The following is a 72,089-nucleotide window of genomic DNA, read 5'->3' as shown; positions in this document are numbered from 1 at the left end:
TCCCTAACTACTCTCTCACTCATCTCTTTCTCCTCTCTCAGTCATCCCTATCTCCTCTCTCACTCATCTCTTTCTCCTCTCTCACTCATCTCTATCTCATCTCTATCTCCTCTCTCACTCATCTCTATCTCCTCTCTCACTCATCTCTTTCTCCTCTCTCACTCATCTCTATCTCCACTCACTCATCTCTATCTCCTCTCTCACTCATATCTTTCTCCTCTCTCACTCATCTCTATCTCCTCTCTCACTCATCTCTTTCTCCTCTCTCACTCATCTCTATCTCCTCTCTCACTCATCTCTTTCTCCCCTCTCACTCATCTCTTTCTCCGCTCTCACTCATCTCTCTCTCATCTCTATCTCCTCTATCACTCATCTCTTTCTCCTCTCTCACTCATCTCTTTTTCCTCTCTCACTCATCTCTTTCTCCTCTCTCACTCATCTCTTTCTCCTCTCTCACTCATCTCTATCTCCTCTCTCACTCATCTCTTTCTCCTCTCTCACTCATCTCTCTCTCATCTCTATCTCCTCTCTCGCTCTTCTCTATCTCCTTTCTCACTCATCTCTCTCTCCTCTCTCATTCATCTCTTTCTCCTCTCTCACTCATCTCTTTCTCCTCTCTCTCACTCGTAATTCGAGCGTTCGAGCGGCCATGTGGAAAGGCGACGACACACGACGTTTCGGTGACGCCGATTTGGCGCCAGGAGTTCTGTCGATGTTTAAGAAAACACAAAAATTCATTTTGTAATAAATACAATTTCTAAACGAAAAAAAAAACAAAACGCCTGAATATTTAGAATGAACGAAAAAAAATGTCACTTAAAAAATCTAAGATACATTTCAAATATTTAAGGAATCAATAGAGCGACATTAACAAAACTTATTCGCACTCGAGAACATGGACATTGAATGAAGCTCCTCCCCCATCCCATACATTTCAGGTGCCTGGGCATTGCCAGCAGAAAGAGAACATTACTATTCTCGTTGTGCTCTTCTAAGCAAGCACGTTGGTATCACATTACTGTGAAGTCCCAGCCTGCCCTGACTATTTCCCCCCCCCCTTTTTTTTTTCTTTCATCTTTTATAGTAACAGTTTAGAAGGGGAGATCAGCCGCCTTCCAAACGGAAAAAAATTACGCTTTAATTTTATTAATTACATGTAATATCTATCTATCTATCTATCTATCTATCTATCTATCTATCTATCTATCTATCTATCTATCTATCTATCTATCTATCTATCTATCTATCTATCTATGTTAATGTCATGTTTCGTTGGCTAACGGTTAACGAGCAGGGTGTCATGTGGCCAGCACAACGACCAACCGTCTTTACTTTCCCCAACTTAGTTAGAGTTGGGTAGACTCAAGGGTGCCTTAATAATCCCGAAGTTTAAAACCCCAGTCTTCACCGAGATTCGAATCCAGGACCCCAGGTTCGGAAGCAAAGCGTCTAACCGCTCCGTCCCCCCCCCCCCCCCAAAGCCCAAGCATAAAATTTACATTTAATTTTAAAATTATGTTCAAAATTAAGGTCGCTATTTAAGAGTGCCTAATTTTCCGGTGCCTAATTTTCTGCCTCGTCAAAAATTGCCCTATTTAACGGTACCTAAATTTTCGAGTGCCCAAGACAGATCCTAGCTAAGCGCTCCCCCCCCCCCCTATCCCCAATTCTACAAGACGTTTGGTCGATATGCAAATAAAACATGACACGTTGATTTGTGCAAAGCTGATCAATCATGGCGGGAATTAAAAAAGAGATGTGCGTTGAGGATGCTGACGACTTTTTGCGGGTGAGGGGGCATTATGTGCCAACACATATTTGTTTTTAAACCGCTGCTTGACATTTCTTTTTGTTTTTTGTTACAGTTCAGAATCACTTATTATGGAAAGTTAAATTGCTGGTCTTTGCACTCGAAACAGTCGGTAAAACATTTTTCATCAACTAGATTTCGAATCCTGGGTCTATGTCTTCACCCCCCCCCCTCCAAAAAAAAAAAATAGAAAGAACTGATTGTATCCGGCAGGGCCGGATTTAAGTAGATGGAAGCCCCTACACTTTTTTAAAGCTTTTAATAAAAATCCTCGCTTAAAAAAATCCCAACTAATATCTAAAAGCATGTCATATTATAAAAGAAAGAGAGTAGGCTCTACTTGTAAATTAAATTTTCCTTCGTAAAAATAAATAACTATTATATTTAAATATGCATTTTTAGTAACAAAAAAAGTAAATGTTTAGGGTTAACGCAACAGTAAATGAGGAGTACCCGGTATAATGTTGTTGGTAAAAATAAAACAACAACAACAACAAAACACAAAATTGCTGACCCATCAAAATATTTTTTCTCTATTGTGGGGGGGGGGCATCTTTATTGTGGAGTCCCACATGTCCTCCCTTAAATCCGGCCCTAGTATTTGTGCCAGTTTACCCTCGTTGTGGTGGAATAAGTCCGCCGATCGGTCCGTTTGCACTTTCCGATGGGGATGATGGCCTGCGACTCCTAGGGGTAAAGTCTTAGAGCCACAACGTGGTAAATATTTTGTTGGTATTATATAGGCAAAACGCAAAGCTTAATGATTTTGTGGCAGAACAAATATTTAATAAAGATTAATTAAGAAATACAATCAGCGAGTAAGGGGGGGGGATGTACAGAATGATTTAGGATTTTATGATAAAGTTTAAGATAATATCATCACTGGGATGTTGCTCATAAAACTCGAGTATGGTTTGCTTATTCGGCTGTCTCTCACTTATCTGTATTCAAGGTTCTCTTTCGGGGTGGGGTGAGCTGAGGCTTCGCTGTGCTGGTAGCCAGTTGCTGGGGCCCTGCGGGTAGGCAGGCACTAGTGTGATGAATATGGGGATGCCACGCGGTGGGCTTACTCCAGTAGTAGGTGCAGACCGGTCCTGGGACTTCAGCCTGGAATGCCTTCAGTCCTGGTCTAGGGTGATGAGTGACTCGCTGCTTGAGGTCTACCTTCAGGCAACAAAACACGTCAGCCCTGATGTTGGAAGCTATGAGATGAGATGTGAGAGGAGCCTGAATTATTAAACCATACATGCTGGTTGGCGAGGGGCGCATCCTTGATAGGAGCGTCTCCCTCAGACTAACTAAGATACATGCTAATCAGCATTTCATTGGGTCTTATAATAATTGCTGTACAAATAATATAATAATAATATTACGAATACACATATAAATGTACAAGGCAGGGCATAAATATAAATGAGGAGGGAAACAGGGGGACCATATTACAGGGTTGTAGCCCCTGTGACCTCATTGGTCATCAGGTAAACAAGTCCACGGTCGCTCGTGACCAGATGACAGTGACAGGGAGAAGGGAGGGGGGGAGGGTAGAAAAGGGCACATAACTACGAAGACGCCGGGTAGACACGCGAGACTGATTCTCGGGCCTAAGGATGCATGGTAACAGCACAGTATATGCATAACAAAAACAAGCATAATTATATGCATATAAATGTGTGCACATATACAGGTACATATGCACAGGTAAGGAAATAATCTAGACGTGAGTGGGTCCAGATGAATATGGATATGAAGGAATAACAAGTACTTAAATAGACAGTAGGATCTAAATTGCAGGGTGGATGTCCACCGTTGGGAGTACAGTTAACATTGACAAGTAAATGGGGAACACATATTCATAGAGATTTACAAATGTAATATTTGGAAGCAAACAAGCGTTAACATGGTGATGATACATGAACATACATGTTCCAGGCGAAGACACCCTAAATAATAATGATAAAGTTTTTCCAACTCACCCGCTTTGCCTCACACAAGTTCCTAAATGAATCGTTGACTCGAGAGTCTTCTGACTTCTCAGTGATTCTGATCTAGAATGGCATTAACCTGAAACTTTCGTCTCCGGCTTTTATAGGTTCCCGAGCGGTATGTTAGAGTAGTGACGACCCATAATGGCCATCGAGTCTTTCGAATTTAGAATTGTTAAATTGGACCAATCCTTTTATTTGGGGCTCTCTCACCTGACTTCTTTAACCCGCGACCCGGGGGGGGGGGGACGAAGGAGGATGAAAGCGGAACCATGCAATAATTATCGCTCGATGGCACAGCGGACGGGAGCGATTTGAATAGTCATGGGCGTTAGGAGTGTCCACTCAAAGCGGTGTACGTGGACACCAAATTTTAATGTCCCTGGACTTTACAGTTGCGTGCTTTTGTTTCGGCGTTTGGGGCGTAACTTTCAATTTTAATGTTCCTGGACTAAATGGCTGCGTACGTTTGTTTCGGCGTTTGGGGCGTAACTTTCAATTTTAATGTTCTTGGACTAAATGGCTGCGTACGTTTGTTTCGGCGTTTGGGGCGTAACTTAGGATGTGTGTTTATGGCCTATAATTGGGTGGTTGGATCTAACCTTGGTGTAATAGGATATTTGTGTTCTACGCTGGTCAGTTTAGTGTTGAGAGTGGGCTATACAATGCTAACTAGTGGTAAAAAAAAAAGGGGGGGGGGTAGTTCCGCACTGGTCAGTTCTGCATTGAGAAGGGACGCGTTTCGTCACAGTATTCGGGTAACTTTGATAAGGTATCGGCATATCAGTGGAGGTGTCCATCTGGACATCGCACGTTACTTCCTTTTTTTCCCCCCAGCTTTAAGTAAAATTTGTCATAAGTTGGTTCGGTCCATAAACAGACGAGATGGTGGAAGATTGAGTAGAGCGGAAAACAAGAATAGCCTATGTCAAAGTCAGAATGAGATACTCTACAAAATTATTGCCTGGGCAATTTGTTACGTAATCTAATGCTGGCGACAATGTTATTCGCTTTATTCCTATCACGATTTTGAATTAGATATAGATTTTGTTAGACAAAGCCTTTTAAATTGAAATTAATACCGGGGTACGAGATCTATGTCAATGCCACAGTGTTACGTAGGTCTTGGGTCATCTGGGGTCAACAAAGAATACAGAAATTGCAGTTTAAAACAAAACCTGCCCATAAAAAACAAAAACAACCTGGCACGATATTATTGAGCAGATCTCGGCTGAGAATAGATGTCACCAGCGCCTATATATGCTATCTCTTATCAGAATAATGAATGAGTAAATACCTTCACGTTTTAATTCATAGTAATGTGTTAATTGATGATGGGCCATTAGGCCCTACATTGAATTGCGATTGCTTAGTACAATTAATTTTGGTTCAACATCTAGATCTCTGTCCTAACTGGCAAGTGAGACTACAGTTCAGAAGTAGGTCATCGGGTTTTCATGCATTGAAATAATAATCTAAATTTGTAACTGACGAATGTCACATTACAAGGAATCTGATCTTTCCGTTTAAAATTACCCTGTTTTTTTTTTAGCTTCAAAAAATGCATGCTATTTATCAGATATCTAGGAAGCTAATATAGATCTTAATTATATAGATATTTCTTTATTATACCGGTACATGAAATAAACAACTAGATCTTAATTATTCTAGATCTGTCAACACTATCCTTATCAGTATAAAACTATCGTCAACTTACAGAAGTAGGACCTATTCAAGCCTATTCTCTATTGCATAAAGAGTGTATATGGGTAATTAATCATTCAGATATAGACTTCCAATTTGTTAATGAAATTGTTGATTAAAATGAGCTTCTACAAATTTTGATTGAATTAATTATAGACTATCGGGGATTGCTTAACCCAACTTAGGCCCAATTAATTAAGTATAATTAATTATATCTGCTAATTAAATCTAAAAACCTACCTTCCTTTCTGCCATTCTGTTATTAAAATATTTTGCCTTTTTATAGTGAAAGCTACAGACGACGCACTGTACAACTTTGACAGTCGTGAATGGAGAGACAATGATATCACGTGACCTATATGTTTGCGGGAAAACGTCTCGTTTCGTAAAACACACTTGCGTCCAAGTTAACTAGGTCACGTTTCATTAGATCTAGAAGTTTGATTGTGGAAGAATTTACTCCAAGTCTCTTCGAATGTATTTCACTTGTTAGAAAACGACGTAACAGACCAAAACTAGATCTAGATCTACGTGTGCAAGCAATGTCCCGGCCGCTTTATAGCAGACTATTTTTTTAAGGAAAAAAAAAGACCTATGATTTATTTTACCAAAAAAAAAAAGTATAATCATAAAAAATTATCTTATTTACAATTGTTTGACCTTGACAATAGAAAAGTGCGATAGCCTATCATAAAAGTGTAACCAACGAGTAGGTGGTTATTAGCCAATAGAAATCTAGACCTAGTTTATAAAAGGCACAAGGAAAATACATGTAAAAATGGCACAGGAAAAGAAGGCACTTACTTCAGGGGTTGTGTGTGTGTGGGGGGGGGGGAATGGTACGGTACATAAAAAAACAACATTACAATATATATTTTAAATATTATGTTATAAAGGATGCTCGAACACAGGGTCCTCAATAAACCAACAATCCTTTAACTCGGCCACACCAAGGCTTATTAATGCTCATTACTGAGTGGAAAAGGCTTTATTATGCCTTATATAGGAGATCTACGTAATTTTGATTTGTTTAATAGTATTAGTAAAGTTTATTCTTTTATTTCTAAGTCCCTTCGGTCCACGTTTCCAGAACTACACTGAATTATAATAATATCGACTTTTATCTTTTAGTAGATTGTGACATTTCGCCAAAAAGTATTAAAATAATCAGTTATGTAAATTGATTTTATCCGCTGCACCTCTGGGTCGCTTAGGGACATTACCAGAGCGCTATATGCATTTGGTGGCGTCCTTCAATATACTTATTGCAACAATCTTGGTCTAAATGTGAATTGATTTTTTAGTCTTTTGGACACTATTAAAAATAAATACATATAAAAATATTTAAAAAACGCGATCCACAGAGAGAGAGAGAGAGAGAGAGAGAGAGAGAGAGAGAGAGAGAGAGCTATTGTAATGCCAAAGGAAGCATGTACAGTGCTTTAAATTGTGTCCTAGTGTTGAGCCCAGTCGTTGGTTTGTAGCTCCAAACAGCTAGTACAACTAAACCCATGTAGGAGTATTCAATTCTTGATGCAAAACTTGAAATAAAGTTGAACAGACTTCTCTTTTAAATCAAAACTGAATAAAACTTTTTTTTTTTTTGCACGTGTACACAGCGTTCAACTTCTATATAGATGTATGTAGAAACATGCATGAAAATAAGGATTCTTGAAACAAACTAGAACTCACTCAAAATACACTTCCTTCTGTCATGCGTCTCTCCCTTGTCCTCCCTTCAGTTTTCTCACTAGTACACGCATGGACTCGTGATTTCATCAGAATCTATTCAGTCTAGAACACAACCAAACTATCCGCCCACTTTTACTCATGGTTGCATCAGAAACACGTCCATGCACTCAATAGCACCAAGACACACAAGACCGATTGTCGCGCAAGCAACACACTTTAGTGCCACGTCCTTGTTCATGAAGAGCCCCCCCCCTTTTTTTTTTTCCCACTTTCTAAAAATAATATATACTTATGTCACTCGTATTGTGCTATATGGGGATAGATGTAATTTGCTGACACGACAGAGTATGTACTGAAACAAGGCTGACTCAATCACGATTGATAGGTCTGAAGGTTGAAGGTTAAACTTCAAGTGGGCTGTGACCTTGATCTCCGACGTGTAACCCTGTTTTTTTACAGACTTAAAGAAGAAAAAAAAAAACGGACTATGAAGATGAAACTAGAGGCTGGATGAATAGAAGAGGAGAGAGATGAAGAGTAGAGGACAGAAACATTGTAGAGGAGATATGAGGAGAGAGATGAATATGAGGAGAGAGAGATGAATATGAGGAGAGAGAGATGAATATGAGGAGAGAGAGATGAATATGAGGAGAGAGAGATGAATATGAGGAGAGAGATTAATAGAAGAAGAGAGAGATGAAGAGTAGAGGAGATACACGAATAGGAGAGAGATGAAGAGTAGAGGAGATACACGAATATAAGAGGAGAGAGATGAATAGAAGAGAGATGAAGAGTAGAGGAGAGAGATTCTTCTTCTTGAAACTGTCAGGAAGAGTTGAGCCTTCGGCTCTTGGAACTCTAGGCCAGCAAAAGTGAACAAAAGCTCCCTCTCACCGGCCTGAATGAGAACAGTGTACTGTCTGGCGGGTGGGTCAGACTCGCGGCAAGAGGCCGCGTACACTAAGACCCCCGCCATTTTCCTTTTCTATACCAGGCTAACCGCGCGGGTCACGCCATTTATGTAACTGCCCCTTGAGGAACAGCGCCTGGATTGTGACAATGTTGTTGGAGCTTTTTTACAACTCCGCACAGTGCAATGAGGATGCTCTCGCACCCCCTTAGGCACCCCCACGGGAGTCTTGTTTTGCTACCCTTTAGCCTAATCGTTTCCCCCTACGATCGTTTCCACCCGGGCGCCACTATGAGGCAGGGTAGCATGCTCGGGAGAGGAGAGAGATGAATAGAAGAGGAGAGAGACTAAGAGTAAAGGACAAATAAATAGTAGAGGAGATATGAGGAGAGAGATGAATATGAGGAGAGAGATGAATAGAAGAGAAGAGAGTTTAAGAGTAGAGCAGAGAAAAATAGAGGAGATTGATGAATATGAGGAGCGAGATGACTAGAAGGAGAGAGATGAATTTAATAGTAGAGGAGAGAGATGAATAGTAGAGGAGAGAGATGAATAGTAGAGGAGAGTGATGAATAGATAGATGAGGAGAGAGACGAATATGATGAGAATGAAGAATAGAAGAGGATAGAAATAAATAGAAGAGGAGAGAGATGAATAGAAGAGGAGTGATAAATGAAATTAAAACTTCCTTACTGGGGTGTCAGTGCGTTATTAGATTGGATGGGTGAAGGTCCTGATTCTGTTAAGGTTTTGTAAAGAATGGCGCTGTTTTTGGATTCCATTTTCCATGCTATATGTTTTCTTACTGAATCTGTCTCTCTCTCTCCTTCTTTCTCTTTCATTCTAACTATCTCATTGTCCGTCCCTCTCTCTATCAGGTCATATTCCTAGTTTGAACTGAGTCACTGCTTGCTTCTTATCTAGACACTCAAGTAGAACTATTGTAGATCATGTTTTAGTCACAACTGTCACGGATTTGTTCCACTGTCTCTAGCGACTCGTCCGCCAGAAAGTACTGTGGCCAGGTTTATGCTATTTTAAAGAGAACCAGTTTAATTCTCTAGGGGAAGTAAATTTTGAATTTTTCCCCGCTCAGGTTTGGTGACGCTGCAGACCCAGTCGATGCTGAAGATCTGACAGGTGTAGACAGTGCAGATCTAGTGGTGATAAAGACTGCACGTCTAGTGTGCGTAATATTGCACCACCAATAACAACCAGGCTGAAAAGAAAGTAGCACTTAGAAACTTCCTCTTGGCAATAGGTAGGAACTCTCGTATGCCATGCAATCAATCAGATTGTGCACGTGAGGCATAGAGCTCATTCCGTTTAATTAATACATTCAACAAAATTCGAAGCAGGGGGAATAATTACTATGTAATACCTAAAGCTAATCAAAGAAAAGCCTTGAAGTTAAGATCATACAAGTAAACCACAGGTTTAAACCTGGGACTTACATCTTATAACAGAATAAAAGGGAAATAACCTGTGACATAAAGTATATATATATCCAAAGTAGACGACGTTAAATAAATCATGTATAATACAGTAGGTAGGCCTAAATGTGTAGAGATAAAGGGGAGGGGGGTGTGCTTATAAATCAAATCTTATTCACAACATAGTGATGTTGAATATAAGTAGATTTACAATGACCGTGAATGCCTTAGGCTGATGTGGTATATCACACGTCGTCACTAAACTAAACGGACAAGTTATACAGTAAAATATATTCATAGATCTATAAAGAGAGCAGATCATTCGGGATCTTTTGTAAACGATCCGATCGCTCCAGTAGATCTAGATTAAATTATCTCAACGCTTGGTTGAGGACAATAATTAAACAATTAAAGTAGGCGTAAACAAAGCCCGTTGATAATAATCAATGTGTTGAAGATAAAATAAAATGTTACATAATTACAAAGTGTTAATGAATACACAAAATAATACACATATACATGATTTGTATAAACAAGAGCAACCTACCACGGTTGTTTAAAAATACAGGCGGCTATAAAATGGAAGCTAAGATTATTGCACCATCGTACAGACATCCTGCAGGGTGACAGGGGAAGACACATAGGGCCTATATGATTTGGTTTGATCTCGGGAAAGACTCATATATAGCAAGGTTTGATCTCGGGAAAGACTCATATATAGCAAGGTTCGATTTCGGGAAAGACTCATATATAGCAAGGTTCGATCTCGGGAAAGACTCATATATAGCAAGGTTTGATCTCGGGAAAGACTCATATATAGCAAGGTTCGATCTCGGGAAAGACTCATATATAGCAAGGTTTGATCTCGGGAAAGACTCATATATAGCAAGGTTTGATCTCGGGAAAGACTCATATATAGCAAGGTTCGATCTCGGGAAAGACACATATATAGCAAGGTTTGATCTCGGAGAAGACATATATATCTAGGTTCGAGCTCAGGAAAAACATATATATCTAGGTTCGAGCTCAGGAAAGACATATATATCTAGGTTCGAGCTCAGGAAAGACATATATATCTAGGTTCGAGCTCTGGAAAGACATATATATCTAGGTTCGATCTCGGGGAAGACACATATATAGCAAGACTGGTGTCTGGAAATTTAGGCATCGGATATTTAAGCAGCGGAAAATTAGGCACGGAAAACTAGGCTCTCTTTCATTAACAACCTTAATTTTGAACATAATTAAAAAGTTTTATCCTTAGGCTAAGGGCTATCGTTGACGTTATAATAAATATAGCAATTATAACAAGTCTACTGCATTTTCTTGATACAAAGGAAAAGCTGAAAAAACTAAAAAACAAATTACTATCTGGAGAAGGTGTGGAAAAGTGACTTCGGATTAAGAGTCATAACATAATTTATATCTAATTTCTTAAAAATATCGTATTTTATGATATACGTATTTTATCTTATGCCTATTCTATTGTATATTTTTTAATGCTGTAATTGTTGTGCTATGTAATCATCCTATTATATATTGAGCAAGTGTTTTATTTTATTATGTAAGCACCACAGTCATATATGATACCTAGACTGGACATGGAAATCTCTTTACACTACACAAAAATATCGTGAAAAACTTTAAAAGAAAAAAAAACATGAAACAAGGTGTTGTTTTGTAAAATAGTTGGTTAGTTAAAATATACTTCAATTTATACAGTTAGATGTAGCTTTCTGGTCTGGTAACAATATGAGGACCTTTGCATGGTATGTCGGCACACTACGTTATTGAATTCAAACTTGTATTTGTATCAGTGAAACCCTGATCTAAAGTAGGTCGTGATAACTTGTAAAATAAAATGTTTGGCATGTTTCGGATGTTCTTTCAGAGTTTACTCCCTTGTCCGAACCTCCCGCAGGACGACAGGGGATGGGAGCGGGCAGGTTTGAACCCAGGACCATCGATAAGTCCGATCGACAGTCCAGCTAGCAAACCGCACGATCGAGCAGCTATGTGCTATAGACGGCCCGTGTCTTTAATAGCTCCCAATCCCTCCCCTTCTTTTCCTCCTCCACTTTGCGGTGACCCACGTCCACCACTAACCACCCCCTCCTCCAGGTTTACGCCTTTCTCAAGCATCCATCGTTCCTGGTCAACAATAAAATCTCCATATAATGAGTTCCGGCGACAGTTATGACGGTGTCAAGGTCGCTATAGATTGCGACCCGTGCCTGCTATAGAGTAAACGTGTAAACGTTTTATTGTGCTCTAATAGTGTAGTATTGTTGGGGTGCCACAATATCAGTGCATTTCTTTTTGTTAATCTGGAATATATTTATAAAATACCTCTGACACACTCATTGATCAAAGAATCTCTTAAACTGTCATGCCAATTCGCATGAAATTTCGTACACATGTTCATTTTACCTCCTAGACGCTGAGAACTTTTTATTTTTAGCATTTCCCCTAAAGGCCGCATATAATGCATGTTTAAAAAATATCACATTCTTCTTCTTCTTCTTCGTTCTCATTGTTATGTTGGAGTGTTCAGATGACTAGACCAATACATGAGATGAACTGCGCAGTGGTTTCCAAATCAGGGAGCTCTCCATATAGTTTTCTTTCTATTGGGGTGTTTTGGGGCCAGTGTCTTATACGGGCCTCTTGGTAAAGAGAGCAGTTTTGGAGGACGTGGTCGGCATTCTCTGGTGATACTCCACATGGGCAGATTTCACTGGTTCCAATTTTGAGCTTCCGGTACATGTGTTGTCGCATTCTGTTGTGTCCGGTCATGAGTCGAAAGATTAGACGTTGGTCTTGTCGAGATAGCTTATAGTAAGCGTCATCTCTTTCTTGTGATTTGGATGAGAGCTCGTCCATTTCTCATTTATTTTATTTACAATTAATTTCTTCAATTCTTCTGGATAGATTGCGGAGTTTATTTGTGAGTTAGTTCTCTCACTCTTGGCGAGTGTGTCAGCCTTCTCATTTCCTTCTAGTTGTATATGAGCTGGTATTCATTGAATAAAAATATCACCAATTTCGTATTTTTAAAGCATTTCTTTTTTCTTTTTCCTTAAGTGAAGTTATGCCTTTGGTTTAATTATGCAATAAAAACTATCGTCGGTTCGTTCTTTTGTTGTTGAACCATAATAAACAAAATTAAACACCAACATTCAAGTGTAAAATGATTGTCAATTCTTTTTTAACATTTTGTTGTCAATGTCATTTTATCAATAGTTATTGTAGCCTATATTAAAATGTGTTATTGTTAGAAACAGGCCTAACATAGACATAAACAGAATGTTTTCAGGGATGTCATATTCTCTATTTTCCATAGTGATTCTCGATGGACACTATCAAACGCTTTCGTAAATGGGAAGCGTGGTCGAGAGGCTAAGTGCGCTTGAACTTGGCTTGTCTTGGCTACCGACTTGGGCAGAGTTGCGTTTACTGAACGAGTGTTCAGGCAGCACGGAAAACCAACTCCTGGATACCCCCTCCCCCCACTGGTCCACAATTGAGATGCATGCTATAAGCATGAAAGTAGCGCTATATAAAAGCTATAATATATATATATATATATGTCCGAAATGGGATACATTACTTTACTTTTTACTATTGCACATAATGTTTGTTTGTTTGTAAAATGTTTTACTTATTTCGGATGTTCCTTCAGAGTTGAAGATAATTACTTCCTAGTCCAAACCTCCCGCAGGACGACGGGGAATGGGAGCGGGCAGAGTTTGAACCCGGGACCATCGATAAGTCTGAACGACAGTCCAGTGCGCAAACCGCACGACCAGGCATGTGTCTTTATGTCTAAGTCACAAGAATAAGTCGTAATGAGAAGCCAGTCTCCCGCCTGTACGTCCCATTTTTGTGAATCTGCGCCATGTCGAGTGAGTGAAGCGTGTGAGATGGTACAAGTTTGCATTCATTGACAAAACACTTCACAGCCACACACCTGGGACACCAATCCGTAGAGGTACCGGGTAACATGACACCACCGTGCAAGGGTGGAGGGCGCCACAATAGTGATGGAAAGCATTCTTGTCCTGAAGAGACGTAGAGACTTGAAATTTATCAGGGGGGGGGGGTGGCGAGCAGCTTGTCAATTCATCGTGTTATAGTTATGTTATAGTTTGCTTTATTTATATACATTAAATTTTGACTTAATTTGATTTGTTATTAAGTGAATTTTTTTTGGATTATCTTTAAACATTCAGAACTTTTTTTTCTCGTAAAATGTTGTATTTAATAAAATATAAAACTGTTAGCGCCGAAACGTCGCATAACGGCACTAGTTTTAGATTTTTGTACTTTAGTTTTGAAGTCAAGCCATAATGAATAGCTTTCCGTCAGTAGATCTGGTGAAGTGTATTGTAGGCTTCTTAACTGCTCGGATGTTGGTCTGTACCACTAGACATTTCGTAACTGCTTAATATAGAATTGGAAATAAACATAAACAAGCTTCTTTAAAAATAAACTGAATAGCCTAAAACTTTTACCTATAAATATACACAGATTTAAATTGATAGTTTTAATTAACTTAAATACGACAGACCCACCTCGTGGGTTAAACTGTTCAGCCTACTTAATGTAAACATCCGTCATACTTTCCTTATGATTGCGTCAGAAACATGCACTTACACCACAGAACAAGGCTAATTCCGAGATAAATTTTTCATTTTCAAGCTTGTGGAAGGTCAATTTAATACATCCTTTGTCTTGTAAAGTTCTATAGGGCAGATGATGTCATTCGTTGCCACAGACAAGTCATCTGTTTCTGTGGCCCACGGTTAACGAGGGTGTTATGAGGCCAGCACAGCCGCCTTTACTTTTCCCCAACAAATGTCTGGTACCTATTAGAGCTGGGGACTCAGGGGCGCCCTATAAATCCCAAAATTAAAAATCCCAGTCTTCACCAGGATTTGAACTCGGGATTACCGGTTCGGAAACCAAGCGCTTTACCACTCAGCCACCGCGCCTTCCAATGACATACAGTACTTGGTTTTATTGTCATTCACCTGAAGTCATGCTAGTCGAGATTCTTCTTCTCTGTGGTCAGTTCATGAGACAATAATCAGACCTAAAACTGCCATTTTGCATGGTGACCGGAGTATTTGAAGTTATCAACACAATTTTTCTACGTACCGATTTTTGCTCCGGTACGTCAGGTTTATGTGACGATAACTGGTCCTAAACTGATAGGCAGATGGTCGTTCTCAAGAGTAGGCTTGTCTTATAGCGTCATTCACTCAAAATGTATATCCATACATTCAGCAGAAATAATCAACATAAAGTGCAAAGTCAAGCTGTCCATATTCTAGATAGTATTTTAGTGGTGCGAAACTCGTGTAACGCTGAGTGTCAACGCTTTAACAGGCTATATACAACTCAGCTGTCCCTTAGTCCTTTGGACCATTGGGGCACCACATACGATGACATGCTGACCATTTCTGCCCAATTCCCTTACTGTCTTTGGCCAGGATTCGAGTCGCAATGACCAGGCCAGTATGCACAACACGACGTCAGCGCACACGTTAAAACATAGGAGACAAGTAGAGCGAATTCAAGTAAAGCGTAGGTTTTAAAAGTCATGAGATCTTCATTGCTAGCTCTTTTCTTCTTTCTGTCTTCTCAGTCTCCTATCTCTACTTATATACCCAGATACCCAGGTTCTCGTTAGGAAAATCAAGGGGTAAAGGTCACTGGAAGGGGGGAGGTGTTGTTCCGCACACAAAAGGGGGAAACTTCCTTTCAGGATCGTGGCCATTAATTAACTCGACCTCCAGGTATTTTGAATAGGAGGAGGAGGAAATGTGGACCACCTGGTGATGCTGGACTAATGTCCGGTCCCGCTATTAAACTTTCGGAGCCTTAAGTCTGTGGGAACGAATGGCCAACTATCGTAGTCTCCAGTGGGAAGACCAGCAATTAGATAATATAACCACGGACTAATACCGGTACTTAAATTGCAACTTGTATAGCTTTATATGTTCCCGCCTGTGTTTACCGAGTTGAGAAAAGTATCCCAAGGAGCCCTAAAATGTGCCAAAATATCAAACCTGACAAGAGGAGATCAAAGCCTTTAAGAGTCGACTAGTTTGACTTGACATTTATTTCTGAACGAACTCCAGAGTGTTCAAGGCACTCCAGTACCGTTCAACATATCGGAGGTTACAAAATTGAACTTTAAATGTACGGTTATGTTTAGAGTTCAATGATGATCCTTAATTATCCGGTCGCCTCTCCCTCACGATACAGCGGTCTTCACAGGAAGTCCAGTCCACCATTTGAGTCCACTAGAGAGAACATGAGAATCCAATGAAATAATATCTAGAAAGTTAGATTTAATGAAAAAAAAAAAATAATAAATAAATCAACATCCTCAGTTCAATAACTTCTCTCTGTCTCCCCTTCTGTCCTTCTAACTATTCTCCCTGTGTCTATAGACGCACTGATTTTAACATCAAATTTTGTTTTTTTAAACAAACCTAAATTGAAACGTACCGGTAATCAAAAGTAGAAGATTATAAACAAAGAAACGAGTAAAGTGTGGATTTCTCTTTAATTCATACTAAACACACATATAAGGTATGGATATTCTCTTTAATTCATACTAAACACAAATAAAGTTGTGGATATCTCTTTAATTCATACTAAACACACATATAAGGTATGGATATCTCTTTAATTCATACTAAACACACATATAAGGTATGGATATCTCTTTAATTCATACTAAACACACATATAAGGTGTGGATTTCTCTTTAATTCATACTAAACACACATATAAGGTGTGGATTTCTCTTTAATTCATACTAAACACACATATAAGGTATGGATATCTCTTTAATTCATACTAAACACACATATAAGGTATGGATATCTCTTTAATTCATACTAAACACACATATAAGGTATGGATATCTCTTTAATTCATACTAAACACACATATAAGGTATGGATATCTCTTTAATTCATACTAAACACACATATAAGGTGTGGATATCTCTTTAATTCATACTAAACACACATATTAGGTGTGGATATCTCTTTAATTCATACTAAACACACATATAAGGTGTGGATATCTCTTTAATTCATACTAAACACACATATAAGGTGTGGATTTCTCTTTAATTCATACTAAACACACATATAAGGTATGGATATCTCTTTAATTCATACTAAACACACATATAAGGTATGGATATCTCTTTAATTCATACTAAACACACATATAAGGTATGGATATCTCTTTAATTCATACTAAACACACATATAAGGTGTGGATTTCTCTTTAATTCATACTAAACACACATATAAGGTGTGGATTTCTCTTTAATTCATACTAAACACACATATAAGGTATGGATTTCTCTTTAATTCATACTAAACACACATATAAGGTATGGATATCTCTTTAATTCATACTAAACACACATATAAGGTGTGGATTTCTCTTTAATTCATACTAAACACACATATAAGGTATGGATATCTCTTTAATTTATACTAAACACACATATAAGGTATGGATATCTCTTTAATTCATACTAAACACACATGTATAAGGTGTGGATTTCTCTTTAATTCATACTAAACACACATATAAGGTATGGATATCTCTTTAATTCATACTAAACACACATATAAGGTATGGATATCTCTTTAATTCATACTAAACACACATATAAGGTGTGGATTTCACTTTAATTCACACTAAACACACATATAAGGTGTGGATTTCTCTTTAATTCATACTAAACACACATATAAGGTATGGATATCTCTTTAATTCATACTAAACACACATATAAGGTATGGATATCTCTTTAATTCATACTAAACACACATATAAGGTGTGGATTTCACTTTAATTCACACTAAACACACATATAAGGTGTGGATATCTCTTTAATTCATACTAAACACACATATAAGGTATGGATATCTCTTTAATTCATACTAAACACACATATAAGGTATGGATATCTCTTTAATTCATACTAAACACACATATAAGGTGTGGATTTCACTTTAGTTCACACTAAACACACATATAAGGTGTGGATATCTCTTTAATTCATACTAAACACACATATAAGGTGTGGATTTCACTTTAATTCATACTAAACACACATATAAGGTGTGGATTTCACTTTAATTCATACTAAACACACACACAACGTTTTTTTAAAAACTTTTAATAATTTCCTTTTTAGTCTTAAACTGTTACGATCATGGACCACCACTGATGCATGTAAGTCATTTGTTTGTAGAATCAAAAATCATTTTGTGCTACCGGTAATGGTAATGAAGACGACGACCGTGTCGGGATTGGAATCTTTTGGTAACTTCGCTTCTGATCTTCTGGTAGCGTTGTGTGTGTATGTAACCTGATCGAGAGCGTCTGTTTTCAGTTATTGGTGACTGGAAGTAATAGGCTACTTGGTTAGTCTGTAGTCAGATCAGTTAAATTGAGGCGACTTGATACCATTAACGTTTGATTTGATATACCGGGGTACTGTTTCTTCAATTTTGAAAAGATAATTGAGTGAAATAAGTGAGTTACCGGTTCTCCTTACACGAAGGGACATAACCCAGTGCTATGCATGTCAAGGCTGACTGTTTCATCAGTGAATGATGCATGCATATTATATATATATATATATAGGCAGCACTAGGGACCAGATAATAAAGTACCGGTATTAGAGAAAATGAATGAAGTACCGGTATAATGAAACAAGGGACTGCATTGACCCTCCAATACAACTCCGTCTAACAGCTAACAGTTAAGCGAACAGACCATTAAAGTTTGACCACCCAGATTTTTTTATCTGTAGCATTGCAAGCATGCACTTGCCACCCAGAGGTCAACGGTTACATGTCCCGCCACATTTAGTACATCGATAACCGATGCTGGAGTGATTTGTTGTTTATTTCTTTATATCGTTAAAGTAACAGTTCTATAATACACGAACTTTCAAAGGCACCCTTACTATGAAAGTCAAGGGACAGATGATGATAATAATACCGGTATACTACACATTGCAAGCTTTTCTTTGTACCGGTATTGTGATAGTTGAGATGACATTGTGGCATACAGAGGGGCACCTGTTACTGGATGATCAAAAGACCCCTCTCCCCAAGTTTTTTTTTTTTAAAGGTTAATATGAAATGCCGAAAATAAAATGCAAGCCTTCTTTGTAAATGTTTTCCTGAGCAGTTTCTCATCTTCCCGTACGGCAGATTCGACATGTACCCATCAGACTTACAATGTGGTACACTGGCAATCTGAAGTGACTGGAGGCACAATTTCTGGCGCAAACTCAACCTAGGGTATTTATAAACTATCCCGGCTTACATGTCTAGCACCTCTTAGCAAGGGAGGCAACACAAAATACGGGAAGACTCAAAGTTGATTATAATCCATAAATAAATCAATAAGAAGAGAGTGAGGTGAGAGGACGAAAGATGAAACTCATAGAACATACTTCAACACATTCCAACAGACGTCCACCCCCTACCACAGCCACATGGGCTAAGGCCGCCATTATGTCCTGCCCAAGGCAACTGAAGGCCCCGGGTAAAGCGAATTTGGTGGTACCGCTATAACAAAAACAAACACCGAAATAATAAAATTATGCAATTTATTCTAAACCCACGTGTACACCCGGTATCCAAATCTAAGCCAATCATTAATTGAAATTCATAGAGAGCAATTTCCGTGGCATACCGGTACCGGAGATGTCAAACTTTCAACAAACCAGACTGAAAAAAAAAAAGGGTCTTCTAGCAAAAGTGGTCAAAGTAGAGACTAGCCTAACCCTGTTTAAAAATTGATAATGGTATCGCAAATAAAAAAAATTGTATGCGAGGCCGTCTCGAGACCATTAGCTACAGAAGGCCTGAACACTGACTTGCAACCTGTGGGCAGTGGAGACCAATAGCTCGCTGCTACGTCGTACCTTCGATGAAGTCCAGTAGGGAATCGGCGCCGGAGGCGCCATTATCCCGTTGATGGTTAGAAAGGCTTTTATCCAACCACCAGGCCTGGACATGGGGCTCTTCACCCCTGTCCTGTCTGAGGGCACCCAGCGGTAGACGGCCATATCGATTGACTGGGCCAGACCGGGCCGTGCCGCGTACACAGCGCACCGTCCCAGAGTCTTAAGTCACCCGCTATAAGTGTCAGGGACAGCGCTAACTGCGGGGAGCTTGTCTCATATTCCTATACTGTAACCGCCACTGTTCTGTGCAAGGGCCGCCAATCCAGCAATCCGGAACTGATGAAGACCCCCTTTGTGGAACGGCGTGGCGGACTTTTTGGACTGGGTTGCAGGTTACTTGTTCCATCCCCACCCCGAGTGAGATAAAAAAAACAAAAGCTCACCCAGGGAGACCTGCTAGAAGGCCTGGTTCGTTACTCGTTCTTAGCCTGTCCAGATCCACCTCTGGATGTTTCCACCGGAGGGCCACGCTGAGGCGACGGGTAGCTGGAAATCCTCCGGGCTACGTCGTAAAGACCTGTGAGGTAACGGGCTATTGGTCTAGACTGCCCAGACGTTCAGGCTTACTAGGACGATTTGTCTCGTCTGGTTCACTTGACCAACTACACATGCTATCTCTATTGTCTGCCTCTTTACCGGTATTTCTTTTTCAATACCGGTATCATTTTTTTAAAGACTTTAGGAAGTGACGCAATCTTCATGCCTAAATTTACAGGAAAAAAAAAAGTTTTCCATAAGCGGGGGTGACTTTGTCTACTTATACTAACGCACTTATGTGAATGGATTTTAAAAGTTATTCTAGAGTTGCTTCCCGTCAAATTACGGTACCGGTATACCAATATGTGAGTGCTTTGAAATCACACTTCCTCTTTCCTATAAAATAGTCAAACAAATTATTGAATCAGAAATGTCCATTTCAGCTGTTTGACGAGAGTTGAAACTAGCACTTTTTTTTTACTTCCGGTACATTGTTCATTGATTTATCTTTGAGGAAATGGAATAAGAGAAGAATGAAACGAAAAGGTATTTCTGTTTGGGGAAATCATTTCGTGTACCGGTAATGAAGAGTTTGGCATTGAAGCCTCACACTACAGCAGGAAAGAAATAAATGGAGTGGCTACCAGTACGTGAACCACATTTTTTACTTAAATATGACATTACGCATTAAACAGCTCAAAATTGATGTTACCGATACGGTACTTGGGTTTTAATCGCCTATTCGTTTTAAAATACATTTACCAGTTATGAAATAGGCCTACCCAGTAGCTGAATACAAAATCGCCCCATTTGAGAAAAAAAAATGTTAATTAAAACCTTAATATAGGTAATATTTTGACTTGATTAAATTGAGGTAGGCCTAATGCGTAAAAACTTTACAATACCCGGTACTGTACCTGTAGTTTAAATTGCGCTTTTAATATTGCAAAATTACTTTTTAAGTTATAAGTACCGTACACAGAATAAATTAATGTGTTATCTAAGATAAAAGGGGATCGAAAGGGAATAAGATACCGGTAATAATAAGGATGATCAAACCATAGTCTAATACCGGTACTAGGGCGGATCTCATCTTTAACAAAAACATTCCGTTCCAGTTCACCATTTGTTGGCGGTGAGCAGGGGAGTTACCCCCCACCCCCTTATTTTTCCAATCCCACCTCAAAAAGAAAAAAATAATTCTATCCGCATTGGATTTGTAACTCTCAAATCAGTAATATAAATGTCGTCGATGAAAAATATATCGATACCACATCAGGACCTACATATGTCATGCCTTAATTAAAGTAATAAAGTGTGGGATCCTTGTCCAGCGTCTGACTGGAAGGTTAGCATATCTATCTGGTCTCGCAGTCAGACCGGTCACTGACTGAGATCAATGGGAAAGCCTTTTCAGTCACTGTAGTTTTAGGTAGGATTACAAGGTGGGGGTGGAGTGGGCCTTGAGATGTGCTGTTTTACTTCCGATACACATTAAACCTAGACATTGTACTAAAAGTAGAAAGCAGCCTTTGCTGTTTATTGACCAAAGTTGGTAACGGAAGGAACAAGCCTGGTCTAAGTCTAAGAGGGAATGTGTTCCTTTGAAAGAAGACCGAATCTCAATAAGGTCAAATTAATCACTGTCTACCAGTTAGGGTTAGGCTTCAAGTAACTAGGTTGTTGCAATCTTGTGTGAAGGTTTACCGTCAAATAAAGTAGACAGTTTGCTGATGTCTTAGAGAATGCATTCTGAAAGTTTTCAACTTGATGCTGACATTGGTGATTAGTTCTATATCTAGATTCACCCCACCCCTCCATAAAAAAAATGGTTGCATCCTTCAGATTGGCCAATAATGTGCAGACAGGGTAACATGGACCAATGTGATAAAGTAACACATTTATGTAGGACACCAAAGAAAAGGAAATTTTTAATAAATTAAAAACAAAACATTTGGAATTTATTTTACAGTTTAAAAAAATGCCAACAAAAATGTTAGCTTAAAAATCACAAGATGTGCATAGAGAATGTATGTAGTATCTTTTTGTACATAGAGACTTGATACAAGTTAACATAATTATTATACATAATACAAGTGTTGAAACAAAAATACATCCTTTATTCTCAACACACATGACACATCAGCAATAGTACATTCTGTGTTCCAATAGGAATGCAAGTGTTCAGGAATATTTACATAGTTACATGTAGAACTTGAAATACAAATAGTGCCACTTACAAGAAATGCTTTAAGCAGACTAGTACCTAAAATATGTAGTACCATGGAAATACAAGATAATGTTTTAAGTACCAGTAGGCCAAACCTAGTAGCTGACACATGTGTTATATACTATAGAATTGCAAGAAAGCTAGTTATGGGGCAACACATTTATTACCCTAACATTGGAGTGAGGGTAATTACTCTTATGGATATAATTCACACTGACATGATCTGATGTTGCTATGAACTGATAGACTTGCACAACCACTGGCCTTCCATAACAGTCAGTCTTGCAGGCATTAAACACACCGCTACTCTGACATACCTTTTTCGCAATCATACAATCTATATCATCAAAGCTATCAGCAAATCTTTTTCTTGTCGGAAAGGTTGGCATTCCAGTGTTCATATTTTCAAATCTATTAGTGTTGTGAAAAGATTGTCTCCTCGACTTGAAATCCATATCATCAAAACTGTTATAGTTACGAAAAGATGAACTTTCTGCATCACCAAAACGGCTACCTTGCCATTCTGTATTATTATTAATAAAAGTTTGACATCTGGTCTTTGGATTACAAAAACTGTCATCGGCACACCAATCCTTTGGTCTCTCTGTATGCATCCGCTCCATATTTGAATGTCTCGCTTCCATATAGTCATGCTCATCTCTATGTATATCAAGACATCTTTCCAATACAAAACTGCAGTTACATGGTCCAACACGACAAAAGTATTTCTTTTTCATGTGATGTGCTCCAGCGAGATGCTCATCCAAGTGATAATATGATCTTGCACCCCAACCACATATCCTGCAGAAAATAGGGCAATTAGTTGATAGGAAATTACAGTTGGAAGAACCACCAGAAGCATGGGAAGCCCCTGGCAATTTATCAGTCTTTTTATTGTTTTCCTTGCAGGCCGTTTGTGTTTCTGATTTTGGAATTTCACACTTGGTGATATCTTGAGATGAATAGAGTGGAAACTTAGTGTCTGTGTGAATAACTGAAGATTGAACCGAGCTTAAGCCATTAGACTGCTGATTTTGTGGACTATTGCTGTCACTAACCACCTTAACAAGGTCACTGACAGGATTTTTGGGGGCCACTGAATTCAGAACAAGATTGTTGGATGAACAGGTTGAATCCAAACTGGTTGAATCCGGTAGAGAACTATTTTGTTTGCAGATACACTTAGGCTCTAAACTAGAACTCTTCAAATGAGATTCACAACTATCTAATGCAGTTACATTTGTTTGTGATATGCCGGTATTCTTTTCCTCTGAGGGAATCATTTTGGTTAATATTGCATTTGTTTCATCTAATGAAGTTACAGCTGGTTTATCTTGAGAATCGACCTTTACTAAAGCTGGTTTATTTGAAGCATTCATGTTGGTTACTAATGCCTCTGATGTAACATTGGTCACAGCTGTCTCCTCTTCTGGTTTAATTGTAGTGTTTACCGTTGTTACTTCTAATCTATTGTTTTCTAAAACATTGTCTTGGGTTACTATTGATTTTGGTACCAGTACACTGTTAGCTCCAGCTACTAATGATGTTTCTGAAGTACTGACTTTAGTTTCTGCTGTTTTAGACAGAGTGATGACTTTTGCAACTGCTGACTTATTTGAAGCATTGGGTTTGGTAACTGAAAGTTTTTCAGAAACACTGATCTCAGTTATTGTTGATTTCTTGTTGGAAGAACTAGTAGAGACACTGCATACTGCTGGCTTTTCTAAAGTATTGATCTTAGATATTTTAGATTCAGTTTCTGTGTTGACCTTAGTTACAGCTGATCTTTTGTTATCTAAAGCCTTGTCTGGATTAACTTTTGGTTTTGGCATATTATTGCCCCAAGCTACTACTGAATTTTCTGGAGTAATGACTTTGGTTAATGCTGGTTTAGATACATTGACCTTTGTAACTGCTAATTTATTGGAAGCATTCAGCTTGGCTACTTCCATTTTTTTTGAAACACTGACCTCAGTTACTGATGATTTTTTGGAAGTTGAGACGCTGCTTACAGCTGACTTTTCTAGAGTATTGACTTTAGATGCTTTAGGTTCATTTGCTGTGTTCCCCTTTGATACTGCTTGTCTTTTTTCATCAAAAGAATTGTCTTGGTTTGATGTTGGTTTTGCTATACCGGTACTATTACCCCCAGCTACTGATTTTTCAATTGCTGATTTATTTGAAACAGTGAGCTTGGATACTGCTGGTTTTGGTGTACTGGTAGTAATGACCTTAGATAGTTTGTCATTTTTTAAATCTGATGATGCTGGTTTATCTGAAGTATGCATATTTGGTACAATTGTTTTTGTATTAATCCTGGATAGTGCAGGTTTATTAGATGTTATGACCTGAGGAGTTCCTGATTTTGATGTATTGGCTTTATTTACTACTGACTTTGTAGTATTAACCATGGATAGTGCAGGTTTATCAAAAGGTACAACTTCAGATGCTGTTGCTTTATCTGAATCATTGTTCTTAGATATAGAAACTGCTGGAGTATTGTTTACCTTGATTGCTGCTGATCTACCTTTACAGCCTCCAGGTTTAGAGAGTGCATAGACACTAGTTACTTCTGGTTTGGGTGTTTTGAGCTCTTTTACTGCTGGCTTTGTAGTCTTAGTTTCCTTAGTAACTGTTGGATTATCTAAAGCATTGAATTCTCTTGATCCTTTATCTACTTTTTTTATTTTATCAACTGCTGGTTTTGGTGAAGTAATGATCTTTATTACAATAACTTCTGTTTTATCAAAACTAATTTCAGTATCTGGTGGTTTAGAACCAGTGACCTCAGTTAGTGCTGAAGTATTAGTGGCTGATGTTGATCCATTCACTTTACTTTTTTCTGGCTTACTCATTGTTATTGACTGTTTAGTTGCAGCATTAGCATCAGTTTTGATTAATTTATCTGTACAACTGACCTTGATTCCCACCTCTAATTTATTGAAGGAATTGGTCTTGGTTATTGTTGGTTTCTCCGAGGTTGGGATTTCCTTTACTGCTGCTTTATGTGTAGAGCTACCCTTCTTTACTGCAGCATGTTTATCTGAAGTATTGAGTTGAACTTCCACTGCAGGCTTGGATCCTACAGATGGAGTCGTTTTAGCTTCAGGTACTTTAATTGAAGGGCTTGTGATTGAGACTGTGGGTGTTTCTTGCAATTCGTTCACATCTTCCTGATTTCTCAAATCAAATAAACATGCCCTTTTGACAGGAGATTTTCTGAGTTCTAAAGCGTGAGACCTTTTAATAGTTGGAGATTTAACACCTGAGACTTGAGACACTGAATTATTTGTGTTGGTTGTGGTTGTTTTCTTTTTAAGTGATAAGCTGTCATTTGTTTTGAGGGATAGAGTTTTGGTGATTGCTTTTGATTTTGAAGAAGTATTTTCCATAGAGTTTGGTTTTTTATCAGTAACACCCAACTTTGTTTCTGATGATTTTAAAACATTTGATGAAGACACCTCAGTTTTTGATGATTTAGCAGTGTATGCTGGAGACAATTTCACTTTAGTTGTATCAGCAACACCAGGTGACATTTTCCTAGATGATATAGCAGAATGTGTTGAAGTTTTGGGGGATTTAGTACTGTTGGGTGAAAATTGTGTATCCAATGGAGTAATTTTGTTTGTGTTTGCCTTCAATTCATTACAAAATAATTTTAGCACAGGTGATCTAGTAGAGTGACTTTCACTATTTACTACTTTTAGCTTGCTAGTATCCTTTTTTGTACTTTTGAAAACATCTGTACAGTCATTGTCTTTCGGTGATTGAGCATTTAGTGAGCTGTCCTTTATTTTAATTTTTGAACTTTTTACATTTGTATCATCTGGAGTGTTGTCACATGTGTTAACATGATTTGTGAAAATCTCAGATTGATCTGTGCTTGGTGTAGCTGGATTTTCATTTTCTAATTTGCTGCCTGTATTGTTGATACTGATGGTAAATGTAGTTATTTCTCTGGACTGAATATTAACAGATGCATTACAATTTTTAGGAATGGCAGAGGCATTAACTATATTTTCAATGCTGCCTTCTTGATTTAATCCAGGTTTCACTATGTCACTAGGAGGTTGCTTTTTTAAACCTTCTGGCAGAGTTGAGTTGTCTTTGACATGTGAATTAGACTTTGCGGTAATGGAATCGTCACAGTCTTTTTTAGATTCTTTTTCCTTTTGTCTATCTTTATATTCTTTTACACTCACAGTTTGCCTTGAGGACTTTTTATGTTCAGACTTCAAACATTGATCACAATTGTAATGTGATCCAGTTTTTACTTTTGCAGAAGTCACCACTTTACTACAGGTTTGACACTGTAGTATTACTTCAGATGAAATGGATAAGCGTTTAAAATATTTTTTAGTTCCAGCTTTTTTGCATGTATGAGAATCTTTTTGTTTACGAGACTTGAAAATATGGTCACAGAAGATGCACAGTTTTGAACAATTTGAGAATGCCACATGGTTGTAGAAATGAAACTGACTATCCGATAGCATCTTGCATGATGAACAGCAAAATTGCGCAACTTTCTTATGCTGCTTATTTGAAACATTAAGCAAGTGGGCATATAGAACAAGTAGATTAGGACATTGAAGTCCACATTTAGGGCAAACAAGCTTGTTTCCTTTCTCACACTGAGAGCAAGGCTTTGAATGGACTTTGCTTACTGTGGCGTCTCTGACTTGAGCTAAGTGTGTAAGAAAACAGCTTGAGCATTTCATTATATCAGAAACTTTTTCGTGGACACATTCTGGATTTTCAGGAGATACTTCCTTGATCTTTTTCTTTGTTGCCTCTGTATCATCAGAAATAATCTTTCTTTTCAACTTTGATTTTTTAATTTTTTCTACTGCATTTTGACTGTCATCGTTTGAGATAGTTAAGACAGGTTTATCAGCATTGATTTCACTGTTCAAATTTCTTTTGGGGTTATGAACACTTTCAGCCCCAGCATCTAAAGCACTCACATTACAACTATTTTTCAGAGACAAATCAAAATTTGTGTCTCTACATGAAGTATTAGAGCAAAGTAAGGTAGAGTTTTTTATTTCAGCACCAGGAGTAACTCTGGTTGAATCTTTTTCTTTACATAAAATGTTGACTTCAGCATCTTTTGAAGGAGTAAGTTTGGTAGAATCTTTGTCTGTACTTTTGGAAATAGAGCCGACTTCAATATTTTTTGCAGTAGAATGATTGTTAGAAACTTCATTATTTATTATGCTTATTTCAGAAATATTTTTGTCACTAGCAGATTTTGAAGAGTTTTTCCTCTCACTTGTTAAGCTAGTTTCACTATTTATGGCTGACCTAAATTTAGTAGCACTATTAACATCACTAGCAGCAATAATTTCAACAATATTTTTGGCAGTATTATTCTTGACAGATTTTCTTGAAACATCTTTTGATGTAGCCACTTTTGAAACATTTTTGACAGGAGTAAATTTAGAAAAATCTCTTTTATCATTACTTGTTAAACTAATTTCAGCAATATTTTTAACAGGAGTACTTTTGGTAGATTCTTTAACATCGCTTCTTGATTTAGATCTACAGATTTCTCCACTGTTTTGGGAAGCAGTATGTTTAGGAGAATCTCTAGCTGGTGAGAATTTCATACATTTTACTTTATGACTTGCAGCATTGTTAACTATCCAATTGGCAGTGAAATGTTCAGATGTTTCACTAGCTTTAAGTGAAATACATTCATCTTGTGTCCTATTTCCATCTTTCAATGATGGTTTAGTGCCATTTAGATAACTGTCACATTGCTGTCTGGGATCTAGTGCATTTGTAGAGAAACAAAGGCCTTTATAAATATCTGATTTTATAGTCCTTGTTAACTTTTTGGGCCTATAAAATTCTGATACAGATCTAGCATCCTGAAGTAGATGACCATCTGCCACAGATGTTGACTTGGGCCATACATAGTGGGACAAGTCTACAGTAAACAGGTCATTGTTCTTAGATGGTGACACAATCTGTTTTTTATCATGTGGCTTATACAAATTGACACATTTAGCCTCTTTTTCAGTGTCTGAATGTACTTCTTTATTCTTCAGCCCATCGTATGCTGTAGAATGTTTTAAAGGCGTATAATGCTTAAAATTACCGCTAAAAGGAAAACAGCCACTATTGTTTTGCTTGCAATTATCCTCAAAATCTTTAAAAACATAAAATATATTTCTGATGTTGCTATCAAGATGAGTTAATGGTTCCTCCTTTACTGGGATGGTGTTCAAAAGATCAGAATTAGATTCCTTTGTGTGTTTTACAGCATCATCTATGGATACAAATTCTGAAGCAAGAGATTTTGTGTCAGCATTTAATAATGCATCAGTATCAATATCCATCTCATCAAAATCACTATCCTCATCTGCAAATCCATATGTATAATAGCAGTTGGTAATTGGATCTGGAAGACTTGAGGTTTGTGCAATGAGGCTTCCGACGTTCTCAGCAGATAACATCTGTAAAATATTTAAGGTATAGTGTTTTTAATAATGAAAGACTTGTAGCTGATTTCTGAGTCAATAAAAATAAGCAATTTGTAAAAAAAAAAAATTGTTTTACATGTTTTGGATGTTCCTTCAGATTTGAAGATAACATCCAAGCCCAAACTTCCTGCAGGACGACAGGGGATGGCAGCAGGCAGTGTCCAACTGGGACCATCGAGACAATCGAAAGACAGTCCAGAGCGCACACTACAGGACCAGGCAACCATCCAATATTTTAGGGTAACTGACTGACCTTGAAGACTAAGTGAATTTTAAAGTTTATAGATCTATGATAAACAATTGGCTAGCTTAAAATGTTTAAAAAAATCTAAACAAAATTAAGTTGACTCAAGTCTTCGTGAGGGCGTGGTGGCTGAGTGGTAAAGCTTGGCTTCCAAATCGGGGTTCTGGGATTTTCACTTTAGGGCGCCGCTCCACCCAGGGTACCTTAGTTGGGGAAAGTAAAGGCGGTTGGTCATTGTGCTGGCCACATGACACCCTCATTAATCTTGGGCCATAGAAAAAGATGACCTTTACATCATTTGCCGGCACTAGATTTAGGTCTGAAAAGGGAACTTTACTTTCAAGCCTTGATAACCCAGCTGATTTCTTTTTTAGTGAAAAAAACCCACTTAGATTTAGATCTATTTCTAGTCTAGAATCTAGATTGGATGTTGCTTAGGTCTGATAAGCCCTAGCAATCCTATAACTTATAACACAAGTCTAGATAGATCTAGATCAAAGTCCAATAGATATTGAAATTATTTTTTTAAAGATCACATCTACACCTCATCTCTAGAATCAATTTGTAGATTCAAGACCTTGCCTTAATTTTTTAAGAAACTATTGCCATTGCACATGTTTTAATGTGTAGTCTAGATCTAGAATCTAGGTCTAGTAGAATGCGTAGTTCATCACTCATCTAGATTCACTGTCTAGGAGTGTGGCTGGGTATTATTGAATGATGGCAGCATGACACCGGAATCGGCCGTTAATCTATAGAATATAGAATTATAGATCTAAGAATCCCTAATAGTAATAGTTAATCTAGTGATCATAGAATACAAGGATAAATATAGATCTAGATCTATTATGATCTAATCTAGACAAAGCCAAGTTCTAGATCTAGATTTAAATTTAGGCTCCAAATTAAAAAAAAAAAAGATTTAGATCTAGATCTAAAACTTTTTAAATTCTGTGATTGAAAAATACCTAGAATAACTTAAGCGTCTTAAGCCTTACATTTAAATACAAAATCCTAAAATAATAGATCTAGAATCTAGTTTAGTACGGCAGATGCTGTTTCCATACCTTTCAATGAATCGAATCCAAATCTCTACACAAGAGATTTGTTTAAAGTGTGCTCACGAGTCAGTCCCAACTGAATTCACAAATTGTTTGGTCAGAAAATGAAATAGTCTTGAATATACTAGATCTAGGTCTATATAGATCTAGATATTTAGTTAATTTAGTCTTTATATAGATTCTAGGTCTATGGAATCTGCACTGGACTCTATATTGAAATTGAGATCTAGACCTAGAATCTAGATTAATGATTTTAAATTAGATACCAGTTCTAGATCTACACGTTAGCCTACTAATCTAATCTATAGTCTTCTTCAGTTTCTGTTGTAGGCTATACCGGCATTCATTTTATTGTATAAACATACTAACATAGAGTCTAGTGACATTCTTCTAATTTTCTAGATCTACACTTTTCACAAATGTTTCGGTAAAAACGTGGAGAGCAACACAAAACAAAATGAAATCTCGTGCCAATACTGTATACATTCACTGTAACTAGTCTAGACCCTAAGCCTAGGGTGAATACGGGAAAGTTTCATTTCAGTTCGGGTAAAAGCGTGCTCTCTGAATGAGCATGTAGGCGGAGCATTTGGAACACGGGAGTCGGGGCGGAGCAAGTACCGTATTTAAATTAGCCCGCGCAGGTAGGCTACAAAGTTAAAAGAGGCTCCCTTGGGGGTAAATTAAATAAGGGGATGCAAAATTATATCTGCGATTTGCACATTATATCGCACAACAGAATTGGATCTAATTATGGATTATAATAAAAATAGATCTAGCTTAGATTATAGGCCTACTTAAAACTTAGATAGACATATACTACATAATTCATTACAAATTATTGGCTCAGGTTGACTATTCATCATCATTTCGTCAAAAAAAAAAAAAAATAATTCAGCATTATCATTATGATGATTAGCTTATTAGGCATACGTATTTTAGAGATCAAGTTTATCTAATCAATTTAAGCGTACTTTCACCCTCCCCTTTAAAAAAAAAAATAACTTGATTAAAAGATTGGTGGAAGTTTGAAATATTTACTGGTACTTAAAAAATAAGACACATATTATTTATTGTAAAAATGAGTTGGAAAAATGTCTGCTATTTTACACAAATGCAATCGAAGCGAAGTAAAAGATAAAAAGATCTCAGCCCCCTGGATGACAAAGTGGTCATCATCGAACCACGATGGACGAACTATTATATTAAAAGATAAAAAGATCTAGAAATTTCTTAAGTCACTGCAGGGGAGTGATTTAATTAAGACCGCAGTTAGAGTATATGAAAAGGGTAGTGGGAAACGTTCTGGAAGAATTATGAAGAAAAAAAAAGTCATTGTTATGGAGTGTGTGTGTGTGTTTCTGATGTAATCATGAGGAAAGTAGTTTGGTAATGTAGGCTGAATAGATTCTGATGTCCACAGAGGACAATAACAATTTTGACTCGTCTCGTTTTTTTTTAAAGTTGCGTTCTACTGTATAGTATATATAATATAGTGTTAAGGAGAACTCAATGTACAATGTACCGTTCAACTTTATCATGACGATATTTATTTTAAAGCTTTGGTTAAAAAAAAAAATCCTGACAGTTTTAGTTTGGGTTCCGAATTGACCTACGTGAACCCCCTCCCCCGGGCTTCCACCCACTTCGCATCGCAAACACACATCCCAACTTTCACCCTTAACACCGAAACACACACGCTTGGCAATTACATTGAAAATCGTGCCCACATGCATCACTACAGGATGACTCTCCAATGCCATTCACGGTGCCCACTATGGCATTGGGTGATGGTAAGCGATGGTGAAGCCGATAAGTGATACGTAGCCCACCGCGTGGCATCCTCACTGCACTATCATCTGCAGAAGTGAGCTCACAGCAAGCAGCTGACCATCGCTCCAACTTCACCCAAGACTAGCTCCAACACACATCATCACTAAAAGAGGACTTTGGACGCCAACGAAGAGTAGCCAGAAGCTATGTAAAAGATAGCAGAAATAAACAACCTTTACACGAGCAACATCCCACTGATGAGAGCTTAACAGCCTCAACAGCTAAGCTATATCCCATTTGTACATCTTCCCTCTCACATGAGCGTATCATTTGTATATCATATATTTGAAATTTGAAATATTTGAAAGTTACCAAATCTCTGTTCTTGTTTATGCTTGTCTACGCGCCTATACAATAAATACTGTAATATTTTGTAACGTTGTGGTCACACGGACGGGTTACTAGCACCTGTAAACATAAGAACGACAACCAATACAGTAGATAATTTTCATGACAAGACTTTCCCCAGGGCCTAGTGGATCCAGGCCATGTATCACCATTGGAAGTGTAAACCTATATCACCACAGGAATGGTGTCATGTACAAAGTCATGTACACTAGTCCGTACTTTATGCTAAATATTTCAGATTTCTACTGTACCTCTTACGTTATAGGACTTTTAGAGCTTTTCTAAGCAGACCAGAATCTCGACTTAAGACGCGATTTCAAATTTGATGCAAGTAGTTCCCCAGTCATACTGAAAGGACGCACTATAACAATACGTGAGACCTCAAGATCACACAGCGACGCGCTAGGGACCCTCTTTTGTTTTATCTTTAAGATGATCAATACAATTCTTCTTTTAATGATAACCCCCCCCCCCCCAGGTCCTTACTTACCCTTGCGGCATGCCTTTTCATCTCCCCTTTAAAACATTATCTAAGATAAGATAAAGAAAAGACAACTCGTGTAATAGTGACATCAAAGAAAAGACTATCTGATGATCAAGCTGGTCGACATCCCAAGATGTGTAGCAAATAAATCATCACTAGCATTGACCTAAGCACATAATGGCCTCCTTTCTAAAGCCTATCCTCGCTTCCTTTATATTCGCCTCCCTTTTCATTAAAACATTGGCGAAGATCTAGCATGACATCATAGGAAGTCCCGGTGATTATCCAATTAATACCAAACTGATAAAAAAAAATCAACACCTCAGACCTTTAATTTTTTCCTCGTCGGAACCACGTGGTGCGACTAAACATACATCTTTTCACTACTTTCACTTTCCGCCCGAACAGAATGAGATTTTATAGGTGAGTGGCATACACCGCGAGCTCGAATTCCAATGCAGACGTGAAATTTTTAAAATGCGAAATTTGATTCCGGCTGAGTTGTGTTTGCTGAGCGCCTTCAAGTAACACGGAATAATCTTTCATGTATCACTAACCACCAATTAAATATCCACATGTGAGATTAGAAGAGACGCTATACTAAAGCAATAATAACAGTGGCGTAGCTAAGGGAGGGAAAGGGTCCAAATTCGAAAGCCCCCCCCCCCCGGACCCTTACCCCATAGTTAAGCGGGCTCCCTGATATGAGTGATTGAAATTTTTTCTTAAATTACATGTAATCTTTGATATTCACGTTGTTAAATATGTTAGTAACCCTGTTGCATATATTTATTAAGTACATTATCTCATGTAATGATTTCGAATGCCAAAATGCAGGGGTCCTTAAGAAGCCAAGCCCCACTCCCGGCCCCCAAATCCCTAGCAACGCCACTGGGTAATAATAATATCTCTCTCGAGTGTATGACATTGAAGTCTCTGCTTAGTCCTAAAGTTCAACCCTCCCACCCCAGACAACGTAGAAGTTAAACCAGCTGTAATGGAATGGCAATGTCTTCGATTCCGAAGATTAAGAATGAGTGCAGTGTTTCACATGAGTAGCAAATCGTTCTAGGAGACTTCAATAGAGCACCAAAGTCTCAGAGCCATACAAACGTGTGGTGAGAACCACTGCTTTAGAAACATTGATTTTTTATTGCTAGGCAAAGAGACCTATTCCGCCATAATCTCAGTCTGAGGCAACCAAACATTGGAATCTAAAGCTGCTGTAAACTAAGAACAAAAAATGCAGCACAATTTCCGTTTCCATTGCCGAATAGACTTTACCCTCCACTAACGCGAAGCTCACATGACCTCTCTTGACATGGACCTTCGCTCTCATTTCGCGACGTTCGGTGTCGCTGAATGGCCTATACATTCTGTCTGTCTCTGTCTCGATTGATGCCTGAGCGATTTCCGTACACGAAAATGACGTGCACCACTGCACTACTTCAATGAATTAAACTGCTTAGTGCAGGAATCTCTGAAGTTCAGGACGTCTTTTGCAGAGACAATACATATCAAGAACTATATAGCCTACCTACCTACTGATGTCTTTCTATCTCTCCCTCTACCTAATTACCCACATGTCTGTCTGTTCCTTTATTTTCTTTGTAGGCCTACGTGCGATAGATACAACATAGACATCCCCCCCCCCCGGAGCTAGACAATTAACGAGCCAATAAATAAACACACGCGCGTCACAACATAGCCAAAAGACCACCACCAAGCTGCCCGTCTGTCATCAAACGCAACAATGAACTGACAGTGACAGGATCCACGTAGTGTCAGCTTTCTAAACATGCATGCCCATGACTAGTTGCCAGACATGGTGACATGCTAGATATTAACCCTTTTAGACAGAACCTAGATTAAACAGTAAATAAGTTTGGATTCAAACTTGTGAATGTTTGTCGCAGACAGTACTTGGTCTATGTTGACTTGAAATAAATGTCAGTCAATTTGAACCAAAAAAATGGGTCGCAGCAGCAGTCGAATTTTTTTATTTAATCCAAAGAAATAAAATTGGTTGCTTAATATTGAAGGCAGAGCGTTAGAGAAATAGATAGTTAGAGAGAGAGAGAGAGAGAAAGAGAGAGAGAAGGAAGTCAGAAAACAATTGCAAGAATGACGAGAAATGAATGGGAGACTTGGAGGACTGAAAAAGAAAGGGAAAATGAAAGAGATTAAATGGAGAAGGGGAGAGTTCGAGTCCCAGGAAAGATATAAAAATATTCGCAAGTTGTTAATGTAGATCTATATACATAATGAGGTAAGTAATCTTTCTAGTAAATAACCAAACTAGGTCTCTAATCGCTAGATTAACTTTGTCAGCAGTTCTGGCGTGGCGCTTCCCTCAGACATTTCTAATTCGCACCTTCTCCCTCAGGAGATTGTTTTATTGTGCCTGTCTAGACCCCGTCAATAAAGTGAACTTCTCCCCCCCCCCTCATAGACCAAGATTTCGGTATAGAATAGAGGTAACAGAATCGGCAGGTCGGGCACATCATTTTAAATTTGGTTGTGTACAGTGAGAGTAAAGTTCTAGTCTAGCGAGCTCTGTTTTTTTTTTTAGTTCATTACATTACTGAGTGTCGACCGATGTAAATGTAGGCCTACATATTTCTTTCTATAACAACTGGTCACTGGGTACCCTTAATCCTCTGACACGAAGACATTCGCCTTATTATTATTACATATTGTTTATATATTATATCTTATATAATACAGACGTTACTTCAAAAAAGAAGATGATTACGTCCTACGCGTCATGCATTTTAGTCATGCATATTAACCAATGACTTAAATTCTGCCAAGTCATTGGTTTTCCTGGCTATCTCAGGCAACCCATTCCATGCTCTAATAGCACTAGGGAAGAATGAGTATTTGTACAAATTTGTCCTAGCATATGGGACGAGGAATGTGCCTTTATCTTTGTGTCTTTCAGAGTATTTTATTAAATTTTGTTTGTATGCATCAGAGAGAGAGAGAGAGAGAAAGACGAAAAGTCACAGATTTGTGTCTGGAAAATAGTACTTTAGAATAAACAGAAGTTATACAAAAAAGTGAAAAGAAGCAGATTTCGTCAGTAGGTTACTAAATTAAACTAGGCGATCAAGATTTTGTTCTTTGTATTTATTGTTTTTTTCTATGCTAATCAACCCCCAACGTATAAAGCAGATTGAATCATTATCATGTAATAATGAAATAAGTACAGTTATAATGATCTTCCTTCCCCCAAAATCTACCGTTACAACATTGCTTTGGACAAACAACAATATCCATCTTATGGCTGCCTGTGTGTAGTGTAGTTTAGTTTGCGCCTAAGACTGTCGTCACCATAGTTCCGAAGTTCGAACCCCATCGACCTCCCCTGCCGCCTTGCATGGGCATGATTATTATTTTGGATCTTTCAGTGTCAATGTTAAATGCGAACCCACACAACGAACGGATCAGTATGGAGAGTACCGGATAGTTAGGAGTGTACAGGACAGCAAAATTTGAAAAAGAAAAAAAGTAAGAAAAATGAAAAAAAAGTAAATAGAAGCAGAAAAAAAAAAGTAAAACCATCCAACAAAAATTTATTGAAAGTAAAGTTTTGAACAAAGAAACTAAGCTTACAAATAGTTGGTCCTATCTACCAAACCGTAGGGCAGTCTTTCTGAAAGAAAACCAGTGAAACAAGAATTATGAACAAGTTTTGTGATGGCGTGAATTACGTTGTTGTTGAAATATAGGTTACATAATATAAAGATTAATGTGGTATCATTAAAGTACCAAGACATTTTCTGCCATTTTTTTTTTTTTGAAATCGAAAAAAGGTATTTCTTGACCATTGGTGTAGATTATGGGCTCTATATTTAGACGTAATCGCATCAATCTTGCCTAATCTAAACACAAAACAAGGGAGGTGTAAATTGTCTTATTGGTTAATCGCATTATCCCATGTCTAGGCTTCGTGTGAGTGTGGGGGGGGGGGGGGGAGGGAGGCGAAAGGTTATACGGTGACTCTGACTACGAAAGACAAGAAAACGACGTTGTCTCTACGAGAGAGGCGGCCTGCCTTTGTCATGAGACTGTTGGAGGATGAGAGGTATTTATTAGAGGAGCAATGACACATTGGGGAAGCGATAAGCTTGTACGTCGCGCATTTAGTTACAGACGTCCTTTGAAAGAAATGTGAAGTACGTCCAAGTACGACAACTCGGCCAAGTGAGTGCTGACAAGTTCCATTCTCTTATGATACGGTTCTAGGAAAGAAAGAGCAGTGTTGAAATTAAATTTCTTCATAAGAAAGAAATAGAAAGAAAATCACAGTGATGGACCTTGACACTGACAAGACTACGAAAGACAAGAAATTAAAAGTTTGAACCTGGTGAAAAGAAAAACCGAAGAAGTCTTATCTTATCTAATAGAGACGTTACTTTAAAAAAAAATGATTACGTCACTTTGAAACATTTGGAAATGAACCGTTTCTTGTCATTGTTGATCAGGTGGAAGCCGACAAAAATGTGACGCTTTTGAATTCTTTGGTCGTTCTCTGGTAGTCATCTGCGAAAGTGACATAACTAGTATCCGCCCATCAGTCCATTCGTGCTAGTTTCACTTTGGGAGTCTTCAAGAAGAGAAAGGACGCTACAGACACGCTTCTACTACAAGTGTGATAGACACAAATGATTAGAGCGTCCAGTTGAGTTAGTGGTACCAGTAGGTAAGATCAGAGCATTGAACAAATTGTACGGTCAATAGGTTTTGTTAAATCTATTTCAATACTTGTACTACAATAAGTATATCCAGACCTTAAGTAATCTATGGTGTAATACATCTCTGACATAATTAACATTGCGCGTCACTTACGATGTTTCTCTTCTGTTATATTAGAAGAATTATGCTAGTTTCTATATAATTAAGTTTTGTTCAATTTTCACGTATCTCCTTACGCTTTTAGTCTATAAACTAGACCAGAGGTTCTCAAATTTCTTAAGTTCAGGGACCCCTTTGCAAGCCATTCGATGTTAACGTACCCCCGACACAGTCTGATACGTCTGCCCAAAATACATATTTCTAAAACCGCGGGCATAATCACACTCTCCGCAACGGTGCGTGCTTTTTGGCTCTGCGCTATTCGCAATGCAATAATATACGAAGCCTTAAGAGCTTTCACGGTTTGCATTGCTGATAGTTTTCCTCACGTTTAAAGAAATCTATGGCTTTGTCTTTTATAGTTAATTGTTACAATATTTTGAAGATGACGCTTAGTTTAGCGGGTTTCAAACTTTCATTTGATGACACATTAAAACATGTGACACATTTTGGCTGATCTACCACAGTTTGAGAACCACTGAACTAGACAACAGAGTGTATACCGTATGTAGCAATGCAAGACCGCCATCTTTCTAGTCAAATAGAACAACAAAATCTATCCCCGCCACTTGTTTTTGCACGTGCAAAGCCTGTAGCTGGTATGCGCCCAGTTGAGAGACATGTCAAGTCAAACACACAAAGAACTCGGACAGACAATTTCTGCCAAACATAAATTATCGGTTGGCGTGGGTGGAGATGATTCACAAAAAGTCTCCAGTCACTTGTTGACTTTTCGTTGTGTCCCCTGAAGCAGAGATCTTTTATAAAACGTGGGATGCTTTGTCTCAAATTGACTAGATCGAAATATATGTGTATTTTTCTTTGGAACATTTGCAAATACTTCAAATAGGCCTGAGACTAAGCTATCGTCTGCTGCCTTCGTGAAGTACTAGTAGTTTTGATTGGTAAACCCAGTCTAAATCTTATTTCTGGTCAGAAAGAAATTCTCAAAGTTGCCAATTCAAAATAGGTCGTCGACACAGACGACGTGTATATGCCTATATATATAGGTCCTAGGCAGCCTACTTACCCCACAATAAAGCTTACTATGATTAGATCTAGGACTATGTCACTATGACATTGTTAATATTCTGTTAATGTTTCATCATTCATCTTTTTAATACGTTCTCGTGATCATCTCGACCTAGGGACATATATAGTCTCTAATAGGCTGGTGACTTAGGAAAAGGTGTAAACTAGATCTATGTTCTGATTCATTTAAGATTTGTTTCCGACATGTGCTTATTATAGGCACAATTTAGACTAGAAATTCAAAATGATACACTTTCGCGGTTTCTCAGTTTTCCACTTCCGTAATGTGAAAGAATACTTAGGAAAGCTAGACTGGATGAGAATTTTCCGTTCACTAATAGATCTATAAACTGTAATATAGATTGTAATTTAGCCATCTTTGTTCCATTGTTCCTACACAGATAGATTAGAGCTAGATAGACTGATCCAGATCTATTAAAGGAGCGTTGTATCTTGGCCTAAATCTATATATATCTAAAAATAGATGGGATGAAAATGACACCCAAAGCATTATCAACTTGTATGTACACTAAAGCCTCACTAGAGGTCTAGGACTAGATCTAGATAAGATCGTCTAAAAAATAAAATAAAAATTAATGGACTAGATTAAATTCTCTTACGAACAGAATAAGTTCAGAATTTGGATCTAGCACCACTGCGCCGTAGATCTAGACCGACTATAATCTAATCTAGTTCTACTTCTAGATCTAGATTATTTAAAATAGCCTGTAGATAACTTATTTACTAGATTAAAAATCGAGAACAGATTAAAACACTTCTGTCTTCTACTGCCAGTGTTTGTCTAAATCTGTGAATGTGAATCAGATTATAGATCTAGATTTGGCGTTCTATTTGACTGAACTTACTCTGGACTATTCAACTATCAAAACAATGGGTGCCACTGAGACTAGTTCTATCATAATAATTCACAATGGCGGAGCTCAATAGGAAATGTTCAGCAGGATTGCACGCGTTTACCTTCTGATACGTAAGAGTCTAGAATTATGACGTAGCTCTCTAATCCTGTGACGTATTTCATGTCACGTTTGTGTTAGTTCGAATTACTACAGCGCAGACGTTACTAAAAATAGCTACACAAGGTGTGCATTTGTACGTTCTGTACGCGTACGCATCCACACAAGTTTTGTTTAAACTGTCACGTGTATGGTAATGCCATATACTTGCTGGACTTCAGAGGCGAAGCTTTAAGCTAATATATATAACTTAGCCGTCTGATTCTTACTGTAAATAGTACTGACAGTCAATATCTTTACCTAATCTTCAGTCTCAGCTCAGTTTTCACCCGTCCTTTTGATAACAAATTGGGGCACTAAACATGATCTGCCGACCGCAACTCCATTCTTCCGTCTTTAGCCAGGGTTAGTCTCGTTGACAGACCCGTCCATGCCTTGATGTTTGCCTCTCCGTTTCTCCATATGCGAGTCCTGAGGATCTCCTAATATGGGCGTAATCATAGCTGGCGTATTTTTTGTTTAAAACACGGTCAAAAAATCATTGTGGTTCTAGTTAGGATTTCCTTGTTTGCAACGCGGTCTTTGAATATGATAATAGAATTATATAACATCTCAATTTCACATCAGCTTGATTTGGCTTTTGGGAGTCCAAGATTTGCAAGCATACACGAATGTTGATATGACCAAGGAGCGAATCTGTCTTTTTGTGTGTGTCGGACTTAACTGAGAAATACAAATTATTACGATCTAGCCAAAACCTACTGCTGGACGACAGAAAATGACGGCTGGAAGGGTTTGAACTCAGGTCCATCATGACGATATTCAAAGCGCTTACCACACGACCAGGCAGCCACCCTTTCCAAACAAATACGTGTACCCATCAAAACCAAACTTATTAGTGACCTAATAACTTGACACAGACTTGCTTGCCTGGTCTAGCCTACCCATAAACTAGAAGAAAGTCAAACGTAACTTGCTTTCTGCTCCAACTTTAGAACAAGGTTTGAGGTTACACAAAACATGGCATCAGAATTAGTGAACACATCACAAAACATTTAGAATTCGGAGTCCACCATTCAATTAGTGCTGTCAACATGATGAGATGTACTCATGTAAATATGGTACTGTTCAGTTCAAACTCAACTGGAGTTCTAAAATGAGTACACAAACATTACAAAGCCATAAAATTGAATTGTGACCCACAAGGCTATTTGTTGCACCTCCTTATGTCAATATAATTAAGACAAGTTTTATAATTAGCATTCAACAATTTAACAAACCAAATAACTAAAAGTGCTCATGCTGGAGTTTTCTCAAAATAAAGTAATAGTTGTCAGACAAATACTTTTTTTCTCAACAAATGTTTCACAGGATACTGATTAGAATATAAAATCCTTAGAGCAGTTTGAGAAATACATTCTAGTACAACTTTTGGATGGCAGCTGTGCAGTTCGCACTTTGGACTGTCAGCAGGTGCAATGAACCAGAGTTCGAACCCCAACCACAATCAAGACCCTTTCATGCAAGAGGTTCAAGCTAATGCATTATTCCTTTCAAGGAGTGTCCAAGTCTGAAAAGCACCAGAACAACATCAGAACTTCCTTTCAGAAGGAAACCTGTCAAAGGATTAAGCTGAAACTAAATCTAGTTCATCTATTTTAAAAACAATTGCTTGAATAGTGAGGCTCAGTTGAAGATTTGCTTTATTATTAGTGCAACATTCATTAACAGCAAAATGAACTTTGAATGAAAGCCCAAATGTTAGCCATTTTATGTACGTCTTTATTGTACCTTTTCCACACATAGACGGGCCACTCATCGCTAACACAGTGACACTTTACACTCCCGGTGAATATCAATGATAGCTTTATTATGGAATGGGATCATTTTAAAAACAAAATGAATAACACCCTTGGTGTATACAATTAGTGTACAAATAGATTCAGTCTCTAGATGTGATGTGAGTACCGTGCGAACCTCTACTCTATTATAATCATAACTAACCCCTGCCCAGTTAGGACATGGTTTTAAATTCAGCCGCTGAGGCTGTTGATACATCAGGATACAGGAAACGAAGCAGATCTAAGTGGACACCTTCCGGTGAGTGTGATGCAAGTTTTCGGTTGGTCCACTCTCTATACAGAGACCAAAATGGTCGAATAACTCATTCAAACAAAGCACAACGCAGATAATCAACCATCTTATTTAGAGAAAATGTCAGCATTAAATATATATTTATATATTATAAAAAAACACAAAAAAAAAAACAACATCCTACTAGAGTAAGAGAAGCCAGCACTTAAACTATTGTTATTGGCCATGCATATTTGTAATGTACAAAAATAAATTGACAGTGGAACAGCTGACACTTTGATACCGTAGACAACCCCCCCCTCACCCCGTAAGCTATGTACAATAAAACAGCAGTCCAGTGTTGGAGGGATGTGAAAAAAAAAAGACTTGAGTCCAAGACGTTCAGTTGTCTTGTCATCTACTTGCGCTTGTTTGTGTTGGAACTTTTGATATTTTTACTGAGAGTTTCTTCTTCTTGTATTTCTTGGCGAAAAGTGGCAACTTTAGCTAAAGGGAAGAGACACAAAATAAATGAATAATTTCTTTAAAAATATGTGAAAATTTCTAAAAAAATTTTGCACTATTCTAAATCCCAATAAGCAAATAGTATTGTTTTAATAGGATACACAGAAAGACACTTTAAAACAAGAAGCTGTGGGCTGTCATGTTACAAGATTTAATATCACTGGCTATGTATTTAAGATTCCGATTGTACATTGACATCTGGTTCAAAATTCAAGCATTGCTTCATGCCATGATAGTTTCAGCCACCGTCCCCTGCTGTCCTGTAAGAGATTTGGGCCTTCGACAATCCTTTCTGAAGAAACGTCTCCAACCTTACAACTTACAAAAGAAAAACTTACTAACACATTAAAGGGGATACAAATTTAAAAACTTTTACCTCTGAGAGAACTAATTGCTTCATGTCGCCTGGCTAAGTATGCATCAAGTTGTTTAGCAAATTCTGTTAAGCAATAAAAAGGAAAAAAAAATGCAGAGAATTTTGTGGTTAAAAAAATATATTCCGGCATTAGAACATTTGATCAAAGCATTTAAAACATACATCCAACTTTTTTTTTAAATTGCTTGTAACAAGTGAAATAATTAAACACTGATTATAAATTTCTGACTCAATGAAGACAATGGTAATGCCAGTAACATTTTACCCCCATTTTAAACTACTAGCCAGCTAAAAATATAAATTCATCGAAAAATACACTTTTCTTACCTTCTACATCGTATTCTACATTGTCTGTCATTTTCACCAGTCGTTTATCTTCCAGAACCCATTTTTGAGATTCCTTACAAAAAGATTGCAGTTTATCAAATGTACACATACATTAAATGCAAAACCAAAAAAAATGTTCATAGTAATGTATATTAAATAGTTAGAATATTTTCACAACTGTATGTCATCTCAAGTATATTCCTAAAAAAATAATGTTTATAATCTATTTTTAACTTTGAGGCTTATAATCTAATCCTATATACAAGGGGAAAGAAATCCACTGCACATCTATGGAAAGTACACTTGAACTCAAGTTTCTTGTAGCACACCTGAATATTATCAACTATGTGAAGATTTCAAAATACCATATTAAATTTTCTACTAGTGGGATTGTTGTGCTACATTGCAGAGACCCCAAAGCATCACTGAATATAAAAAAAACAACTAACAACTGTATATTAACTTAAGGTTGACATATCTAAAAATATTGCATATGAAGTAATTACTTCTAAGTAGGCTTTGTATTCGTCAACAAGGACCTCCTCCATCTCCTGCATCTTGTTTAAAGCCTGGTGGAATGTCAGTAACTCTTCTGTTACTTCCTCAGCCTGTTTAAAAGATTGATAAAGTCAATTACAGTATTTTATCTGCTTCAACTGACCATCAAATATGAAAAAAAAAAAACAACCCCCCCCCCCCCCCCCCAGCTTTGTATCAAAGCAAAAAAAGTTTAAAAAAAAAAAAAAAAAAAAAGAATTATTTAAAACCTAGTGGCTTATTAAGATCATTCAACAATAACCCCTATTTGGTAATGTACATATTTATTTTCCTTGTTTTGATAGAATTATTCATTTTGCTCATTTGTATTTCACTAACCTGTTATGACTAAACTTCAATAACTTTATGTTTGTTATCAGAAAATGTTATATTTGGTATCAAATTCTAGGGGAATGCATGCACTTTTTCACAATACAAATTTAACTTTTTTAAATTAAAAAAATCGATCTAGTTTAATGTCGTCAAATCAAGGTTGGCATCGTCAATTAGGAGAGAAAGAGTTAAATTTAAACAAAAATAATATAGTTCTAGCCAAGGATTTTATTGTATAAAAATTTTGTCTAAAATTTCAGTATGAAAAGTTCAGTATGACAAAAAATTTGAAAGAAATCAGAAAACAACATATAATACATATTTTTTTTTAAAATTATTTAACTCTTTCTCTCCTAACTGACGATACCAACGTTGATTCCACTAGAATGTGGTAAATAATTACGGAGAGAAAGAGTTAAAGAAAACTACTTCCTAAGAAGCTTTTGCAGGTTAGAAGAGGGAGATGAATACAACTGACACATCAGACTGAAATGAATTATTGAAACAATATTCAAGCATTCTAACCTTAATTTGTCAATTTAGAAGTAATACTTTCAAGAGAAAAAAAACAACAACCTATGTTTAAAAAAAAGGAAATAAACTTACATTTGACGTTTTTAGAAGAGCCAAATCTGAGTTTTGAGGAGATGTACCATCCACAGGGTAGACTTGAGCTAAATCAGAGGGTTTACCTTCAGGTGGGCCTCCAGGTCCAAGTTCCTTAACTCTGAAATATTCAGTCAATGGCATTAGCATAAGATTTCAATGAAGCAATATTTCATGTATGTTTTGATTATTTAAGACTAAATGGAAACATTAAGAAAAGCTCAGAGAGTTTACTACACTATGTGAAGATGACTCATAAAAACTGTATTAGGTCTGTAAATCTAAATTATAACTATATAATGTGAAAAAAGGACTGCCGTTGAGTTGCTTATTAACTCAAATCTATTCAATGTTTGAAATAACATGGAACACAAGCACTTGTGGAGCTACAAGCCTACACAGTGAAAAGTAGAAGAAATGAGAAATGGACCAGCTGTCTAGAAAAGTGATGACAGGGAGCTAACCAACATATCATTTTTTGCTGGCAACTAATTCACAAGATCCTTGATACTCTGCATTTAGGTGATAGAGTAGCAACAATAGAAGGTGCCTATTTAGAATTTACCAGAAAATACCTTGACCCTTTATGTGAGCCTTATTAAATAAACATACATAGAGTAATAGACTATTTAAATTACCATTGGAACAGTGCTAATTTTTAAAGAGGAGCCATAACTCATTACTTCATTTCAGAAACTACTGCTAACACTCATTCAATACAAAATTATCCAAGTTTGTAATTCATAAATTTCTATTAAACATTTTAAGATAATTGAAGTTATTTCAAATACATTTTTTTTCTTTTTCCTGTACTTTTTAATTATTCCATCAGCCTTAAACATAAGTAATGCCTGAAGCATTCAACATTTATCATAGATATATACAAACCTGAAAGTATGTCATGATTAAATTAAGAAGTCATTTACCTGTCAGCATAGCGCAGTGTGTTCAATGTGTGCTCACAACAACTCATGCCAGGAGAAATCATGGAGATCTAGACAACACAGAAATAGAACAAGTTATTAATCTATAATTCAAGCACATCAACTAGAGAATGATATTATAATACTAAATTCTTTTGCTGTACTCACCATGCAGGTCCTGGACTTGTCCCCTATGAAAGAATCTCTTAAAACTTGAGTTAATTTACTGGCCCTGAATGGCAGGTGGGCTCCTTTCCTTCCCAAGGCTCGAATACATTCCTGCACACAAGAGTTTGAGCTTCATTACAGTACAGAGTAGATTCAACTATTCTTAAATGCAACATTTTGGCGCAATTGGTTCTGGCAATAATCTTCTAAAACAAAACTTTTTATAACCTTTTTTGTTCACTATTCTATACTATATATATATATACAGTGATGGGGACAGACATTGAAAATTTTGTAAATCCGCATTTTTGAACTGGCCTATCGTTGCGACTTTAAAAAAAAGATGTTGCTAAATTGTTTTAAATTATGTAGAATCATTTTATTTAATATTTTCTTTAAATAATGTTGTATTACATAATAATTACACTGCATAAATGTATGCAAGGCACTATTGTTTGTACATATAGATGAGAGGAGAAAGCTTTTTGCAGATGCTTTATATCTGGGTCCAGGCAATCTGAGCATTCTATAATAGATAACTGCTTTACTGGTGTTGTAACAACTTCTCTCTCAAACAACTATATAAAAAGTTAATGTGTTTGAAAATAAAAACATGCTTGAGTTTTGGAAATACTTTAAAAGTATGAGCTACACTTCTGTTTGTTGCACTGATTATTTAATTTTATACAGGAGAAACAAGAAGTGGATCTCTACCACAATGGGCTTTTAAAGCATTTGTAATGATTAGTTATTAGTTAGATACCAGTATAGAAAAAAACTTAATATATATTTCTCACTACAGATCTAGATCTATCTATAATCTAGATCTACTTAAATCTAATAGCTTGGATCTAGATCTCTAGTGACTCTAGATCCAATATATTACTATTATATTCTATCAGACTTATACTCAGTAACTCACTATAGAGTATAGAAGGTATAGTCATGTAAAGTAGGTAGGCCTACATCTATATAGACGAGCGGTAGGCCTCTCTAGATCTAGATCTTATAATAGATTTAATTAGATCTAGATGTCTAAATCTAATCCCATTTGAACTCATGGAAGTCGGCAGGCAGAGTTCAAATTAGAAAATTCTAGGGGCCATCGTAACAACAGAGCAAAATTCAAAGAGCATAGCCATAGCGGCCGAGCATAATGACACTCTCAACTCTGATACTTTTTAAAAGCTGGCAAGCACTAACTAATCTAGATCAAAAGTATTCAAATTAAAGAAACTAGATCTAGATATTTTATCTAGAATATATCTATCTAGACTGATTCAAACCACTCTAGTCATTCTAGATCTAGTCTTAGATATAGGTGTAAGACTTCTAAAACGAAAACACAAGATTTTTAAAAAATAGAACTTTAACTGTGTCAAAAGACCGGATGTGCGCATGTTCAAAACAAATCAAATCTTATTTCGCATTCTTCCGAAAATGGAAAAATAATCAAATCAGTTTATCTTTTTCATGAAAAAAAAAATTGAAAAAAAAAAATCGGATTTTTTTTTAAAATGTCAGGGAAAATTCCCATCACTTTATATAAACAACAAACCAGAAAACTGTTGAAAATGTGGCTTTGAATTGTTACCACATCAGCAGAAAAAAAACTACTGACCAAGGCCAAAATACAGAGGGCAAATAGACACAAATAGAAATATTAAGGATATGTAGGTAAGCTAATGTCTCTATGGCAGACATACTGACCTTGAGAGCCAATAAACTTTTGTTAATCTCAGCGCCTTCCATTCTTGTATTTCTGTCTGAGCTTGATGTATCAGCTCCTCTTTCATTACCTGAAACATAGTGCTACCAGTTTAATGAAGTACCAAGACTGGACAACAGTCCAAGCCATTCAAACTAGTAAAATTTTAAATATTTACAGCTACAAGTTTTAAAATGTAGTGACTCTATTTAGATTCTGATTAACACAGAATACTTGAATTTAGCCACTATCCCCATCTATCACCCTTTTAAAAATATGATTAATGCTTTGAATAGTTCTACTTTGCAATAATAATTTATTACAACTATCTAGAATAAAAAAAAAGGAATGACTCAGACTATATTAGATCTTTATTAAATCGCATTAACTATTGTAACAGAGCATAACTCTTTCTCTCCTAAACGACGATATGATAGTTGATTTGACCCCATTCTTTCTGCTGAATCGTCAATGATTAAAAAAGGTAAGTTGTTTTGTTTTTTTCCCTCCCAATGTTTTTAATTGCTTATAATTAAATCAAATTTAAAAGCTTCCCTTTGGAAAACATACTGATTGTTTTAGATTTTCATTGTGTATTTACCAGAAAACAATGTTTTTTTAACAGTAAGAGGTTAAAAAAAAATCTCTTTTTTCTACATTTATTTTCCGCATGGTAGTGACCTGGGATAGTGAGCTCAAGACAATTAATGTATGTTTATATGTTTTACATTAAGTTTTGTGACAATATGAATAAATATCATAAAAAAATACATTTAGTTCAATTGTATCAAAACTTTTGTCTAGGTCTAGTTCTAAAGAGACTTGTACACAGTTAGTAATAAATTGCATTATTTAAATCAAAATTTCATATAGTTTATAAACATCAAGTTGTTTTATATAAAAGGGTGTGCATTCTCCTTTGATTTTATAACCCAAATATAACATTTTCTGATAACAAACAAAGTCATTGAAGTTTAATCATAACTAGTGAAATACAAAATGAGCTAGGCACAGATAATTTTGTTGGAACATGGAAAACAGGGAGAGAAAGAGTTATGGTAAGAATAGAGTTTTCTGTGAAAATTTGTGATACATTTTCTAATGCTAACTATCAAATTCATTAGAGAAGGTAAAAACGTACCTGCTAAATCTATTAGAGAGAATTTCCCATGAATTTTATTTTTTATCCTGTTTACAAAAGAAGTTAAAATGTGTACAAAAAAAACAACACAATTTTTAAACATTAACATTTTTTACTGTTACAAAACAAAATCTTGGATAAAATTGTTACTACACATTATACTAAGTGAAATACAAATAAATACTGTTAAAAAAACAACAACAAAGCTTCTATTAAGTGTATCATTTAGTTTGGATCAACCATGGAATTAAATTTGCAATAGATCTAGACTAACAATAATAAATCTGTGTGATTACAGATCTTTTTACCCATTGTTCTTGTTAAGCGCAATTTTATGCCTTTAGCTTTCTCAATACACTATGATGGTTTTCAAAATGCATTTATAAAAAGAAAATGAACGAAAAGAATTCTCAAGCCATCAGGTTTACCACTCTGTTAGCAAAAAGTGTATGAACATGGAAGATTTTATAGTTAGTTATCTATTGTTTCTATTTCATGTTTGTGTTCACTAAGCCTCAGACAACGACCTATATAGGGGACTTATTCAGCTTATACCACCACTTCACTCAAATACAATTTCTTTCCCTTGTTCGAGATACCAAACAAAATAATTAATTATCAATTGTTAATAAACTAATTGGTTAATTTTTTTTTACTGTTGTCAGGATGGCTGCCTGGTCGTGCGGTTAGCGCGCTGGACTGTCGTTCGGATTTATCGACGGTCGAGGGTTCAAACCCTGCCCGCTGCCATCCCCCGTCATCCTGCGGGAGGTTTGGACTAGGAAGTAAACTATCTTCAACTCTGAAGGAACATCCGAAACATGTAAAACATTTACAAAACAAAAGACAAAGTGGGTTGATATAAGCTTTGTAAAAATGAAAGCACTCAATACTCACCTTTGTCTTAAAATTATCTGGAAGACTGCATGTGACCTTGAGGAGTGCTGATTGGCAGATGTCTGTCCTGATGTTCTGCAATAGTGAAAATGAGCATAAAATTATTTTTTTTTTTAAACCAACATCAACATATTAAAAACATTTATCATTAATCATTACAAATTAACATTTGCAATGCTATTTTTTCTAGTCCTCTTCAGATCTTGGCTAAGTTTTACATGGCACATCACAGGTCCTCAATTTTGTGTCACATTGGCAATATTGAGATCATAGTTTCAAATGGCACATTATGCACATCAAAAATAAAAAAAAAAAATAAAAAAAAAATTCACATAAAATTTTAGAGCCTTACAATCTATTTCACAAAGACTTTTTTTTCCAAACAGCGTATGTTAGCCTAACCTGACGTTATTTCCATGCTGAATCAGCTGAAGAACCTGGTCTGTATTGGTCACCAACTCCTCCCTTAACCCCACCACTTGCACTTGGTTTTTATGGTCTTCCAAGACTCGAAGTTTAGTTTTTTCATTTAAAAGATCAAATACCTAAAGAAAACAAGAATACGCAAAACAGTTTCGACCATTATTATTAAAATAAATAAAATGAGTAAAGAAAACTTTGAGCTCAATAAATTACATTTTCAGAATAAGAAGAGTTTACAATATATGATTGGTATAAAAGTCTAAAGGCAGAACATGCAAAAAAAAAATCTTTTTTATTCAAGGAATTTTGAAATTACATCGAAGAAAAAAGATTAAATGGTTAATGGTCTCACCTTTCCACTGTATATTTCAAAGAAACTAGCCCCAACTACAAGATCCAACTTTTTATATTTAGAGTTCAACAGTTTAAAAACATCTTTAGCTGTAGATGGAAAAAAAAAAGTAAAAATATTTCCTTTAATGTTCTAACCGTTTTGGGTCTGTTTTGTGATGGCCTTTTTTTGAAAATATATGAGCATGAAACTTCTTAATGTCTGAAAAAAACAAACAAGCTGAATAAAAAGTGGTCAACCACACCTCTTAAACGTGGATCAAATTGGACTTCAAATCAGCAGACATTCTTGTGTTTATATAGCCCTAGAGCTCCCCTAAGTAAAGAGATGGTGACATAGAAAGCTATGGACAGTGAAATAGCATTGGGCTTAGCTCTGGAAGAAAAGTGTCAAAAAATGGCTTGGCTCCTGTATAATCAAGCAAATGCTACCTTAACCTGCGTTACATGTGGAGGAGAAGGTCTATCCAGAATAGGGGTCTACAGTCACATCCCAAAGTGATCAAAGAGATGACCCATAGTCCTACTAAGACAGAAAGAAGGCTAACAACTATATAATATCTAAAGTGTTGCTATTGTAATGACTTGATAGACACATAGAAAGTTGGGGCTAATCAGGGATTTCCTTAGTGATGTGATAGTACATTACAAATGTAGGAAATAGTTTAGAGATAGATTAAAGACAAGATGTGGACTGTGCCTTTATTTGTGGGAATAAAGTGTTTTTCTATTCATCAAGGTGTCTTATTCTTTTATTTCTATTGAGAGTTATTTATGCTTAGGACTTGCAACTCAATAGATTTAAATTTAACATCTCAAGTCAAATCATAGAGTTCTCAACAGAAGAAACAATCTCCCAACACCATCGTGTAGCCAATCTATATTTTTTTTTTATCTAGCCAAACACAACCAAGTCTGAAATAATCCAGAGCCATACAAATTCATTTTATTGCACATACTAAAGGACCAGAATAAGATTTCCATTATTCATAAGCATATTCTAATGAATTAAAACAAACAAATGAAACACAACTAATTTAATAGTTTTACCAGCTAAAAGATAGATTCCTTTAGAACAGTCCTGTTGGCCTTTACTGTAAAAATCACCTCCCATAGTCTATTTAAAAAAAAGGAAAAGTAAAACAGATATATGCGTTGTGTGGTTGAAGACATAGAACTAACTGAACTTTAACTTTCATATTATTTATATACTGATAGGTCTTACGCATCATCAATAGCTTCTTAAATAGAATAATACACTAAACAATATATATACATTCTACCAGAAATATAATTTAACAAGTTAAACAAGGAAAACAATATGCGTTTTATTTATTGGGAACTAACATTAAATAGTGTAAAATATTCATACATGTGTTTTCCCACTTCCTGTTTGTCCATAGGCAAAGCAAGTGGCCATTCCACCCTCAAATATGCATTCAACCAAAGGCTGAGCTGTGTATCTGTTGCAAAAGAAATTGAGAACAGTCAATTAAAAATGAAACTAGTTTGACAGTCAAAAAAAAAAAAATCTCACCAATGAAAAGACTGTTACTCTACTCTATTCTAGTTAATATCTCAGTTATGGTGCCTAATTACTACCGGTACTTTAAAAAACATATGCATTCACATTTAAAAGACATCTGAAGTGGGATATGTGACCAGAGACATTAACCACAAGGCTACCTGAGAAGGACTCAAAGTTTGAATCCTGATAAGACTAGAAATTTTAAATTCCAGATTTAGATTTGAAGAGCTGAGCTTGCTGAGTGCCTATGGGCAGCACCGGAACCTTTTGCAAGAGTGTAATCAGCATGCTATAGGAGCAGAGAAGATGCTATACACAAAACTAGTTAAATGAGTACATTTTCTATCATGATAAATAGATACATTAAACACCAAATTTAAATTAAGGTGCCCTCAACTGATGCTAAAGTACACTTTTTATTGAAATAAGTTCTGTGTACTTTAACATCCAGCAATGAAGTAAGAAGTGATGTACTTTTTGTGTATTAGGTTTCCGAAGTAGATTTAGTCTATTATGAGAAGAGTGAAATTTCAAAATGTCTTATTTCACACCCTTTTCTAATTGTTTTGACAAAGTAGCCTTATTGCTAACTTTCACCTGTTTTTAAACGACACTTTACCTGTAAACTATGTCATTTGTGGCATTCTCGTCAAAAGCGTAATCAAATCTGAATTGCTGATTCTCTAGATACTTTGTAAGGTCAACTTTCAGCTTCGGCTCATGTACAATCACATGCTCTTTATTTGGAACTGTAATCACATCTGCTTCATTTCTACCCATTTCTGAAACAGAATTTAAAAACAAAATAAACCTCTAGCTTAGTTACAACGTCAATGAAATGCAGCTTGATGATCAGATCATATGTATTAGACTCCAGTGGGTCAACTATTAACTCTGATAATTTACGACAAAAAAAAACAAAACGTTCTATATAATCAAACAGAACTTGTCATAGCTTGTGAACTAGAGATGTGATAAAATGAATTTATTTGTTGACATTAATTGAATTATGGTAAAAGGATCAGCGCAAACTATCTAGACATTGTATTTGATTATTTCATGAGAGTTACCTTTCTTGCTTAAAGGACGCTTTCTCACACAAACACAGATCTGATGATTTTCTATAGGGTCTGACGCTGTTATGGGACGGTAATCCAAATTGTTCCGAAAATCTCTGAAGGAAAAAAAAAAAGCAATGATGATTCTATGCTTTTATTTATTCAATTCAATTAAAATACAATAAATTCTCAATTAACCACACCCTTTTTGCATTTGTAAAATGTTGGAAATTCAGGTATGGCTTACTTTTGCTGCAGAAAATCAATGAACATAATTGAATACACAGCTCAGCAGCAGCTTACATAAATGCGACATTGTATTTCTTTTCATATCTAATACTGTTGCAATGATGCTTGATATGATGTTTAAGATAATGTAGACCAATTGTGCAGTAATCTAATAAGAATATTTTAAAATGGTGTTTCCCTGCCCACATGATAAGTACAGGACTCATCAACACCTACTGTCGCAGCTGCTTTTTTGATTGCCTTATTTTCCAGCAATCAAATATCCCTTAATTTTGGGCACTCTCTTCACTTTTTCCACCACCTCCTTTGTTGTTTACAATGCTGATACATGATTCATTGCTATTAGTCAGGTAGGCATAGCTGTGCGAGAATGAAATAATAAAAGAATAGTCTTGTGCTAACATGACCCATTCCTGCTCCCCTTGCAACTAAGAGCTTTGTCATTGGTTTCTCAATGACATACAATGTTTTGCTGCAGCACAAAATACAGTGGGATTTAGAATCTGGAGTGGTTTATATCTGTGAATGTATGGGACATATAGTTTAAAATAATGTCCAGTTGATCCAACTGATTACATTTTTCATTCTCTTTTGCTCATTCATGGAAATAATTTTATCTTTTTTTTCCAGTAAACATATAAAAATATAAAGTGTATAAGCTTTTCTTCTTATTCTTCTGGGCAATGCTAAATGTAACACCTAGTAACCTATAAATAATATCTTCAAGCCTACTTAATATAACATGGTTCATACAACTTTTGTGAAAATGAATTCCAGACATTTTGCAGTTAATTGTTAATTGCGCATAGAAATAGATTGAGACTAAATGTAGGCTAGTAGAAAACCTAGATTTATTAAAAAGTGGTGCATAGATCAAGACTAAATTTAGTAGAATTTAGTAAACCTAGAACAGATCTAGTAATCTAAGTCACGCATAGAGCGAGACTAAATCTAGTAGTATACCTAGATCTAGTAAGTCATTCTTGTGGCCTAGTCTTTTAGTTTAGACTCAAGATCTAGATCTATATTCTATGTTGACGCCATTGACAAGATATATTTGTTTTCTTTATTAAAAAAAAAAAAAGGGGGGTGGGGGGGTTAGTTTCACGCATGCATAAATAAATCTAGGCCAAAAACTCACTTCCCGACCTTTGGTATTCTAACTGAAAAAAGATCGACCATCTAGATAATATAGACTAACATCAGTCATAATAAACTAGTCTATTGACTTAAGTCTACAGAACACCGTCTAGAAATTGACTGGCATTTCACCGACAAGCCGTGATCGCGCATGCTTTCCCCATATAGCAATAGATCTAGTAGGCCTAATGGAAGCCTCTATGCCCAACTAGATATACCCGCCTCGTGTTTTACTGGTTACGGCCTGAATGACATCAGATTTTAAAAAAAAAATTATTTTTTTTTTGAAATTCCACTTTTTCCAGACATTTAACAAAATTGCCTCGAAAAGTAGCCATTTTCCAGACTTTTTCAAGTCTGAAATGTGAATTTTGAAATTCCAGACTTTTTCCAGACCACGTACGAACCCTGTATAACCATACAATTTCAAATATTTACAATATTAACTACATAAATGTTCATTTAAAATAAAGTAAATAGTTACTTGATCATGGCTAAAAACTCCCAGTTGGGGTCAGAGGTGTCAAAATGACTTTCGTATTGCTCTTTGATGGCTAAATGAGCAGCACGACGATCATCTCTTTTCTGTTTGATTTTTTCAACTTCTTTTACACAATTGGATTTTCTTCTAGCAGCTAAAGAAAGTAAATTAAGTTAAAATTTAAACTATGTCATTGTTTGAACTAAATGTTTTTAAGTAAATCAAGAATTGATTGTTAATTCTTTAATAAAAGTATGGATTCTTTTCATTGAGAATAAAACCTAAAAAAAAATATAATTGTCCATATAACATTGCTGACTGACCTGCATTATTGGAAGTAGGGACAAGAGATTTCCTAGAGTCTGAGGTCGCTGGGGCAGGCTCTGGTTGACCATTTTGTTGTTGTTGAGAGGAGGAATTAGATTTTGGGGGAACAGCATAGCTTGGACGTGATCTGGCAGACGGTGCTGTAAAAATATGCAGATGTAGACTTTTAAATGACCAACAATATGATATTTAATTTTCAAATAGTCTTTTAATACCACACAGAAGTGAAATCATTTTTGGTAAAAGGAAATATCCTACCATTACCATAACAAAAACAAAGTGTTTACCTTTGTGGACAACTTTAGGAGGTTCTACTGGAGGAGCCATACTTCTCTGAAATGATAATAGGTTGACATGAAATTGAAAATATTCATGTTTAAAGTGAAACTTATCAAACAACACAATAAAATCAAAACATTTGGTGCAACAAGGTTAAAAGTGCCAGCCTTCTTCCATCTGTAAGAGACAAGTGTTTTTTTTTAAGGTCAAACACGCTATGACTTGAGCACAGTGATTGAACAAATATTCACAGACAAAGAAACATTCTTTTACCCTTTGAAGCAACAAAACCAAAAAATATCTATAAGAAGTAACCTGATATGGTTGCATTTGGCCAATTTAATGGCTCTATCAACATCAAAAACTTTATGATAGACCGGTGTAATTCAAATACTAAAATTGTGATTTAGCCTACTACAAGTAAGCAATACAATATGACACCAAAAAAAAACAACAACTACACATTTTGTTAAAAACAAACCACTGAGATACAATCAGTATTAATTAAAACAAACAGAAGTGGTTAAATTCTAATTTTTAGTATGCCAATTTGTAAGGACAAAGTGTATCTTTAAAATTATTTTCGTTCTTAAACATCACAACATTTCATGAGAGGTTTCTTTTGGTTTTGTGAGGTAAATCTATGCTGCACTATTCACTACAAATGAATGGTATTTTATAATGCAAAGGATATCTTACTGAAAGTCATTTAAAAAAATACAAATAAAAGTAAGGTAGCATAGCGTTCAATTCCTCAACATAAAAGGAGACCATGCTCAAGTGATTTTCCTTTTTCATTTTCTTTCATGAATAACAAGTATGCTATTTGCTAATAAATATTTCAGTTAACTAAATAAAACAATTTTCTTAAAAAAAAAATCTTTAAAAATTATGTTACACTATTTATTTTAACAAAGCTTAAGATAGTTGTTTTTTTTTATAGCACTTCAGTATTAACAATAAAAAAATAAGTATTCACTCAAATACAATGAAATAACACCTCTTACAAAACAACAAACTAATGCTAATAGATTTCAAAGTGATAAAAATTCTTATTCTTCCTAGCACTTAAAAGTTTTACTAATTGATAAGTTTGGTAATACAGAGTTTAAAATAGCAACATACTTTCTCGAGAGTAAACAAACATAAGGAAGCATGATTAAAAACTATCACCTGAAAATTATATTCTGATCAGAGCAACAGCTAGAATGTGAAATAGCAATATCCCCAAAAGGATGTTTCAAAAGTGATCTTTTAAAATGTGCGATTCAAGATATTAAGTTAAAAAAAAATCAGAACAGCAAGAGACCTACTTTTAAAATGTGTATTCAAGATATGAATTTAAAAACATGTATTCAAAAACTGATCTGCTTAAACCCCCCTCAAGCTGAAATAGAAAGTCATAAAAAAAAAGAAAGTTTCTCAGAGACAAGGCAATAAGAAGACCATGAAGTGGCCCTTGGTTAATCTTGTTCATAAGATCAAAATGAATACCTTATCCCGACTGGCAACACTTCTCTTGCCAGGACGTTTGATCTGGGATTTGTGCTGAGGAATGTTTTCAGAATTGCTGTTAAGGTAACAGCCTGAGCTGGCACTGCTGGGAGGGTCATCATCTTCATCCATAGCTTCCTCTTGCCTACTGTTTTTGGTTGGGATCTGATGAGTGGCCATATTAAAGGATGCCAGAGTTTATGGTCAATGGTTAAGACTTAAATATCAGAACAACCAATTTTTTTCTGCCTTCAATTCAACTATTTATCAATATTTTTTTTAATGTCAGAAAAATCAAAGTTAGAAATTTCCATTACACTAGAAATTACTTTTTAAAAATATATATTTTACTAAAATTTACATTAAAAAAATATATATAATTAATATACAAGATAAATATCTTAGTACTATTTATTAAATACAAAGTCACACACACAGAGAAAAAAACAGAAAAAAATGGGTGAAATTCATTTATATATATTTAAAGCTTTTAATCAACTTTTCAAATCAGATGTCTAAGTGGTTTTGAACTACTACTGACTCTTAAGCTACAAAAAATATTTTAATATGTTCTGTCACATTTTGAAGTTTATTTTAGAAGACTTTCCTAAGAGACTAAGGAATCGTTATCTTTGCCAAATTAAAATGCAATAAATGTGAAAGATGATCAAAACAAACTTCAAGCCAACAACTCTAAAGGAATGAAATGCTACATTATTAACTAATCAGGGAAAACATTTTTTTTGTGAAGGTTTTAGGATTTTTTATTAGTAAAAGTTTGGTTTAAATGCATATAATTACAAGTAAAACAAAGCAAATAAATTTAACAAACCAAAAAAAAAAAAAAATTGAAAAATCTAGGTATTTCTAGAGTACCTTAGAAGGTGCCCTGTTTTCTGTGGTGCTATCTTCTGTGCCTGGAGCAAGCAAATGAGGATTTAGGGTAGCAATGGCATCCATTTCAATCTACACAGAAATAAAATTGTGAAGAAATAAAAAAAAAGGCATGAAATTCAGATCCTGTATTGAGATGTTGTGCTACGCAAGTATCTTGATTACTACCTAATTACAAAACTATTTCTTACAGCTCTTTGATCTAAACTCTATAAAAAAAAAAACAACAACGTAATACTCTCAGGCTTGGTCAGCAGAAACAACAATATAAACAAAACTAAAATGATGTACCTCTTTCCCTTTTGTCTCCCCCTTCTCATACCACTCCACAGTAACACTTTTTGTCTCCTTGTTGATGCCGCTGATAACGGCTGAGTGGATTCGGCCTGAAAGAAAATTTTTTTCTGAAGTATTAAAATGTTCAATGCAGTGCAAATACGGGGTTAGGGTGGTTCCCCACTTTAACTCTTTCTCTCCATAATTATTGTCCAAGTTCAGATGGAATTGTTCATTTTTCTCATATGTATTTCCCTACTCTGTTATGATTAAATTTCAATATGTTTTTTTTGTTACGAACACCTTTAAACCGTATCAGACAATATTTATTTTAAAAATGTTTTAATCATCTAATTCTTTCATTTCAGGTATTTTCTGGTCAAGCAAGAGGTGAATTATAAAGTGCAAAAGAAAAGACTAATTGCCATACACATGTCACAGTGACATTATTATTCATTTTTCTCATATGTATTCCCTTACCCCCAAAAATAATTATTAAGCATGCTCTCCCCTGCCATTGCTAAATCTATTTATAGCATTGACTATCACGGTGACATCTTGTACAATAATACAAAACTAAATGTGTTAAAAAATAGAAAAATTGGTCGCACACCATAATACCACAGTATTTCAGTAATAACCATTATAATAATAATTTTTATTGTCCGTAAGGAAATTTGTCTTACAATTTGTGCATTACACCAAACTAGACTAATTAATAAAAATATAGTGAGATGTCTGAAAATGGTATACAAAAGGGGGTTGTTTGATATGTCACTAATCGTCTAATGTCAGCTTTGCGCTATTTATTTTCTTATTTTTCTTTAATCTATAATCAGTATACTGGATCTTTTGAATATTTTTTTAGTTAAATATTTTAATACTAATATTTATTATAAAATAAGTAATAGAGTTATTACAGATCTGTAGTTCTATACCGTATCAGTTATCTTATATAATACAGACGTTATTTCAAAAAAGACGATGATTACGTCCTACGCATCATGCATGTTAACCAATGACTTAAATTCTGCCAAGTCACTGGTTATCTTGGAAGGCTCAGGCAACCCATTCCATGCTCTAATAAACTCTAAGTCTAATACTACTAATAGTAGTAATAGCACTAGTCACTAGGTGTGACTAGGGCACTACCACTAGGGAAGGAGCATTTCATTTGTACAAATTCTCCTTAGATCTTCATTCTTCATTCTAGATCTTATGGTATAGATCTAGATTCTAGATCTAGTCATTCCAGTCTATAAAGAAACATAGACGTCATAGAATATAGACTATTTACTGATTTAACATTTTAGCTTTACCCAGTGTCCCAATTAATGTTAACAATTCTTATCTTACAAGTTATAAATTACACTGACTACAGTCACAGTGTCACAAAATAAAATAAATCTAATTAGATCTAGTAATCTACAAATTATCTAGTCTATCTATTGATAATCTAGTCTAGCTTCATCTACACATCAGAAAACTAGGCATTGTAGTTTTAGAGTAGATCGAAATTTAGAGACTACGATCGATAATCTGTCTACATTTTTAATTTGAATGTTTGAACTTTTCGAGTTTTGTTCCCCCATTTGTGACCATTGTTTGTTGTGACAATATTTTCTTTGTAACTTTGCTCTTACCATCCGTTCTTTGAATGTCAACATTGACTCCGATTTTCATGACAACCGGCTCACTCATGGTGCCGTATCGCGGCTTATATTATATTTATTAATTTATTTTAAATTGACCACAGAAATCCAAGCATGAGTTTTATAAAAGTGCATAATACATAACATTGGCTCTAGAATGCAAGTCTATCAATCTTCCGTTGGTGCGGTATTTTCAAAGTTGACGGCGCATGCGTAAAATTACTTTTCCTCCCTAAAGTAGACCATAAAATTAAAAATAGAACTTGATTCATGTTGAATCAAGAAATCTAGTTCACAGCAGTAGTTTGATTAGTAATATAGATGTCTAGACTCTATAGATCTACATTTAGAATTTAGATCGATAGATCTGGTTTTTATAGTTCGGACATTGAAAAAATTGCGACTCTAGAAATAGTGAAATAAAATTCGTATAAATAAAATGTATTAAAGTAGGCCTATCTTATTAGTTAATATTACTAAAATGACCGGTACCACATTGATTCGATTTTATTTTTCTGGCAATGTTTTAACGCCAAAATACGGCCTATTGAATCGACGATGACCTCCCGGTGAATCCCTGCCTTTTAGCCATTAAAATTGTTAGGCAAAAAGTTATAAAGATAAACGTTACTTTTGATTGATAGATTTGTAAATCAACAGAAAATACAAGAAGTTGAAACGAAAAGACCCCCAGACTAATCCCTGCGTTTTAGCAATTTAAATTGTTGGACCAAAAAAAAAAGTTATAAAGAAAAACGTTAGGCTACTTATTTTGAAAACTAAATGTGAAAACCAATAGAAAATACAAGAAGTTGAAACGAAATGAGCTTTTGTGTAGGTGGGAGCTTTTTGATAGACTTTTGATGTGGACCCCATGGGCGTAGCCAGGAGGCCCCCCCCCCCGAAATGAAATCCCCCCCTCGGAATTTAGTGAATAATTTGTGCTTTGATTTTGATTATTTTAGTTGATATTTTAATACTAAACCATCACTTGCCACAGCGCAGCCAAGGGGGTTTTGAGTTTAAAACCCATACCAGGGTTTTTTGCATTCAAAACCCCTACTTCTATAAAACCAAACAAAACAAAAAAATAATGCAAACGACAATCCCCAAATTCCAAGAGCATAGCTAAGGAAGATTTTGATTTTATCCCCCCCCCTCCGAAATCTACAATAAAAACCCCTCTTCAATATAAGACTAACCATACATCAGTCACCAGATTCTAGCCAAGAGGAGTTTTGTGTTTAAACCCACCCCCTCCAGCGGGGTTTGCAGCTAAAAAATACCTCTTTAATATAAAATAAGCAAATTACACACTCAAAATTCTACGAGCGTAGCCAAATTGATTCTTTAGTTTAAACCCTCTTCAGTGGGGTTTGAAGCTAAAAAATACCTCTTCAATATAAAAAAAATGAATTATACTCAAAATCCTATGATCGTAGCCAAACGGTTTTTGAGTTTAAACCCTCCTTCACCTGATTCCAATAGAGTAGCCAAGAGAGGTTACACATTTCTACCAGTGGCTGGGCTCAATTAATAAATTGCAGTGAATAGTCATCTGACGAAAATGAAAAAGACTAAATGTGGCTCAACAAAGATATCTAAGACGGATTTTAGAAGTCAGTTATAGAGATCGGGTCTCAATCAAGGAAATCCTATGCCGAACTGGGTATGCGCCGAACGACGCGGGAGGATCTAAGGCAGTAAACATAGCAAATTAGGTTTTTAAATAAAACTTTTTAATAGCAGGATAATGCACTGTAGGTACCTCAGAATATGCATTTTTTTTTGGCTTTCAATACCGGAAATAGTGTTTGGCGGCGGGGCTCCCCCAGTCACCTTGCTGGCGAACACTAGGAGTCTACAATTTTTCCACTAACTCCAGGAAGAACCTATTGTAGGGTACAATAAACGTCTTCCGAAAGAATGAAGTGTCAGAATGTAATAAAGATTAATTATGTACACACACATACACACTCAAACTTACACATACACATTCACACACATATATATTTTTGCCGTAAGGGGGGGGGGGGTGGAGGAAAAAAAATCCACCCCCCCCCGAAAAAAATCCTGGCTACGCCCATGGTGGACCCTATCCTTTTTTTTTTCAAAGACTGTAATAAAACTAATCTAAATTACTAATTAGTAAAATATTTTGAAGAAAGAGGTTTCAAATTTCGACTTTCAATAGGTTACCAGACGTCCGTGAAAAGGTTGTGCCCTCGTCAGGAAGACATATTGGTCTCAATTGTGAACATGCCAGAATAAATTCTGTTGTTTACTTCAATGACATATTATTCATAAATCGAGTTCAGTCTTTCATATCTCATGGTTTAAACACACACGCTCATTCATAACTAATGTATTGTCATGCATGCGTACAGTACCAAATGAAATTGGTATTAATGTGAAAATGTTGCATTGTCTAACCAATTTTGTAGCTTGAAATCATCTGCAGGACAGAAAGATGACATTAAAAAAAATAGGAACCCATTCCTTGTGAACTGTGGTGTTTGTGTAATCCATTACTGTAACCCGCTGCTCTTTTAGCTCTGTGGGTTTTTATTTGAAAAAAAAAGTTTTTCTTGACCAACGCACAGTCGCGGTCCAGTGGACAAGAGAGAGAGGAATAGATTCTATGATTCGGTAAAAGTCATTCTTCTTCCACGGTACAATCGGAAGAAAATGTATATTTGTGTTAATGTTGAATTACTACTTCTTCTTGCTCTTTTTCATCATTGTCCTAGGAGTTGAGTCTAAGACTCTTAGAATTCTAGGCCTATGGAAGCTTGGCCTAAGAGTTGAGTCTAAGACTATTGGAACTCTAGGCCTATGGAAGCTTGTCCTAAAAGTTGAGTCTAAGACTCTTGAAACTCTAAGCTTATGGAAGCTTGTTTTGAGAGTTGAGTCTAGGCTCTTGGACCTCTAGGCCTATGGAAGCATGTCAATCTAGTCATGCATGTTAATCGATAACGTAAACTCTGCCAAATCTGCCTAATCGTCTCCTCTTACGACCGTCTCCACCCGAGCACCACATCGAGGCTGAGAAATATGTGAACTACTTCAGAATGTATCCCAATCAGATAAATATGATTCTTAAAGTAGAAGTATTATTTACTGACATGTTTCATCATTTAACTGTAATCCTTGTTTCTTGCATTTCGTACTTTGCAGGACTTTGTCTTTCATTTTTACCCTCGTTTGTAAGACTAGACTAGATCTATTACAATTTTAATGACATGACTAATCCAAACTGATACAACTACGCTTGGAAATATGGAACAATTGGATATCGATAATTAAACTCTAGTGACTTATTGTCCAAGAATAGAAGGGTAATGTAAGTCAATGTTACTATTTCAAATAATCGTTTGACATAATTTTTTTTATAAAACAATATCCGGAACAACTTCATAGTTTTTCGTAGTTCATAGTACGGAAATTACATGTAATATAAGTTAGAAGAGCAAACAAACATTCGTTGGCATTGATTTGTTTTTCACAAAACATCCAGAACAAATGATTATAGATACTTAAAACTATTGCAATGTTTTGGAAGGAACATTAAAGGTTAAATCAGATTTTCAATAGCGTTTAGTGCTGTTGTTGTTTTTTATACGGACAGACCGACCAACAGACAAAACGCACAAAAATAATCTGATTATTTAATTTTTTTTAAAGGAATTAGTGTAGCACCATAGCATGCACGACATTACGCAACTGCACGAAAGTCGCTGCATAAAAAGTCCATTAAAAAATGTGTGCGTGATATTTACATACAAAGTGCATTCTTAGCTTTATAAACACGCATACATGTTTTCTTTTAATTTAGCAGCTAGTTGGCCAGAAAAAAACACCTTTGACTAATATTTATATTTGTTGTGAACATTTCTTGTACATTTTATAAATATATTTGACTTTGTGATACTGAAAATACACAAAAAAGTGTCTCTCTTTGTTAACATATTGTAACATTGCCTTCATTACAATTACGTAAATTGTTTTAGAATTTTTGTATTTTTATGAAAAAATCGCTTGCATAATTAATTTTATAAACTAAACGGTTTGCTTTTAGAAAACCAAAAGTAGCCGTTGCACCTAAACTTTTCAAGCCGCATCGCATGGTGAAATAATATTTTTCATTTCTCTTCTAGTGTGACAGACGGACAGACGGACATTTTGCATAAACCTTATAGCGGCTTATCCCCTTAAGGGGGCCACTAAAAAGGAATGAATGACCTAATTGCATGAGCTAACACATAATGACGTAATGTATTAAGGCCTATAATTAATTATTTCTTTAGTCGTGAAACGACTATGGATCATCTCATAGAAATTAGATCTAGCTATGGTCGGAATGGATGTTTTCCACAAAAAGTAGTCCCCCCCCCCACTCTCTCTCTCCGTACAGCTGATACGGTTTGGGATCAGCGGCGTCGCCAACTCCTAATTTTCTCTCAGTTTGACGGTATATTAGCGGTAAAATATTCAAACTGTGTAAAAGTGGTAAAATATTCAAGTATTATATTAGCGGTGAAACATTTAAAATGTATATTAGCAGTGAAACATTTGAAACGTATATTAGTGGTGAAACATTGAAACTTCAAAATAGCGGCGAAACATTCAAACTGTATAATAGCTATAAAAAATCAAACTGTATAATAGCTATAAAAATCAAACTGTAGGCTACAATAGCTATAAAATAATCAAACTGTATAATAGCTATAAAATAATCAAACTGTATAATAGCTATAAAATAATCAAACTGTAGGCTATAATAGCTATAAAATAATCAAACTGTATAATAGCTATAAAATAATCAAACTGTATAATAGCTATAAAATAATCAAACTGTAGGCTATAATAGCTATAAAATAATCAAACTGTATAATAGCTATAAAATAATCAAACTGTAGGCTATAATAGCTATAAAATAATCAAACTGTATAATAGCGGTGAAACATTCAAGCTGTAAAATTGTTTGTTTTTTATTTTACTTGACTAATTCTAACAGTCAAACTGAGTTTTCTAAGTGTGGCCAACGAGCTAGCAATTTTTCACTCAGCCAAATAAATGACTGCTAAATTTCTAAGAAACTCGTTAAAGCCGTTTTTTTTTTTTAGATCAGCGTTCAGGTTCCATCCTCCATCTACCCTCTAGCTTCCAGGTTCCGAGAAGTTGTGACTTGAATAAAGGTATTGTAAAAAAGGGAAGCATAATATTAATATTTAGCGTCGAGAGAGAGAGATGTAGTCTAGTTGTGGCTAAAAAAATGGAAGAGGGCATGAATTAAGTTATAGTTTTGTAACCGCTTTCTTAATCAAACTTATCGATGAGGTATTTCCCTTTGTTGAACATGCCTTTACGACTCTTGTTAAAATTTATAACTAGAAACAGTGTCGGACTGGGTGTCAAAATCGGCCCGGGCATCTCTATTTCGTCCGGCCCATAAATTGTATATTATATGATGGACATCCAATTCTAGGTCAACATGTCCTCAAAATCATTCTGTCAAGTTTGATAATGTATCGATAGCTGTACACGTGCATACAGTGACTATACATACGTTGCTCAGAGGGTCTCTTGTAAGAGAATACTAGAAAACCTTGGACAATTTAATACGTGTCGTAGTGACATCCATGCGGCGACATTTATCTTATAAAACAAACCTGGTTTTTAAAAAAAAGATGATTACTGTGGTCCTACAGGCCCATTTAGGTACCGGCCCACCGGGCATTTGCCCGAATGCCCACATAGCCAGTCCGCCCCTGACTAGAAAGATATCTACTTCTTGGATCAAAGATTAATTATCTAGAAATTTCTTAACTTTTATAATGGAATTATCTAATGAGATTTGGATCTACCACCATTACTCTTAAGGTATTTCTTTTTTTTTTTTTTTAATTGTTCAGTTCACAAGTAGTTCAGGATAGTTGGAAAGTCTCATTGTGACAATTTAACAAACAGTTTCATTTCTTCATGTCCCGTTGGATCAGATCGTCGCCGTGAAGATATGAACAAATGAAAGCTTCCTGTCCCTGCTCTCATCCACTTCCTTCAAATACGATGCAACAGTCCAATGGTCGACACACTCAGAGGAACAGAAGAGAGAGATAGAGAGAGAGAGAGAGAGAGAGAGAGAGAGAGAGAGAGAGAGAGAGAGAGAGGGGAGGGATCAACATGGTGAGTTGAACAACATTGCCCGCTATTTGTTCCCCCCAGATGTTGATCTTCGCTGCCCCCCCCCCCCACCTCAATATATTTATTTTGGTCAATGTATCGACGCCCGACGGTGGACACTTGTCAATACTTTAAGACTTCGTCCTTGGGTGTGATTAACATGGACCGCGGGAGGAGAACAATGGCCAGCGACAAAAAAATGTGGACATTGTCCACTGACAAATGTTGGGGGAGAGACGTGGACGCTCAAACAACTGCGACATGAACCCAGGGAGACCTCACTGACCCGCGGGGTCAATGAAAAAAAAAAAGTAGTTGAGCAGAAGACAATGGAAATGTGTGTAACGTTTGATGTTTTTTTTTTGTTTTGTTTCGGAAACTTTCATGAAGGACTTTGAACAATGGATCTTAAATTTATATTGATTAGCCAGTTATCATTGACGCGCATTTTTTTTTTAATGCATAAAGCTCTTATAGCTGTTATAAACTAGTAATCATATTGTCAGGCATGAATGGGCTCTTTGTCAGACTCTTTGAGTGATTATGTGTGCGTAGCAAAACAACAACAACAACAACAAACCTAATTATATAAAATTAAAAACATAGTTTTAAGAGAATCTCTCCTTTGTAAAGCTGATTACTTTACTCTTGTTAACAAATGTATGATTGATTAAAAAAAGAAACACCCACCCAACCGAAAACAAAAAAAAAACAACTGGTTACACCCATCTATAAATCTACTCCCTATATACAATTCTAGTCTGGTGATATAGATCCAGGAGATATAACAACTTAAAATAGTACGCAAAATGCTCCTACCTTTACCTTTACCTATCCCTTAGTGCAGGGGTTCTCAACCTGTGGGTCGCGACTCCCTTCCAAGACTCACAAGCATATACAAATTTGCCCATGACCAGGGATCGCATCAGTCTGATTTTGATGCCGAGGGCTAAGCCTTTGTCTTTCCTTATTATTTTAAGTTTTGAAAGGGCTGCTGTGAACTGTGCCATTCGGGCTAGTAGTTCAGGTTTCATTCCCTCATTTGAGATGATTGCTCTGAGGTATTTGAAGCTGCTGACAATAGTCAGCTTTTCACCTCCAATACTGATGCCTCTTTTAATACAAAATGCTCATGAACATCTATTCTTTTTTTTTTTTTTTTGATTTCTTAAAGAATATGACTCAAGAATATCCACTGTTGTATGTTCAAGATGTAGATTGTGTAGACATCCAGACCAGATTTAATTTTAAAATTATTATGTTTTGAAAATTATAACGGTCAAACCAGAGATTTTCCTTTGTGGCCAGTAAGCTAGTATTTTTTTCCCTAACGATATTGCCCAATTCTAGAAAAATCGTTAGAGCCGTTTTCAAGATCCGTATCCACCCAGGTTTTAGAGTTAGGAAACAATTTGCAAGCTGATAAGAGGAAGTTAAAAAAAAAACTTAATAAAATGCTGCATTATGAAGCTGAGGACTATTTTTTTAAAGCAATTACTTCCCTTTTGATTGTGGATGAATGGTAGCGCATCTATAATCTAATATATAATAATAATATTTATATATATAATAATACTATTTATATATATAATAATACTATTTTTAATTTACATAAATGATTTACCAAATTGCATTAGTTCGGGAACAAAAGTCAGATTATTTGCAGACGATTGCATAATATATTGAACAATAAAAACAACACAACACACAGAAATTTTACAAAGAGAATTAAATGAATTACAGAAATGGAAATCAAATTTGAGCATGTCTTTCCACCCAGAAAAATGTCAGTTATTAAGAGTAACAAAAAAATAAATAAAAAAAATTAATTCCACTTATCTTATTCATGGTAAACCAATAACACGGACTAAAAACGCAAAATACCCAGGTGTTATAATAAATGAAAAACTGTCATGGAATCTCCATATTGACGAAACTATAAAAAAATCTAACAAAGCATTAGGGTTTATTAAAAGAAATTTCTATAAATCAAATAAGAACATAAAACTAAAATGTTATTTAACCTTGGTTAGGCCAAAAATAGAATATGCATCCTCTGTTTGGGACCCCTGAACTCAAGAAAACATTAAGAAACTGGAAGAGACACAAAATAGAGCAGTGAGATTCATAACAAACGAATATTCACATTTGACTAGAGTAACATCTTTAGTAAAATCACTAAATTTAGAAAGCCTTCAGGATAGAAGACTCAAAAGTAAAGTAGCAATTATTCATAAAACACTGAACCATAATCTTCAAATACAAAAACAAAATTTACTAAAATACTCAGAAAGACACAAAGATAAAGGCACATTCCTCGTCCCATATGCTAGGACAAATTTACCTGCTGACGTATGCGTGATCAGGATATAGATTATCTAGCCATCCAGACCAAATTTATTTTAGAAATTTATATTTGGAAAAATTATAATGCTCAAACCAGAGTGTTCACAGTGTGGCCAATTAGCTAGTAATTCTTTTCCCAAAGATATATATATATAAACAGTAAAATTTCTAGGAAAATCGTTAGCGCCGTTTTCGAGAACTGTGTCCATCCTTTTTTTTTTTTTTGAATCGATGAATAATTTGCAAGCTGATAAGAGGAATTGTAAAATGAACCAAAATAAAAACAAAAACATTATTGATGGAATATGTAGGCACACGATATCACTAAGATATGAACTGTTTGTTAATTCCATAGTTTTCAAACTGGTGGTGCCCAAACCACTGGTGGTACTTCAAGGCACGTGAAGTTTCACAGTATTGTTTGAGAACCATTGTGACATGAGTAGTTAAGTTTTACTTGGAGTTCTTGGTTATCATCTTTCACGTGGAAAGCGAAGGTTTGTTTTGAATTATGGGTAATCCTCGATTTCTGATCTGGCCAATATTGTAATGACATCATTTATTCAATAATTGTTTGTAGTAACCTCTAATCTCACTCCATTTTAATATTGTATGACGTAACTCTTTGATACTCTGAGTGATTAGTGACGACACTGAGTGAAAGAAGTCAGACGACAGTGAATGACATGAATGGGCTTCATTATCATAGTCAATGAAATGGTTATCACTCATCAAATAGATCTAGAGTTTCTTCTTCCTCTGCATTCTAATTATAATGTTGCAAAGCTCAGCTATTTAAGATCTATATCTGTTCAGTGGTTTCCATATTAGGCAGCTTGCCAGCTGTCTCCTTTCCATACAGTATTTCTTCTAAACAGGTGCTTTGGTGCCAATATATTGTTCGGAGCATTGGGTCGCAAAACTTCTTCGACTCTGTTCTGGTCACTCCCTCATGTAGGTGTTCTGGGCAATCCCCCATGTAGGTGTTCTGGGCAATCCCTCATATAGGTGTTCTGGGCAATCCCTCATGTAGGTGTTCTGGGCAATCCCTCATGTAGGTGTTCTGGGCAATCCCTCATATAGGTGTTCTGGGCAATCCCTCATATAGGTGTTCTGGGCAATCCCTCATGTAGGTGTTCTGGGCAATCCCTCATATAGGTGTTCTGGGCAATCCCTCATGTAGGTGTTCTGGGCAATCCCTCATGTAGGTGTTCTGGGCAATCCCTCATATAGGTCCTCTGGGCAATCCCTCATATAGATGTTCTGGGCAATCCCTCATATAGGTGTTCTGGGCAATCCCTCATATAGGTGTTCTGTGCAATCCCTCATGTAGGTGTTTTGGGCAATCACTCATATAGGTGTTCTGGGCAATCCCTCATATAGGTGTTCTGGGCAATCCCTCATGTAGGTGTTCTGGGCAATCCCTCATATAGGTCTTCTGGGAAATCCCTCATATAGATGTTCTGGGCAATCCCTCATATAGGTGTTCTGGGCAATCCCTCATGTAGGTGTTTTGGGCAATCATTCATGTAGGTGTTTTGGGCAATCACTCATATAGGTGTTCTGGGCAATCCCTCGTGTAGGTTCATTTCCATCCTTCCATCTTTGTTTCTTGGTTCACTGATCTTTCCCAGCCATTCTTTTCCCCTGTGGGTTCCAATCCAGAGCCTGTTTTACACAATATGTTTTTGTTGATCATCGTATTGCATGTCCAAATCATCCTCATCTACGTCTTATGGGCTCATGGGTTTCGAAAATATAAATGGAATCTATTTAGTGCTAATGACGAATAGATATAAATAGGGTATAAATTAAGGTTCAGAGTGAGTAAACGATACAAATCAGTCCACCATACGATCGCCTATAATATATGTTTTTAAGTTTAGGTTTTCTTTACTAGGTAGGGGTAGTCTTTTAATTTCTTAAATGTTGTAAACATGCACATATAAACCATTTTAAAAACAAATATTTAATATACAGTTTGTGTAATTATATATTAGAATGAGGTACATAGTATAATGATTACATAATGAAAATCTTTGTTTAAAAAATAGATTTTTACAAAGCTTATAGTAACTCACTCGGTCTGTCTGGTCAAACGTTTGTACACTTTATTTCTTCCACAAATCTCGGATCAAGCTGAAATTTTAAACAAGTAAATCTTTTACCTGACAACACAAACAACAAAAAAAATATTAAACAATTAGTTAATTAGCTATTGGTAATAAATTATTTTGTTTGGTATCTTGAACAAGGGAAATAAATCGTACTCAACAGATGTGGTAATATAGGCTGAATTTGTCCCCTTGAGGTCTCTTGACACCCCCCCCCCCCTTTCCTTTTCACAACTGGTCCAGACAAGTAATAGGATCATAGCGCATTGACAAAGCTAAAGGCTAAATAAAAACAATTGATAAAAATAGTTCTAATCGCACAGATGTATTACACAACTGATCCAAACGAATTGATACAATTACACTTACTATAACTGTAAGCTTTGTTTGTATGTTTTTCTTGTTTATATTGTACTTCGTTTTCGTGTTCAAAATCGTTAGTGATAAAGACTTTCTATTAGTCAATTCGATGTCAATGTTGTGAATGCCGTTTAGCTGTAAATGTATGAGTGCCGTAATGTGAGAGTTAACCCTTATAATTTCCTATCACTTTAGATTATAGAGCTTTCAGTGTAAGATAAGCAAAACTGTGTGCACTTCTTTAGAGTTGAATGGTCAGGACATAAAGAACTTGATGTAACTTTAACCAAAATAGAGCAACATACACATACAATTGATTAGTTTTTAGCAAAAATCTAAAAAATCATTAAAACCTAATGCCAAAATCATCTTCCCCTGAAGAAACAGTTTATATTCGTCACTGAGATATCAACTGTTGATTAGTAGAAGATGGCGCTGACATTTAGATATCACATGTCGAACTGTAGAAAATGTTGGCATGGTAAATTCCTTGGGGTGTCTATTTAAGAAATGTTACCTAATGTCGTAGATAAAAAAAAACAATCCAAAATAACATTGTCTATGAAATATATTTTCCTAGGTGCAACATCTAGTTTGAGTTTTACGGAAAGGTTTTGTTTTTGTTTTTATTAAACATGCATATACATATGAACCATTAAAAAAACAAATACTTAATACTGTAGTAAATCTAAGATACACGTGTGTATATTCACAAAAACAAACACATAGCGACCCTCTACATTCAAAGAGTCTTGTTCCTAATTCTACCAATTCTCCACCAAACCTAAATATGACCAAAGACAGCCTTCCCTGCTTCGCTCCAGGTCCCTATTACAGTCTTCAGGCAGCGATGAAGACGTCACTTTAGTTCCCATCAATTCAGATTAAATTATTGACTCAAGAGTTTAATAAATTAATGTTCAGGACAATTTTGCACATCGTCTTCTAAGTCTAGATCTAAAGGCCTAGCATTGGAATATTAAAAGATGTAGTAGATCTATACATTCGCTTAACCAGGATTCCTTCACGGGGGTGAGTGAGTAGGAATGGCCCACTTTAAAACGCCCTCCTAAAGACATTTCTGGCCTGTAAATTCTAGAACTTTATCACCTCCACAGTCACAACCAAATGGTCAAATCCTTGCCACAAGATCGGACACTCTTCACAGACACTCCATCTTCCCCGAATAGTTTTCCACTAGGAGTAGGACACACTTGAAACAAATGGTTGCTGCCTTCAACCCGACCCACGACGTAGCATACACCGCTACTTTGCAGGGTCGGCCTTAGGGCACTGCAACATATGCGACCGTAGTGGGCCCCGCACTTTCATAGGCCGCACGCTAATCCTAGGTATAAATTATTAAATTAAACCATTTTATAACTTATAACAGAGTTTCCGCGGCCTCCTGATTTACCAGGAGCACCTGGAAATCTCCTGAAATTGCAAAATATACGAAAAAGTCCTGGAAATCTCCGGAAATTATTAAAATCTTTTGAACACTCATACAAATCTCCTGAAATATAGAAACAATTGTCATTATGGGGTGTAATTCAATATGGAAAACGCCAATCCGAAGCGCGATTAAAAAAAAAAACACAAAAAAAAACAACGGCATTATACAATACCCGTAATTGTGGAATCTGATGAAAAAACTAATGAAGAATTACTGAGGTCAACAATTCTTGAAGATAGATTGAAATATTTGGTAATTCTTGCTACTGAGCGTGA

The 72,089-nt window shown here is 36.0% G+C and overlaps 2 protein-coding genes and 1 long non-coding RNA gene across 8 annotated transcripts in view; all 3 read right to left on the bottom strand.

Annotated features, from left to right (window-relative positions):
- The window catches only part of LOC106062019 (uncharacterized), a 14,883-nt gene extending 8,641 nt beyond the window's left edge, over positions 1-6,242 (bottom strand). The window contains exon 1 of the long non-coding RNA XR_008778088.1: positions 5,737-6,242. This is a non-coding gene — a long non-coding RNA (uncharacterized LOC106062019). The remainder of the gene's footprint in view (positions 1-5,736) is intronic.
- Positions 6,243-21,953: 15,711 nt separating this feature from the next.
- LOC106062038 (uncharacterized) lies at positions 21,954-41,131 on the bottom strand. Of its 5 annotated transcripts, XM_013220305.2 has the most exons (4): positions 39,482-41,131; positions 36,342-36,381; positions 29,580-29,749; positions 21,954-28,726 (listed from the first exon to the last, which is right to left on the bottom strand). In XM_013220305.2, the coding sequence occupies exon 4, from the start codon at positions 28,724-28,726 to the stop codon at positions 22,406-22,408; it is 6,321 nt and encodes a 2,106-aa protein (XP_013075759.2). In that variant the 5' UTR covers positions 29,580-29,749; positions 36,342-36,381; positions 39,482-41,131; the 3' UTR covers positions 21,954-22,405. The 5 variants fall into 5 exon arrangements, with proteins under 5 accessions (XP_013075759.2, XP_013075752.2, XP_055885110.1 ...); XM_013220298.2 differs by lacking the exon at positions 29,580-29,749; XM_056029135.1 differs by lacking the exons at positions 29,580-29,749; positions 36,342-36,381.
- Positions 41,132-41,275: 144 nt separating this feature from the next.
- Positions 41,276-59,566, bottom strand: LOC106062064 (kinesin-like protein KIF2A). 2 transcript variants are annotated; one of them, XM_013220330.2, is made up of 23 exons: positions 59,347-59,566; positions 57,719-57,813; positions 57,410-57,499; positions 56,534-56,698; positions 55,048-55,093; positions 54,757-54,900; positions 54,437-54,587; positions 52,576-52,679; positions 52,125-52,287; positions 51,350-51,440; positions 51,028-51,094; positions 49,979-50,067; positions 49,606-49,748; positions 49,204-49,278; positions 48,307-48,353; positions 47,168-47,256; positions 45,458-45,568; positions 45,293-45,360; positions 44,367-44,487; positions 43,397-43,498; positions 42,891-42,963; positions 42,564-42,626; positions 41,276-42,169 (listed from the first exon to the last, which is right to left on the bottom strand). In XM_013220330.2, the coding sequence occupies exons 1-23, from the start codon at positions 59,402-59,404 to the stop codon at positions 42,081-42,083; spliced, it is 2,244 nt and encodes a 747-aa protein (XP_013075784.1). In that variant the 5' UTR covers positions 59,405-59,566; the 3' UTR covers positions 41,276-42,080. The 2 variants fall into 2 exon arrangements, with proteins under 2 accessions (XP_013075784.1, XP_055885111.1); XM_056029136.1 differs by lacking the exon at positions 56,534-56,698.
- Positions 59,567-72,089: the final 12,523 nt, after the last annotated feature.

Source organism: Biomphalaria glabrata, chromosome 5, assembly GCF_947242115.1.
Source record: "Biomphalaria glabrata chromosome 5, xgBioGlab47.1, whole genome shotgun sequence".
NCBI classification, from domain to species: domain Eukaryota; kingdom Metazoa; phylum Mollusca; class Gastropoda; family Planorbidae; genus Biomphalaria; species Biomphalaria glabrata.
Note: the sequence above shows the minus strand (reverse complement) of the source record. Positions and strands in the feature narration are given on the sequence as shown.

What these genes read in the sequence shown, in the direction of transcription:
- LOC106062064 (XM_013220330.2), bottom strand. Translation starts at nt 59,404, where the DNA reads ATGAGTGAGCCGGTTGTCATGAAAATCGGAGTCAATGTTGACATTCAA. An exon ending in ACAAATGACATAGTTTACAG is followed by an intron (nt 51,441 to 52,124) that starts GTAAAGTGTCGT and finishes CTTTTGCAACAG; the next exon opens with ATACACAGCTCAGCCTTTGG. An exon ending in TTGAAATATACAGTGGAAAG is followed by an intron (nt 49,749 to 49,978) that starts GTGAGACCATTA and finishes TGTTTTCTTTAG; the next exon opens with GTATTTGATCTTTTAAATGA.
- LOC106062038 (XM_056029133.1), bottom strand. Translation starts at nt 28,928, where the DNA reads ATGGTCCCAGTTGGACACTGCCTGCTGCCATCCCCTGTCGTCCTGCAG. An exon ending in TGAAGGAACATCCAAAACAT is followed by an intron (nt 28,727 to 28,829) that starts GTAAAACAATTT and finishes AATATTTTACAG; the next exon opens with ATGTTATCTGCTGAGAACGT.